The sequence below is a fragment of the Pavona decussata genome, unplaced genomic scaffold (assembly GCF_977016875.1).
Source record: "Pavona decussata unplaced genomic scaffold, jaPavDecu1.1 SCAFFOLD_321, whole genome shotgun sequence".
NCBI lineage: Eukaryota > Metazoa > Cnidaria > Anthozoa > Scleractinia > Agariciidae > Pavona > Pavona decussata.
The window spans coordinates 1,990,781-2,062,869 of NW_028145711.1; the positions used below are offsets into that span (position 1 = coordinate 1,990,781).

Genomic DNA, 72,089 nt, shown 5'->3' on the forward strand with positions numbered 1-72,089 from the left:
ATGTGGTGATGAGCCATGCTGGACCCTTCCGTGCGAGAATTTCAGGAAGTATTATTGTAGAAATGTCAACGACCTTTGGGTCCCAGCACATTGTATGTAAGTTCAAACGAACTGATAAATCAGTCCCGTACGTAAGAACAAGTAAGGATGAGTTCCAGGATCCGAAATAAATAACAGGCAAAGTGCAGTTATTTATAATTCGTTCAAAACAGTACATAAATCCGCGATCTACTACACTCCAGGACGCGCCAAGCAGAAGAAATATCTAATGCTTAAAATCCTTTGGATTGTTCCTACGGTTAAAACATGTCAAAATAATCGCGCTGCAGTAAAGGAGAGAAAATTTGATTATCTATATCTTGTTTTTGAAACTGTACTAAGATTTCTGGAGACCACAAATATCACCCTACACTCAAGTTACGTTCAAACTGTTCATTTTGCATGGCCAGCAGATTATCTGTTTTCACAAACAAACTCGGTAGTTCTACAATTATTCAGTATTTGTGGATAAATCATAGAGAATAAATAAATAACTAAATAAATAAATAAATAACGAAATAAATAAATAAATAAATAAATAAATAAATAAATAAATAAATAACGACCCGGAATAAAATAAGTATAGCCATCACAGTGCGCTTCAGCATCATCAGCGCCCTTCGGTTCTGATTTGCTGACTTACCTGGAACCTTTCCTCTCTCTGCCAGTAGTTTCACTTCGCGACCTGCCTTAACAGCCTTTTTTTTTTAACCAGTTAAAACAACTTTAAAACTTTAGTCAAACAAGCTTCAAACTACTTGGGTGAAAACAGATTATCCGTAATCTGTGCAAAATGAAAGCTCGTAAACTTAACTGTAGGTGATATTTGTGGTCTCCAGAAACCTTAACATAGTTTCAAAAGCAAGATAACAACTATCAAGTTTTCTTCCCTTTACTACATGCGCGATTATTTTGACATGTTTTAACCGTATGACTAATCATTTTTCATTTACAGGAAATAATGACTTAATTAGATTTTTCTCTGGTGTCACGAATCGAAAAATACTGATATCATTTGAGTTGAGATAACTTTCAGACAATTTTTGTACATTCTAGTTTCTGAATCCTGAGGATTCCTCTGGATCCGAATTCCAGTTTTCTGTTCCGGATTCTGGATTCCAGATTCCGTCTTTTAGTGCTGTCCCTTAATTTTCAAAATGGCGTCCGTCGGCAAATTTGTCAAATTTGGCAAACCTCAACGAAGCCGTATCACACAACTAACCGACATCCCCCCCCAAAAAAAGGCCAGCATAACTTTTGACATCTATCGTTTATCTGTATCTGCAGTATAGTTTGAGCACAGGGAGCAGAGGAGTAATGCTAGAAATGTCAATAAAAAAAATGTCTTACCTGTTAAAATTGCATTCTTGTATTTCTTTGCGTAGTTAAAACCTCAAATATATGCATTCATTTGATCGAATGCGATCGATCGTTTCAAACCGCCATTATTTTGAAAAGTGTCGACCGCTGTTTATTGGGCCAACTGACTGTGGGCGGCAAAGGTGTCACAGCAGTAAGAAAAGAGACAAGGGATGAAACAGATTTTGGTCAAATTTTTGTTTCCCAATAACTCGCTACATATTCAACAAATGAGCCCCAGTATTTGCATGCGGTATTGCATTTACGTTATCTTTAAGCTACCTAAACCATTACGATGAAAAGATTCATTAAACGGGCCTTTTACAATCGCTCATTTCGCGTTGAAAAGTTGGCTTTTCGTGGGCTGTGCACCGAAACATACTGGTGACGGAAATACGTCATATAAGGTGTAATGCACATGACCGGAAGCCATTTGATTAAGTTTATTGTTGTGAGCATGCGCACAGTAAGCGTCTTCTGTGTAAACGTCACTTCCGCCACCAGTGTGCTGCGGTTCACATCCGACGAGTCACGTGGTTCTATGTTGCTCCCCTTGTCATTTTTTCTTCTTGGCACTTTGTGCCTAATTTGGAAAGCTTCGCTTTCCGAAAATCATTCTGAAACATACACGGTCCCAATAAACAGCGGTCGACACTTTTTAAAATAATGGCGTTTCGAAACGATCAATCGCATTCGATCGCAAATGAATGCATATATTTGGTTCGCAAATGAGGTTTTAACTACGCAAAGAAATACAAGAATGCAATTTAAGGGGTAAGACGTTTCTTTATTGACATTTCTAGCATAACTCCTCTGCTCCCTGTGGTTTGAGCTCCTAGTTTGTCGTACCGACATGAGTTTTAGGGAGTTATTTTAAGGTACCTCAAAACGTTTTAGAAAGAGTATCGAAGGTGGCTTCAAAAAAAAAAAAAAAAACAATGACCATTGTTTAGGAAGAAATATAACTGTTTTTCTTATCACTTCTGAATTTTCTAGAGATCAAACTATAAAGCTCCAGAAATGGAAGATTTCAAGTGTATTTTTAACAAACACTAGAACGCCATGAATCGTTGTGAAATTTCGATCGAAATTAGCCTGAAAACAAATCCAAACGTTTTTATTTGATTACTCTTAAAGAAACGAATTTTAAAACAAACTTACCCAGTTTTGTTTAGTTTGGGTCACAGGTCTATCTGTAGAAAATGTATGAGCGAAATCGAATTTTGAGCTGTGTCCGCGATATGACGATTATATTTGATGCTTAGGGACATTTACTCTTAAGGTGTATTGTTGAGGGTTGTTAGAAGCGTTAAGCTTTTTCTACGAAGTTCTCAAATAAACATTATTTCGCGTGAGCCTGAAACGGATTACAAAACTATGCAAGATGATTGAGTAGCAGGGACTTTAAACTAACATTCAGAGTTTGTTAAATTGCAGGTATTTACGCAATAACCAGCTGCGGGATTTACCAGAGGGCATTTTCTCTTCCACGGTCTCCCTTCAATACCTGTGAGTACCGCACAGAGGGATCTTCTATTTGGCCCTTTGTCAATACAAATGCGTTCTTGTACCATATACTCAGTGCATTCTCAGCATTCCAGGTGGATGTCCTGGGGGAGTGGGGGACTGAAACTGACACAGTAAGAACTGTGCATTACCGTGGTTATAATCAAGTTGTATGACATTTGGTTATTAGAGGTAGTGGGTAACTTTCTTGTTTGCAATTTTAAGACCATCAGCTGTTTCTTGTAGCCATATACTGCTTAGATTCCTCATCCTCGGATGAAGTATGACGCTCCAGGTTCCCCACTCCTTTGATTGTTGAGATAAAATTTAGAGTACTTATCGTTTTCATTGTAAAAATTTTTTTAAGGTCACCCTTCGTGATCTGAAATTGGTTTATAAACAAGTGGCGAGTGTATGAAAATAATAGCAGGACAGTATGCCAAGTTATCGCGAGTTGATTAAATTAAACGTGCTGTGAACATCGGCACCAGGGACCCGCTTCTCGAAAGTCTCGGTAACTTACCGGGCCCGAAAGTATAGTTTTAAACATATTTTTTTCGATTACTCAGTGATTACAGACATGGTACTTGGGCAGTGATTTCATAGAATTATAAGATTTTAAAATGTAATATTCGAAGATAACAAAAATTGACTTCTATGAAGAAACATTTATCACCAAAGACACTTACCGGGCCCGGTAAGTTACTGGACTTTCGAGAAACGGGCCCCAAAACCGCGCATACGTTGCCTAGTGTTATTGCCAAATGCTTGCTGCCACACTATAAATTTTAGCGGATTCGATTGGATTGCATTGCGCATTCTTTCTTCGCGCAAGCGCACGCTGAAAACATGATGTGTTCCTTGAAGCTAAGCCTATCCAATTACTAAATTGTCATTTTCTCCTAAGCGAACATTATGAGCTTTTTTTATCTTGTTTTATTTTTCTATAGATATTATCCCATTTAAGTTTTAAATTTTTTAAGAAACGAAAATTGACGACAGAAAAATTAGTCATTCTCGAAAATACGAGCTCTCTCACCGTGTGGAGACTTGAAATAGGGAAACTGAGAACACGCTTGCAAGAAACGTTTTAGGTCAATAGTGATTAATAGTGTGCTGAATGTTATATTTAATTGCTGCTTATGCTTCATACATTCTAGGCAAAACATTTTTCTCAAGTCTATTTCATCTAAATTATTTCTGTTACCACACGAACTTGCAAGAAATGATCAAACAGAGTCATTTTAAAATACAAATACTCATTTCAAGCTAATCACCTTAGCGGTAGAATAGATCGCTGGGCAAGAGGTGCAGCACAAGGTTTAGTCCCGAAAACCGGATGAAAACAAAACAAAGTCTCAACACTTTGATATGTACGCAAGATTCTCGCAACTGCTAAAACAGTCCTCACTTTGTTAGGGTTTCTGTTGCGTCCATTTTCTTTGACACAGCCTTGTTAGTTTTAGTTTCGTTTGTAATTTTTTGGATATAAGATAAAGTTTTCTTAATCACTTTTTACATTTGACTTATAATAATCAAACATATGACACTATCTGGGATTCCATTTACTTATTACAAATAAATTTCAGTTGTTTTCTGAGAAATTAACACATTATATGACTCACTCGGCAAAGAAGCCGCGTAACATTATAATATCTTATAGAGGCTACAGTGTTTGAGCAACGCTTTTTTGATTGACAAGCATATAACTAATGGGAACCTGAACGGCTAGTCAATAAATACGTGAAGTGGCTGATGAATCTTGCGCAAAGTGAGCTGCGTTCACTCTTTTTCTTCCACAGCCGTATGGGAGAAAAGCGCACATCTAATTGCGAGAAGACATTATAGTTATTGTTACCCGAAAAAATCGTTTAAAGTTAAAAATTTTATGTAATGAAAGGAAGTGAAAGGAAACATTGTTGATGAATAATACTAAAAAAAGAAAGAAATGAAGGGTAAAAAAAAAGCCAAAATTGAAAAAAAAAACTTTATAAGGCCTACTCGATATTTGTAAAGGGTCAAATCTATCAGATGCAGTGTGAAGACTGAAAATTCAAAAATGAAATCGTATTTCGATTTTTGTATTTATGAAAGGGGAAAAAACATCGTTTTGGGAAAGGGAGGGGAAAACCTGAACTATCTTTGAGCGTCCAACCTTCTAAGAAAGATGCTGAATCTCTTGAAACTTGATTGGTTTGGCTTCGTTAAGACCACAGGCATTCAACATGAACCGATCAAGGTCGTAGGCTATTTTATTTGTTCTCACACTTCTGTAACGGCTGTTCATCTTCGTTTGATTTTTGCCACGGGGGAAATCAGTTAATCAATTCAAAATTTGCTGATTTAAATCAGCGATCAACTGATGTAGACAAGTAATCTTCACTTACATACTGGGGTTTTGTGTGATTTGATGGTAGTTTCTTGGTGTTGCGGATCACCAAATGACGTCATGTTTCTCAGTTCGATTGTAGTCGCTCAAGTCAACTTGATTGTTCGAGACCCTAGGTTGCTTTACTGACAAACATGCAGAGCGAAATATAAAATCAGATGAGCAATCCACTGATGACATGAACCGGGAACTGAAAGATATCTCCACCAAACTCGGTATCGGTGACAGGGTCGAGACAAAGGCCAGAAGACAAGCGTTCATCTCCCTAAAAGATCACAAGGAGAACTTTCTAAACAACCCAAAATGCAGACCGATTAACCCAGCGAAAAACAACCTCGGGCTGATCAGCAAACAAATACTGGGCACGATTAACAACGGTATCAGATCCAAAACTAACGCCAACCAGTGGAGAAACATGCAGTCAGTGATTGATTGGTTCTCGAACATAAAAGACAAAGACAAACACTCTTTCTTGGTTTTCGATATAGTTGATTTCTACCCCTTCATATCTGAAGCTCTCATGAAGTCGTCGCTAGAGTATGCAAGGCAACACACCACTATTTTGGACGAGGATGTAGAAATTATCATGCATTCAAGAAAAACCCTGCTGTTCCACGGCATCGAACCATGGGTCAAGCAAGGGGATTCCCCTATGTTTGATGTCGCAATGGGCTGTTACGATGGCGCAGAGGTCTGTGAGCTGATTGGTCTATACATGCTACACAAGCTAACATCCGCCTACACTAACGGAAGCATTGGCCTATACTGAGAGAACGGTCTGGCAGTATTCAAGAATATAAGCGCCAGATCTCTTGACAAGGCGATAAAAGATTTCTTTAAGATCCTGGGCGAGTTAGGCCTGCAAATAACAGCACAATTCAACCTAAAGACCGTGAACTACCTTGATGTAACATTAAACCTTACCACCGCAAAGTATTACCCATATAGAAAACCAGATAACAACCCGCTCTACATTAACGCTAAATCCAACCACCCTCCTTTAATCATCAAACACCTTCCAGCTTCCATAAGCACCAGAATCTCAAGCTTATCATGCGATCCTGATGAATTCAATAAAGCCTCGCAGACATACAACGATGCCCTCAAAACCAGCAGCTACCATGAGAATCTTAAATATGTAAATATCGAAAACCGGAATAATAACAGAAACAAGAACAGACCAAGAAATATCATTTGGTTTAACCCACCTTACAATGAAAATGTCCAGACGAATGTTGGAAGATCGTTCCTCTACTTGATCAATAAACATTTCCCTAAAGCACACATCCTGTACAAGCTGTTCAACAGGAACAATGTGAAAGTCAGCCATAGCTGCAGGAGTAACACACGGAAACCATCATCAAACGCCACAACGCAAAGATACTGAGGAATAACAACAATGAGCTTGACAAATGCAACTGCAGGAAGAAAGACCTTTGCCCTCTCGATGGCGCGTGTCTTTCAAGCGGTATCGTTTGCAGGGCGGACGTCACCACCACATCCGGTGATAAGAAGATTTATAAAGGAATGACGGAGCATACTTTAAAAACGCGATATAACAACCACAAGCTTTCCTTCAACCATCGCAAACATTCACATGACACTGTTCTCTCCAAATACATCTGGGACCAGAAGGATAATGGCACAAGTTACACAGTTATAAGGGCGAAAAATAATCGAACAGCTTTTCAAACTCACGCTTTTTGGAGAGAAAATCTTTACCCATTCTTGCTAGTGTTTTCCATATTACCCTAAGTCCCGGATGTTGAAATCAACATTTGAAAAGGGAAGGGTTAGCGCCCTTTTCCACCACCAAATTAAACCAAGTCTTTGACTAGGGCAAGAATTCGCGAAAATTGCACGCTTCGCGAAATTAAATCGTTCCTAAGACCTACTTTTTAAAGCCAAAGACTGTCACCTCCTCAAGCAAAGCTCACAATATTCAAACCCCTAGTTCATGCCCGAGTAATTGAAAATTACTCGTTTAGCTCAAAAGAGGACTACTGGTAGGAAGCATATTAGACGAGGCAGGGACTGCACTCATAAGACTTTTTCCCTCACTAAACTTAATGATGTACTCAGGAAAACTTTGCTCCAGGAAGCCAAACAAAACGCTAGGTCTAATGACGTAGTCCTGAGCTCAGAGCACGCGCCGAATTCAAAGCCAAATCGTTGTGCGGTTAAAAGACGTTTGAGAGAGAGTGGGGCTAGGTTAGTAAAACAGGGGGGAGAAAGGGGGGAGGGGGTGAAAAATATTTTGATTTTATAAGTATCTATTAATGACCCTTTAAACCTTCTTCTTAATGACTTAGAATCAAAAGAACAATGCAAAAAAATAATAATAAATTAATAAATAAAATCTCACAGGAGAAACTATAATAAGGCAATATTTCTTGAGCCATGTTTTCATAAATCCAGCTGTAAGTATATACTCAACAATGAACAAAAACATACGCCGTGAGTGGGAATCTCCCCCGGGTGTCCCCTGGATACTAGTATCCAGGGGGACGCAGGTTCTATTTTCACTCACGGCGTTATTTATAAGTGACCTGTTATAAGTGACTAACCAGCGTTTTGAAGAAGAAAATTGAATCTCACTTGGGAAAGTTTGAAATGCGTAAATGCGATCAGAGGGGAGGGCAGAGGGGGATGGTTGATAGTTTGTTGATCGATGCCATGGTTTTGGAAGAATTTCACATGAATAACAAGACCTTGAACTGTACATGGGTGGATGTGGCTTAGGCCGACGATAGTGTGAGCTATAATTCGTTAATAAGAACCCTCGAGCTGCATAAAATTCCAAACGCCATTAAAAACGCAATAGTAAAGCTATGAGGCCACTGGAAGACCAGTCTTGGAGTACAGACCCAAGTTGGCGTAAGACTGATAGATCCCATTCAGTTTAAGCGAGGAGTTTACCAAGGTTATACCCTATGCCCACTACTTTACATCATGTGCGTTTATTCTATGGCGTATAAACCACTGACATCTCCCACTCCTTCTTTATTGATGACCTAAGGCTGTATTCTGGTTCAGAGAGACAACAGAATATTAAGCTAGCAGTGACGCATCAGATGATGGAAGATATAGGCATCTCAATGGCAGCAAAGAAGACCAAAACCACCTCCATGGCAAGGGGGAAAAGAGTCGACAAAGCGGAAGGGTTAACTCTTTGAAACTGTGGTTATCGAATATCTGGTAACAGTTTGTACAAGTTCGTGGGGGTAGAGGAGGGTGAAATGCAAGATAATAAGACAGTGTTAAAGAAAGCGCAAAAGGAAGTTGTTCGGCGTGTGAGCATTATTCTGGACACACTTAGTTTAGCCGTGTAGTCTTTGGAAAGAATTCCATGGAGTCGCAGTTTGTTGCGCAGGAGAATGCTATCTATTGGCGCTGATAAAGTCCTTAAGGTTACCGTATACCTTTAAAGGTGTCTTGCGTGTAAGCGAAAAATATTGAAAAATCTCCTAAAATAATTGATTTTCGCTTCAGATGAGTAACATACTATTCATGATATCTATAACTATCTACTCTATCAGACTGGATGTTTTTCGTTTGGAAAAAAAACTGGTTTGAGTTTTAAAACAAGGTCTTCGCAACATGTCGTGTCAGACACCAAAAACCCAGTTCAGGAGCGGTGAATTCAAGATCATAGCCTTACGTCAAAAATAATTATCGGATCGAAGTAAAACATGTATTTCTTGCAATAGTTTACCGTGGGCTATGTTGTGAATTTTTTTGAGAATTTTGAGTTTTTCGCTATTGCACACCTCTGGTTGATATTTTTAGACACCCGCTCTTAAAGTGTCCTCTTCAAGTGAAAAAAAAAATATTCAAGAAAACAGCCCTAAAATTTCGAAAATTCATTTTATTTCAAAATTCTTGATAGCCAGCTCTATAAGCTTTAATTTGATATATGGGGTTTAGTCATCTACATGTGCAGTTTAAACTGGACGCACTACTTCGGTTGGACGCGAGACACCTTTACAGGTATACGGTAACCTAAAGTCAACCTTTATGGACGATTCTATTCACAGTGTTGAAAACGACGACGAAGGAGTGAAGCTTTACTGTCAATTGAAAGCACTATGGGGATTTGCCAACATGCAAGACAGAAGTGGATTTCGTCTCCAGCTTCCACTTCTCCAGTTTCAAAGGAGGTTCACAAAAACGGAACAAATCTAAATCGTATCCAAGAAGTTTCTATTCAAGTGAAGGACACTAGCATTGATAGAGCAACATCATCTAAATAATTGGGTGTAACAATTCACAAGTCTTTGTCCTAGGCAGATCACAACGATGCTATCTGCATGAAGATTAACCACAGGATAGGGCTAATTAGGAGAATCAGAAACCTACTGCCATTAAAAAGCAGGGTTACCTTATACAATACCCTAATCCTACCTCTTTTTGATTACGGAGACGTTGTATGGGGGACAGAAATAGCAATACCCTGATGACAGAATTTCAAATTATACAAAATAAAGCTGCTAAAGTTATGTTAGAGCTTCCACCACGAAGCTCGTCAACTGGAGCGCTAAAGAGACTAGATGTCAAGCCTCTCTCTACGAGACGTTTTTTTCCACCGTTCAGTACTTCAATCCACAAATGCCTAATTGGATCGACTGATTTTGACTTTAATTTAAATAGAAATCATGCTGTTCATTCCCATAACACAAGACGCTCTAACGATCTAGGTCTCCACTGAAAACCGCCTTGGCGCGTTAGACCCCCTCATTAATTATTATTATTATTATTATTATTATTATTAATATTAATATTAATATTATTATTATTATTATTATTATTATTATTATTATTGTTATATTTATACATACTTTTTCTTGTGTCTTTTAACATAATGTAGTTTGATGGTTTTGTTATTAGGTAAAAATCAACGAACGAATGATACTATTGGAAGTTGATGAGATTTGCTATTTTTTTTCCTTTTTCTTCGAAAAATTGTGTTGAAAATGCTCTCTTTTTTAATTGAAAATTGTAAATAGGTTTTAATAGCTCTTTCCTCTACTTTTAACCTTTAAATAACATTTTACGTGGATTATTATTATTATTATTATTATTATTATTATTATTATTATTATTATTATTATTAGCTATTGAAGCGATTACAACAGAAGAATGCGCTACAGATATCGTGATTAACACTGGGGATTTCGTGGAACAGCATCGAGGACGTTTTTACCTTTACCACTTCTCCAGTTTCAAAGGAGGTTAAGAAAGCGAAGCAAAACCTCCAGCGTCATTGTTGCATAGATTTTACTTCAGGAGCTGTGGATGCTAGGCTACGATTGGGACGACAAAATACGAGATAAAATAGGGAATTAATTCGAGCAGCTAAAAAGTGTGAGAGAGGTGAAGATTGACGAGGTCTGCAAATTCCAGAGCCTGCGAAGTCGAAGAGCATCGTCATATTTGTTGATGCTTCTCATCAAGCTTATGGTGCAGCTGTCTATATCCGGTGTGAATATCATAACGATGCCGTCACCAATCGGCGTGGAGTTCCTAAGGAATTAATTCTAGTCCGTTGACTTATCAGAGTTCAGATCCGCGAGACGATGTCCAATTGACCCCTAACAATTTTTTGCAGGGCCAAATGGGAGGACAGTTCGGCTCTGAGTCTATTGGAACCACTACTTTTCATCCGCGTCAAAGATTGCGAAAGGTTCAGAGCATTTTTTTCACGAGTCTGGAGGAGATGGCTCAAAAAATGTGTTTCTTTCTTCAACAGCCGAGCAAAGTGGATTTTAAACTTCCGAGACCTAAAAATTTGGGGATGTTATTCTTGTGATTCAGCCAGATGCTCCAAGAGGATTTTGGCCATTAGGGCGAATTGTTAAAGTTTATCCTGGCCGTGATGGCCACACCAAAGTTGCGTGTGGAGTGAAGACTGTCGTAAGACCAATTAACAAACAGATTCCCCTTGGAATTAATAGCTAATCAGTTATTTAAAAACACACTAGGACTACCTCCCAGTGTGGGATGGGGAAATATTAAAAAGATAGTAAACAATCTAGAGCGCGCGCGCTTAAAGACATTTTGAATTTTCGTGAACATTTTTAATTCGTAAGCAAAGTTAGATTTTGCGAGACGCGTTTTGGGGGGATTTTCGTGAAGGTTTGGTGAACCGAGTTACAGTTTTGGAAGTGTTTTTTTGTCAATTTTCGTGGTTGTTTTAAGAAGTGTTTATCGCAACCGCTTGCGAACACATACAAACTGTGGTTCACTTGGAAAAGTTGAAGAGCAAAGTGTTGCAAGTTAACATCACCTCCCAACTTTTCACGATTTAGAAGAGAATTGAACATGAAAAACGATTGTTGTAGAGTGTATGATAGTAACATCTTAACTCGGGCAAAACAAAAAATTGGATCACCCGAACCTCCACATTTATTTTTTTTTTCAGTGGGTTGTGTTAAGAGAAAGGAAATTTTACAGTGTAAATCAATGAAACAATAAGAAACATACATACACAACCGCGCGTTTGCCTGATATGGTCTTCATGCTCGTTTATCAAAACTTAGTACTTGGTCTCGCTCGGAAAAAAAAAATCTTTACTGGAAGGATCATGGTCCCAGGCTTTAAAGTCAATGAAGTAATGCTTTATTAATGTTTTATAGCTCTATTAAGAATCATTTAACAAAGAGAAAAAGTGATTATTGTGTAATGCTGAGGGTTGTTAGAAGCGTAAACCTCTTTCTACGAAGTTCTCAAATAAACATTATTGCGCGTGAGGCTGACTCAGATTAGAAAACTAAGATTATTGAGCAGTAGGGACTATTAACAAACATTCAAACTTTGTAAAATTGCAGACATTTACAGAATAACGAGCTGCAGAATTTACCAAAAGGCATTTTCTCTTCCCTGGTGTCCCTTCGACGACTGTAAGTACCACACGGAGGAATGTTTTATTTGACTCTTTGTCAATACAAATGCGTTCTCGTACCATATACTCAGTGCATTCTCAGAATTTCAGACGGATGAACGGGGGGGGGGGGGGGGGAGAGGGGGAACGGAAGGGGATACTTTGAAAACGGTACATTGCAGTGGTTACAGTTAAGTTGTATGACATTTGGTTATTAGAGAAAGTTGGTAACTTTCTTGTTTGCAATTTTAAGACTATCAACTGTATCTCGTAGCCTTAAAACGCTTTGATTCCTCGTCCCCTGATCAAGTTTGATACTACGGTTTTCTCCTCCTTTAATTGTTGAGATAAAATTTAGTGTCCTCATCGTGGTCATATTGCTATTACGGTTACCAATTTTTTTCAGGTCACCCTGCGTGATCTAAAATTGGAATGTAAACCACTGGAGAGTGTATGAAAATGATAGCAAGACGATATGATAAGTCATTGCAAGTGGATTAAATTAAACGTGCTGTGAACTTCGGGACCAGAACCGCACATGTGTTGCCTAGTAGTATTGCTTAATGCTTGAGGCCACGCCATAAATCATAGGTGATTCCACTGGAAAGTATTTTGCATTATTTCTGCACATAAGTTTTTGCGCCATTAACGCGCGTCTGGCGCGCAAGTGCACGCTGAAAACATGATGTGTTCCTTGAAGCTAAGCCTAGCCAATAAATAAATTGTTATTTCCCCAAAACGATCTTGGTATTTTTGCCCAGCTGTTGTTCTATTTATTTTTAAATTTTTGACGACAGAAAAATGAGTCATTCCCGGAAATACTAGCTTGCCCACCATTTGGGGACTTAAAATAATGATACTAAGAACACGCGTGCAAGTAACGCTTTAGGTCAATACTGATTAACAATGTGCTTAATGTTATCTTTAATTGATGCCCATGCTTCATACATTCTAGGTATGTCCTTGCAACAAATTATTGGGAATCAATTATTACTTTCATTTCAAGGTTATCACCTTAGGGGTAAAATAGGTCGCTGGGCAAGAGCTGTAGCGCAAGGTTTAGCACAGAAAAACGGAACAAAAAGAAAGTAAGGAAGTTAAAGATTTTCTCAACACTTCGATAGGTACGAATGATTTATATTCTTGCGTGAATTAAGGCACGGGTCCAGAATTGTTCTCTCAAAACGTGTGGGGGCTGTGTATCTCTGAAAACTTTTGATGTAGACAGATGAAACCTTGACCGATACATACATTATTGATTTGCCGTAATTTCGTCCTTTTAAATTATGCAAATTAGGTCACGTGACTTACATGAAAATGGCAACACTTTTTCTTGTCTCCTTAATTTATCATTTCAATAATGTTAAGGGCGTTTAATATATCACTTCCCTGCTTGGCCTTCTTAAGATTTTTCTAAGTTAAGGCCTAACGCAGGGGGATAAATGCCTTGGGGGACTGGGTACTAATCAGTGCGCAGAAAAGAATGGGGGGTAAAACTCTCATATGACTCTTGAGCGATGTGTGATGCAGAGTGTGACTGGGGCGAGCGCGCTCGAGAGCGCTCAAGTTAAAAAAAATGGCGGCGATGGAGATCAAAAAGTGATGCAGAAAACGGATTACTACAAGAGAACGATAAGTTTGAACTTACTTTCAATGAAAATATTGAGCCAATTTGAGTTTCAAGCTGTAGGTGATAACGATCGGGTTACATTTGTTAAACAACCAACAATTTTATATAAAATAAATTTCGCTTCTTCGAAACATGGTGTTGTTGACTCTTGGGCACGAAGAGACAAATGCTTATTACCAGCGATCTGAGGCAGCTTGAGGCATAGGATTTAAAGTAGAAATAGAACAACCTTAGCTTGTTCAGCTCCGTTAATTTCGTTTTGAACTTTTTGAACTTTTTGAGTTAGAAACGATGGAACTCAGTGCATCCTCTACGCGTAGTCTATTTAGGTGAGAAACTTTACATAGAGTAGCTGTCCTCGTCGAGGTCAGTGGCTCGAAACATCGTGCATCGTGCATCGTGTTATCGCAACTTTTTGAAAGAAATAGAAAGTAACAGTTGTCAAGTTAAGTTAAAAAGTTGTTGTCAAGTTCACCTGTGGTTATGGCTTCAGGAATGAAAATAATTTTATTATCACCTATGAGCCCCAGGGTGCGGTCTTTAAAGAAGAGCATAGCACTTTTTCCATCACCACAGCGTTTAAAAAATTGTGACAAGACTAGACCAACATCGCTATCATGCTCTACTCCACGGGGCCTTGGCAGTGTGGACAGAAATGTTGTTGAAGAAAGATTATCAGCTTCAGTTCACAAGCCGAGCAAAGAAAAGGCTTTTGATTCATCACAGTCCGCCAGCTCGTCTGTGGTATCTGGCTGCATTCAGATTGATACTCCAGTTGTTCCTTGCACTCCCTCGTGTGCTACACCGGTAAAAGCAAGTTCAGTTGATGTCACAAATACAAGAGAACATGAAACAATTTTTTCCAACAGGAAACCACCAGTGGATAACAAGCAGAAACCAAAGTGAGATCTTAGCTGGGTACCTCTACGTGTTCAAAGTGACACAACCCTCACTGCAGATGAGCTACTGTTACATATACTAATGACCATTGTCTTTCCCACTCAAAAATGTTGTAAAAACTACTCAGAAGAAAAATACGATAACATTGCACAGGTTATCTATAAGGTTCTTGGAGTCCAATATAACAGCCAAAGTGTGAAGAATTATTTTTATTTCTATTTCTATTTGCCGTGACCATCGTACAAAGTCAGAACAAGCACTGCATTTCATAGCTTGGCAGACCATGTTTGACCTCTAGGTAATGACTATTATTTTCTCTCTATATAAAAATTATATGGCATACTTTTACTGCATGAATATGAATGCAATGCGGGGGGGGGGGGGGGGGTTGGGGTGGGTTGTGAGGGATTCTGTGGGTAAGAAAGCAGCATTTAATAAACATCATAATACATAACACCATCCCTTTATTGTCTTATGGTGGCCCGTAACTAAATTGACAATTCAACCTACCCTTTTTGTGTAACACAAGCACGACCAAGGGACCCCTTCTTAGGGGACCCCCCAATGGCAACCTCTCTCACATTGACAACACTATGGAGCCCCACGCCCTCACTTCCTCCCCTCCCCCAACTTACTTGTCTGAAAAGTACCGCTTGCCACTATGGGCCTCACTTCAGGTACAGATGGGACTAAATACAGGAGATTCTGCTTAATGAGCTTTAGAATTATTACTTATAAATATTTCTTTTACAATTTTCGGGTGACAATTGCAGCTACCAACGAACTACTATGTTTCATTGGGACCCAAGCGTTTATAAATGAATACGGGGAACTGTTTTTAATCCTTCAGAAACTAAATCAGGACTTTGTAGAGTCATTTTTTTTTCTCGTGTCAAAGGCAAATGTGTGGAGGAACACAAAATATGACAGCCTTTGCATATGGCTACAATGTGAATGGCTACACAACCTTTCAGGCTACCAAGGCCTTGACCAACAAAAGAAAACCAATGTCTATGAATTGGAGGAGTGTATGTCATATTTCAATGAGAAGCAACAGCTTCCTCAAAGATTAAGCAAAGATGGTATATTTGACATGGTGGAATGGTTTGTTGACATATGAAGAATATAAGACAATATTGTTATCAAAGTCCCAAAGCCCCTATAACAAAGGTGATGGGAGTGACTGTGGCACAGTATGGTAGTGGACACAAATACTTATTGTATTTGCATTATTATGTTTAATGTCCTAAGTGGTAAAATGAATCTGAAGGCACAATTATTACAATTATCACTGTACAACAGTTACCCTATCCTAAGATTTACTGAGGAAAGCTACGATCAAACCTCTTTCAAACAGGACCCTCGTGTGAAGAGATGGGTGCCCTCGCACCACATTCAGTGTTTATAATAGGTGGAAGATTAAAAATGCAGTGTTATTATGTGGCTGGGACCATTGCTGAGTGTCCTGTAGGGGAGGCATATCCACATCTAGGAGGTGTCCCTTAGTAGAGGTTCAACTATAGTTCATATTTAAATTTAAACACAACAAAGATTTATAAAACTATCTAAAAGGAAAACAACAGTAAAAGCCCAACAATTAACAGCGCAATTTGAACTCATAAAAATGGGTTTAGTCTGCTATTTCTTATTTTTACAAATGCAAATTCTATCCTGGAAGTTCCAGGAGTTTCCGAAGAGGTCCTAAGATCTCACCATTTTTTCGACAGATTTTTTCGACAGATTTATGACACATACGCACAGCATCATTCACCGCTCCTACAAACTTGTGCAGGCTCTCATCCAAAACTTTGCCACTCTGGTTTGAATCCCGACTGCCTATTTTAGTAAGGATTTCACTGGCTAATCTTGACTCGCTTTCTTTATGACTTAACGACAATCTTTGGAGAACAGCTTCTTTCACCAAAACTGTTTCAATGATTTCACGTTCTAGATCGTCGTCGTCGAGACTAAGGATCAAATGTTCTTCCTCCTCGACGGCCGCCATCTTTTTTCACAATTTCAGAAGAGCGCGCTCGCCCAGTCTCACTCCGCATCACACATTACTCAAGAGGGAAGTGCGCGTTTTACCGCCCATTCTTCTCTGCGCCCTGGTATCAATCGAGAAATCCGTGTATTTTAAAAATTAGTTAAAAATTCAACAGCTTCCATGCACAGTTTTGTAGATGCATTTATTGCAAGTTTTCTTGTACCAATCAGGTTAATTATCTCACAACGAAAAGTGTTGCCATTTTTGCTTTCATTATTTTTAGTAAATTGCGGCCGTGCAAGGTCACGTGACAACATTTACATAATAAAAAAAATAACAAATTGACACAACTTGTCAATATATGTATCTGGCAAAGTTTCAACCCTCTACTGCTAAGGTGTTCTGAGATAGATCACCCCCTTCACTTTTTGAGTGGATAATTGAGGGCCCATGCCTTAAATTACCCGAGTTCTCAAAACTGCCGAGAAAGTGCTCATTTTGCACAGGTTTCTGCTTCTTTCGTCTATTTTCGTCGACACAGCCTTGTTAGTTTTACTTTCGTTTGTATTTCTAGATATAAGATAGAGTTTTCTTAATCGCATATTATAGTTGACTCATAATAATAAGACATTTGACACTATCTTGAATTCCATTTCCTTATTGCAATAAATATTTTTTGTTTTTTTTTTTTTGAGAAACTAACACATTATATAACTCACTCGAAAAGAAAGCGCGTAACATTATAACATCTAATAGAGGCATTGTATATATACAATGTTTGAAAATCACTGTTTTTATTGCCAAATATAATAGCACATGGAAACCTGAATTGCTAGTCACTAACTATCAAACGGACGCGGCTGACGTATCTTGCGCAAAATGAGCGACGTTAACTTTTTTTTGGTTAAAATGTTTGGGGAAAAAGAACACATCTTATCGCGAGAAGAAATTATAGCTATTGTCAGCCGAAAAATCCTTTAAAACATTATAAATAAATAACACTAAAGAAAAAATAGAAAGAAAAGAAAGAGACAAAAAAATCAAAATTGAAAAAAAAAAAAAAAAGGAATAAGAGATACGCCAAATTGGTAAAGGGTCAAATCTATTACATGCAGTATTAAGACAGAAAATTCAAATATTATACCGTATTTCGATTTTCGTATTTATGAAGGGGAAAAGACATCGGCATTGGAAAGGGAGGGTAAAACCTGTAGTGCCTGGGAGCGTCTGATAGTTTTCTAATCTTTATAGCGTAAAGGTGAGAAAGGTCCAACCTTCTAGATCTCAGTGATGCATTCTAAAAAGCCTGGAAAAACTTTTAAGAAAAATGCTGAATCTCCTGAACGTTAATTGGTTCGGCTTTGTTTTAGCCACTGGCAGTCAGTACGAATAATTTGGTTTGTCCTTCTAAACGTTAAATATAATGGTGTAAAATGTATATTTCAATGTGGTATAATTAATATTTAACGCATGTTAAGACAATCACTCAAAAAGCTATTTATTTCTAAATTGAAACGAGCACACAAATGCAGTAGCTATCCTTTTGAAAGAGAAGAAAATCAAACTGGCCCATTCTTATGTTCAGTTGTAATAATTTGTTTTGGCAAGAGAAAATTATGAAGTTGTGAATGGGCAGGTGCTCGTATTAAGTTCTTATTGTTTATAGATTGCCTTGTTCTCAATTTGTACCAATTATTACTTTGATAGTTGGCAAGAGGTAAATCACTAACTGTCATTGGAAAGAAAACTCAAGCTTGCCACATAACCATCCAAAAATTATTATAGTCCACTACTAAAACCTTCTCTTTAAGTTACTAGTTATGGTAGTGATGTGAACATCTTTTGACAGTTTTCTAGTGCCTTGTACGGTATACCAAACAGCCGATCAAAGCAAGAATGATAGGTGTTGCATTGTACCCTTGCTTCGTAACAAATGATGATTCTCTCTTCATAGTTGTTACATTATGATATAAAATATTGGCCAGTTGGAACACACTCCATCGGAAAATTGTCATAGGCTCGTCAAAACCTTTGTTAAGGAGCAATGGTATAGCGCACAGCAGAGCGAACAATAAGTTATTACTGTGAGAGTGATTAGCCATTGAAAGACACTACTTGTAGCATAGGGTCCATCCCCGGAGGTGGAAGGTGGAGGGTGGGGATTCCTTTTTTTTGGCCAAAACCAGTTAATGAACTGCCCACCAAGGTGTGGTTATTGGGGTAAGTCTCAAAAAAAAAAAGTTACACAATTCACATCTTGAAAAGAGTGTGAATGTTTCGGTGTGCAGCCTCCCCCCATTTAGTTGTATCCACTGGTCCAAGGGAAAACACCTTTGCCATTTCAACTTGAAGGGCCAATTGGCAGCTAAAATGCCAGTTCCAGTGATTTTTCCTGAAGCTGTGCTTTAACCTAATTGTTGTTGTTTTACAAACATTGAACTTCTTAAGCAACTACCTGCTGGGTGTGCACCAACCAAAGGAAGTATAAATATTTGATCATGAAAACATTTTCTTTTAGTTATCCTTATTTCTGCTAAGTGAGATTGCCTCACGGAGGAATAAATAACTCTGCCAGTCATGCCAAAATGGGGTGGTGAAAGAGTAACTTACGTAAATTCTATATTTTTAAATTATCAAAACCTTACTGGAGCCTGTGCTACTTCTGCAGGTGGGTCTTTCACAGGTGCTGGTACTGGTACTGTGGGGCTCAAGGGCGGAGTAGAGACATCTGCTGGCACTTGCTGGGGTGGTTGTATGAGCGGCTCCTTGGAGTCCTTTACCGCTCCTTCTGCTGGTTGTGTTGATGTAACAGGGGTCTTTGAAGGAGGGACCTCCACTTCCGAAGTGTGTGTAGCTGGAGGTGGATGGTACTTCTTTAGGTGCCCTCGGTTTCTCCGAAAAACTCTTCCGTCTTCAGTGCGTACTGCTTATGATCGCACATCTACTTGGTCCTCAACTTCAGCTCTATTCCACTTTCGAGCTTGGGGACTAGGTAGCATATAACAACTGCATCACCTTTGCGTAAGGGTGACAGCTCTCGAGTTCCTCTGTTGTAGTAATAGGTAAGACGCTCTTTCTTTTAAAGGAGTTTCTCTCGCACACCAGGAGTTGTCGTAGGTTTCAGAAGACTTGTTGCTTTTGGAAGAAGTGTTCTTGTCCTTCGGCCACAAAGTCTTTGCATGGGTGAACAGCCTACGTTCTCCGTCGGGGTGTTTCTCCAGTCGAGCAGCGCTAAATAAAAATCGGTTCCAGCTTGCTTGGATTTCTTCATTAGCTGCCTTGCTGTTTTAACAGCGTTCTCTACGCGGCCGTTACTTTGAGGGTAGTTAGAAGAACTGTTGACTAATTCGAACTCATGGACTGCTGCAAACTCTCTAAATTCCTGAGAGTCAAAGGGTGGACCATTGCCGCTCTGAGACAGGTTAGGTATACCATAATTGCAAAAAATGGCGTTTCAACCTGGTGATAATGGGTCTTGCAGTCTTCCTCTCTAGTTGGCAATTTCAATAATAACCAGAATAATAGTCAACAGTACATAGGTAGTCCTTCTCATCCGAGGTGAATATGTCGAGATATGTCCAGAAATGCACGCTAATGAGATTCATGAACTGTATGATAGACATCACAAGGTGTCCCCTAACCTAAACTCTCACTAAAACACACATAATTCTGTCAAACATGAAGTCATATGAAAACGACAAAAAGGCCTGTTTTATATGAAGTACCCAAATTCAGGGTTAGGTGCATTTCTGGACATAAGTGAATATGTCACAAGCAACTTTCTGTCACGGGCGTTCAGGCACATCATGTACAATAAGAGGTTATCGCTGAGGGTGGCTGACGTAAGTAGTATACCTTTATTGGAATTAGCCCGGTTAGTGTCTTCCCCCGTCTTCCCCTGTCTTCCTGCATACTAATAAGTGTCTTCCTCCATACTAATAAGTGTCTTCCTGCATACTAATTAAGTGATTAGGTAGTGTCTTCCTGCATACTAATAAGTGCCGAGGTTTACTAATGAGCGTCACTCTAGTACACAGGAAACAATAGGTATGCCTACGCTTGCCTGCTCTATACCCACCCTGATTGGATCTTAAGATTTGTATGGTCAGTTTGAATAAAAAGCGGGTAGATTTCGAAAGCGTTATCGTTCTTGAAATCGCTTTACTGGGAAAACTTTTTTCCGAGATTTCATGTTGTTTGTGACGATTATCGCTATCATTACTGTGAACATGGCTTTCTTCAACGTTATTGATTTTCAAGCTGCCTTGGGCGCTTGTTTAACTGTCTGCGACTGGGAGACAAAACCGTTTTCTCCTATCTATCTCGAGGAAATGAAAAAAGTATCAAAGTCACGTACCGTTAGTCAGTTAATTATGCGGGTCCACGAGCCTTAGGTTGCATAAAAATTAGTTCAGCTCTGCTGAAAAACCCCAAGGGAGAATCTTGACGCATTAGTATATAATCAATTTTATATAACTTAACAAGGATCAATGGAAACACGCGACTTATAATTGCTAGCAATAGAACTAGACAAGAGATACCGTTCTAAAACCTTTATTAAAAAACAATGACAAAAAAGAGTCAAATACACAGCGATTTCAAGCGGATGGAAATTAATTAATCTTCATTTCCGTTCCCCTCTTTAGAAGAGGAATAGAAATCGGCTTCCAAAGTCTTCGCGTTTTTGTGTGTAACTACTCCACAATCGTGACACCGAAAAAGCCCTCTTTCACGTACTTTCTCTCCTCGGGAATCTGGTGATCGCATATAGGACAAATCTTGTAGTAATCATGCCAAAAGCATTTAGGACATTTCATGATTAATGTACAGTACACATTAGAGTTCTTGCAATGTTCACAGGGACTTTTAAAGTGACTAAAGGTGGTGGACGTTTCAGGGTTATTACTTTCTGTTTTCTGACTGTCGTTGTCAGTGTCGTTGTCGCTCTCTTGGATGCTTTCAGCTTCAACGCCGTTCTCAGATCCCACCTCCTCCTCCTCCTAATTTTCTATATCCGATGAACTCTCCTCGTTCTTGCTCTCGTTATCGGAAGTTTTTTCTACATTGCGGTAGCCTTTTTCCTTTTCTATTAAATCACTTAACAACTTTTTGTTCTTGATTAAACCTATATCGATTCCTAACTCTGCAAGTCCACCTAGAAACGTACTCAGCGCACGAGGTTTGGTAATCTCATTGTTGTGAGGGAGTAACACATACTCAACTAGCCCGGCGATGTTTATGACGGGAATGGTACGTTTATTTCGAAGTAATTTCCCGCGGGGAGTGCAGAAAAGAATATCTTTGGACGCGGCCATACTATGCAGCAAATCAGAAGCACGCTTTTCCGGCACTGCTCGGGAAAGATGACTCACAACATCTTTTATTCTTGGTTCTTCATCCTCGCTTTCATCATCAGAACTTTCGCTTTCTTCATGTCCACTCTCGTGTTCTTCTTCAACCAAATCTTTCTTTCTCTTCATATTGATCAGCACTCGTTAAAGGCAAGTGTAAAATGAATGTACCAGGCCTGTGTGGTTTCCTTTATAACATTAGCAATCCCAAGCTACTTATAACAGGGGCTAATACATTTTCAATAAAACCACTACCCTCTTGAACAAGGACTCGCTTCTTTGTTTTGTAAGGGACATTTGATCTGGCGAAGTTAAGCAAAGCATCCTTATATGGCAGCAACATCTGCTTATTTTCTTTGGAAATGGGAATGTGTCCCTTGAGTATATTGTATAAGACTTGGACTAGTGCATGAAGTTGCTGTGGAGTAGCTGTCTTTAAAAGAAATTGGCACTGATGATCAGGACAGTGAGCTAACAGCGGAAAAAAACCACGATTGCTTTTAACTACACGAGACATACCTGTAAAGTAAGCTAAGGCGAATGAGTTGCTTACATTTATTGTGGAAGAGGATGTATTAAGAAAACAGTAAACGAACTGGAGCGCGTGCACGCCTAGAGACATTTTGAGTTTTCGTGAGCATTTTGAATTTTGCGTGCAAAGTAAGTTTTTTGAGACGCGTTTTCGGGGTATTTTCGTGAAGGTACGGTGATAACCGCGCGTTATTCTGTTCGGAGGTGTTTTTTTGACTGATTACCGTGCTTGTATTTAAAAGAGTTTTTTTTTTTTTTTTTTTTCCCGAAATCAACATCAACTCTCAACTTTTCACGATTTAGAAGATAATTGAACAAGAAAAAGAAAATGTTGTAGGGTGTATGACAGTAACATCTTAACAAGGGAATAACAAAAAATTAGATCACCAGAAAATCTCCACAGTTAATTTTTTCGACCAGTTAGTTGCAGTAAACAAAGAAAATTCTACTGTGTAAATCAATCAAACAATGAGAAAGCACGTGTTAAGTGGTGTGGAGGAGATCTTACTGACTGTTTTGAGTGTCAATTTCTAGTGAAACACAGGAGCAGGTCTGGCCGCTGTGAATTGTGTCAGATAATCTGCACCAAAGTCAACGTGCTGGCCGTCGCTTGTAGCTACAGTTTTTCCTAATGTATGGCTTGCAGAGGCTATTGCATCCGTAATACATCTTAATGGTCAAAAGTCAGCTAAAAAAAGCGAGTGGAACTTTACCTATAAGGATTGGACGTCCAATAATCAAATTGTTTGCTGACCCTACACACATGCACATTCGCCTGACATGGTCTTCATGTTTGTTTAACGGAAATTAGAACTCAGTCTTGCTCGGAAAAATTTCTTTACTGGAAGGATCATGTAAACTTGGTCTCAGGCTTCGAAGTCAATGAAGTGATGCTTTATTCAGGTTTTATAACTCTATTAATAATCAGGCAAAAAGAGATAATATCATATTTGTGTTGAGAGTTGTTAGAAGCGTAAAGCTCTTTCTACGAAGTTGTCAAATAAACATAATTTCGCGTGAGCCTGTCAGATTACAAAACTAAGCAAGATGATTGAGCAGTAGGGACTATTAAGTAACATCTAATATTTGTTAAATTGCAGATATTTAGGTAATAACCAGCTGCAAAATTTACCAGAAGGCATGTTTTCTTCCCAGGTTTCTCTTAGAGAACTGTAAGTACCTCACGGAGGAATGTTTTAATGTTTTATTTGGCTCTATGCCAGTTATTGTACCATATACTCAGTGTATTCTCAGAATTCTAGATGGATGTCCTGGATGGGGGGGGGGGGGGGGGGGGGGACGAGGGGACTGAATGGGATACCTTAAAAACTTTGCATTGCCGTGGTTACAATCACGTTGTATGACATTTGGTCATTAATGGAAGGGAGTAACTTTCCCTTTTTGCAATTTTAAGAGTATCAACTGTATCTTGTTGCCATAGAACGCTTTGATTCCTCGTCCACGGATCAAGTCTGACACTCTAGTTCCCCCCCCCCCCCCCCCCCCCCTTTGATTGTTGAAATGAAATTTAGAGTCCTTATCGTGGTGAAAATAGCCAATTTTTAAGGACACACTGTGTGATCTTAAATTGGTATATAAACTAGTGGTGAGTGTATGAAAATGATAGCAAGGCGGTATGATAAGTTAACGCGAGTAGTATACGGAATTGGGGTTTTTCCACCGGTGGATCATGGTGGATCATGCATGTGGATCCATAACGGCAGCGAGGTCATAGCTATAAAAAAGGTCAGTGCTGCCAAAAGGGTAACGTCATTGTAGGAAACAGAGAATCTTTAAGGATTGCCCAAGCTTGCCTAGGCTGGTATGGTGCATGCGCACCCATATAGTCAGCCGTGGTTTACTCTATAGGCAGTAAGAACCTATATTTTTACCAACTGCGAGACTGCAACTGTTACTGTCTATAGAGTAAACTACGAATGACTATATGGGTGTGCATGTGCCAAACCAGACTAGGAAAGCTTGGGCGAGTCTTACAGATTCATTGTTTCCAACAATGACGTCACCATTTTGGCTCTACTGACCTATTCATAGCTATGACCTCACTGCCGTTATGGATCAACATGATCCATCATGATCCACCGGTCAAATAAACCCCATTTAGTATACTAATATCGCTAGTGTATTAAATTAAACGTGCTTTGAACATCGAGAGCAGACCAACACATGCGTTGCCTGGTGTTATTGCTATAACTTGAAAACACAAGATAAATTTTGATGATTTCGATTTCCTCATCTTCAATTTCCGGGAAACCCAGCTCCCAACAGCTTCTTTCATTGATATGTATCCTGCAGTCGACCAACCCATGCTCTAACTCTCACTAGTTTTCTCCAACTTGAAAATCTGCTGAGCTATAAACGGGAAGGTGTCTCCGGAATAAGGGGAAACTGGGCTGAGTTTTGCACTGGCCCTACAGACGTCCTCATTTTGTGCCGCACTTCCATTGCTGCTTTGGGACTTCGATCAGTCTTTGTCTTTGACCACGTTTCTTGTTCCTTGCCCTGAAAAGTCGATCCCTGCCAACACATTTTCATTTGTTTCAATTCCGCAACTGCAGCTCTTCTAGTCGGAAAATCAGCTGGATTCTCTCGGGTGCTCACATAGCAAAACTAAGCAACATGATTGAGCGGTAGGGACTATTAACTAACATTTAAACTTTGTTAAATTGCAGATATTTAGATAATAACCAGCTGCAGAATTTACCAGAAGGCATTTTATCTTCCCAGGTTTCCCTGAGAGAACTGTAAGTCCCTCACAGAGGAATGTTTTAATTGACTCTTTGCCAATACAAAATGCGTTCTTATACCATATACTCAGTGCATTTTTAGAATTCCAGATCCCTTTTTGCAATTGTAAGAGTATCAACTGTATCTTGTTGCCATAGAACGCTTTGATTCCTCGTCCACGGATCAAGTCTGACACTCTAGTTTCCTCCCCCTTTGATTGTTGAAATAAAATTTAGAGTCCTTATCGTGGTCAATATACCCAATTTTCAAGGTCACCCTGTGTGATCTTAAATTGGTATATAAACTAGTGGTGAGTGTATGAAAATGATAGCAAAACGGTTTGGAAGTTATCGCGATTGTATTAAATTAAACGTGCTTTGAACATCGAGACCGGAACCACACATTCGTTGCCTAGTATTATTGCTAAATACTTAAGGACACAAGATAAATTTTGATGATTTCCATTTCCGCATCTGAACTTTCCCGGCAACCCAGCTCCTCGCAACTTCTCCCATCGATATGTATCCTGCAGTTGTTCACAAATCGCCTAACACATGCTTTAACTCTCACTAGTTTTCTCCAACTTAAAAATCTGCCGGGCTATAAACGGGATGGTGACTCTGGATTAAAAGAAAACAGAATTGATTTTTGCACTGGCCCTCCAGACGTCCTCGTTTTTTTCCGCTCTTCCATTGCTGGATCAATCATTGTCTTTGGCCACGTTTCCTAGTCCTTGCCCTAAAAAGTCGATCCCCGCCACCACATCTCACTTTGTTTCAATTCAGCAACTGCAACTCCTCTATTCAGAAGATAAGCTGGATTCTCTAGAATCCTCACATAGCGCCACTGACTAGGACTACTTGAATCATGCAACTCCCTAATCCAATTTCTCAAGAATGGCTTGAAGCTCCGACTGCGACCTTGTATTCACCAAAAGATGTTCATGCTGTCGCTCCAAAATGTCAGTTGGTTCCAATAAAACTTGAGTACCCTTGCTATAGACAAGGCCAATCTCAATCTCAAGACGGCTCCCATTAGAGCGAGCCTAGCAATACTAGTTGCTGACAAGGGTTTTACCCGTGTTTTAGAGGCCACTAAGCTGGTCGAGACTGTGCCATCCGTGTAAAGGTATCTTGAATACGTCACCACTACGTATGCACCAACTGACTAGTCAGTAAAGGTGTGTAGGGTTACTGTCTTAACACTACAATTGCAAACAACGGGGAACTTTGACATCTGATAACTCTTCAAGCTCCTCAAACCACTTTTAAGCTTTTCTAGCTCAGCTTTGGTCTAATAGTTCATCCCAGTCCAATCCAGAGCTCCACATTTCTTGAAGAAGTGTCTTTGCTCTAATCACATAAGGAATCCCGTAGGATCAAACAACATGGCTATTTTGTGCAGAAAGTTCAGCTTGGTAAAGGGATAGTCATTCTCAGGTGGGTTCGCTCTGTAAGAAAAAACATCCTCTTTGGCCAGCCACAACACGCCAAGTGTCTTTACCGAAGGGCAAATTTCCTTTGTCTAAATCAATTTCAGCGGTTCTGTTTCCTTCTGGAATCCTCTAAAGTACTCGCTCGGAGTTTGAAAGTCATTTCATTTCATTTCATTAAATACCTCTAAAAGGGGCGTATTTATTAATTGTTTTGTTGACGCATTTTAAAAACCAGGGTGATCATACTGTGATCAGTATGTTTGCAAATACTATCCCAATAAATATTCAGCAGGTCGTCTTTGAAAGATATTGCATTGGAAGTAGAATAGTCACGAACCTTAGTTTTGTCGTTTGGAAAGAATGTTTTACATTGCGACGTTAATATGTACATCTAAGAGAAGTGATCTGTTGTATCGGACACCATATAGACGCTAACTATATTATTCTAAGGATTATTTATGAATATGTTGTCAATTAAAGTTGCTGAATTTCCATAGACTCTAGTCGGCTGATCAACTACTGGGAACATTGTAAAACTTTGCATCGTTTGCAACAAAGTTTGTGTAACTACAAGCTTCATATTTTAACAGATCTATGTTGAAGTCTCCCATGAAATACATATTTTGATTTTGACGGCACTGGCGTTCAAGATAATCTGACAAGTATACTAGAAACTCATTAGCGTTATTGTTTTGCTTATAAGTAGCACTTCATACCGATTTCTTATTGTTAGGCAGATGAAGTTCAATCCTAAAGGCTTGATAGCAAGAATTGAAAACAATGAACATGCCAACACCACCGGCAGATAAAAGTGTCGGGACTGATTCAAAACTGTATCCTGGTAATTCTAGTACAAAATTGAAACTACATTCACGATCACATATACGAGTTTCTGTTACACCAATATTCGTAAAACTGAAATCCAATTCACTTAAGACTGGATATAGAAAATCTTCAAGATTTTTCTATAAGCTACGAATATTTGTGTGCAAAAAGGAGATCTTTGATTACAACTGTTTGCTGTCAATAAACTGCGCAAAGCTGTGTGGAGAATAGTATTTTAAGCGTATTTTAATTAAAGTGAAATTTTTATCAGAGTCAATATCTTTATCAAGAGAATTTAGTTGAAATACACTAAGGTCGTAGAGACTACGGAGAGAATCTAGCGATTTTCTAGAAGGTCGATTGTCATCAATTAAACTATTAAAATGTGGGTGGACAGAAGTGAGGTCTTTACAACTAAAATAAGGTAATTGCGCGAGTAAGGTCTTATTTTTAATCGTGCACTGTTTGTTTGCTTAAAGAGAAGTCATTTTTATCGCGTACAATGGACATTTTATTAGAATCTAACCTTCAATAGCCAATCTGCGTTTAGGTTCATCGAGGTCCGCCATACTTTTGAGCTTGATTATTGGCCTCAGCAGTGTAGCTAAAGTTGTGTGAAGTGTCAAGACTGTCGTAAGACCAATTAAGGAACAGATTCCCCATGGAAGTCCTGGTTAATCACGTATTTAGAAACACACTAGGACTACCTCCCAGTGGGGGAAGAGAGAATAAAAAGAAAACAGTAAGCGAACTGGAGCGCGCGCACGCTAAGAGACATTTTGAATTTCGTGGGCAAAGTAAGTTTTTTGAGACGCGTTTTCGGGTATTTTCGTGAAGGAACGGTGTCAACCGGGCGTTACTCTGTTTGGAGGTATTTTTTGGCCGATTACCGTGCTTGTATTTAGATGAGATTCCTGCAACCGCTTGAAAGACATACACGCTGCGGTTTACTTGGCAAAGTTGAAAACGAAGCGTAGCAAATTAAGATCAACTCTCAACTTTTCACGATTTAGAAGACAATTGAACAGGGAAAAAATGTTGTAGGTTGTATGATAGTAACATGTTAACAAGGGCAAAACAAAAAAAATGGATCACCACAACCTCCACGGTGAATTGTTTTCTACCATTGAGTTGCAGTAAAGAAAGGCAATTCTACAGTGTTAATTAATGAAACAATGAGAAAGCACGTGCCAAGTGGCTTGGAGGAGATATTACTACCTGTCTCGAGTGTCAATCTCTAGTGAAACACAGGAGCAGGTCTGGCCACTGCGAATTGTGTGAGATAATTTAATTTGCACCAGAGTCAACGTGCTGGCCGTCACTTGTTGCTACAGTTTTCGCAAATTTATGGCTTACAGAGGCCATTGCATCCGTAATTCATCTTCATCATTAACGTCAGGTAAAAAAACCAGTGAAACTTTCCCTATGATGATTGGACGTCCAATAACCAAATTGTTTGCTTTCCCTACACACATGCGTATTCGCCTGACATGGTCTTCATGTTCGTTTATCAAAACTCAGTGCTCAATCCTGCTCGGAAAAATTTCTTTGCTGGAAGGATCATGTAAACTTGGTCCCAGGCTTCGAATTCAATGAAGTGATGCTTTATTCATGCTTTATAGATCTATGAATAATCATGTAAAAGGAAATAATATCATTATTGTGTTGAGGATTGTTAGAAGCGTGAAGCTCTTGCTACGAAGTTGTCAAATAAACATAATTTCGCGTGAGCCTGTCACAGATTACAAAACTAAGCAAGATGATTGAGCAGTAGGGACTATTAAGTAACATTTAATCGTTGTTAAATTGCAGATATTTAGATAATAACCAGCTGCAAAATTTACCAGAAAACATGTTCTCTTCCCTGGTTTCCCTTAGAAGCCTGTAAGTACCTTACAGTGGCATGTTTTATTTGTCTCTTTGCCACTACAAAATGAGTTCTTGTATCATATACTCAGTGCATTCTCAGAATTACAGATGGACGTCCTGGGGGGACAGGGGGAATGACTGGGATACTTTAAGAACGGTGCATAACCGTGGTTACAGTCAAGTTGTATGACACTTGGTTATAGGGGTTAAAGTGAGTAACTTTCCTTTTTGCAATATTGAGTGTATCAACTGTATCATGTTGCCATAGAACGCTTTGATTCCTCGTCCACGGATCAAGTCTAACACTCTAGTTTCCTCCTCTTTTAATTGTTGAGATAAAATTTAGAATCCTTATCGTGGTCATAATACCCAATTTTTAAGGTCACCCTGTGTGATCTTATATTGGTATATAAACTAGTGTTGAGTGTATGAAAATGATAGAAAAACAGTATAATAAGTTATTGCCAGTGTAATAAATTAAAGGTGCTTTCAACATCAAGACCAGAACCACACACGCGTTTCCTGGTGTCTTTGCTAAATACTTGAGGACACAAGATAGTATAATCGTAAAAAGTAAAAAAAATAAAAAAATAAAAAACACCTCGCAGTCCGAAGACTGAATTACGTGTACAATTTACAAAACAAAATCTATAATTAAATTCATCACAAAGGTCTATGATCATCCTGAATAAAAAATGTACAATCTAATGAAATCAAATAACTCAGAATGACCTTACGTTCAGAAAAATAGATTTTGATGATTTCGATTTCCGCATCTGTGATTTCCTAGCAACCCAGCTCCTCTCAACTTCTCTCATCGATATGTATCCTGCAATTGTTCACAAATCGCCCAACACATGCTCTAACTCTCACAAGTTTTATCCAACTTGAAAATCTGCCGGGCTATAAACGGGAAGGTGATGCTGGAATCAAAGGAAACAGAGTTGATTTTTGCACTGGCCCTCCAGACGTCCTCATTTTCTTCCGCACTTCCATTGTTGCTTCGGGACTTGGATCAATCTTTGTCTTTGGCCACGTTTCTTGGTCCTTGCCCTGAAAAGTGGATCTTCGCCACCATATCTCACTTTGTTTCAATTCAGCAACTGCAGCTCCTCTTGTCGGGTGATAAGCTGGATTCTCTCGGATGCTCTCATAGCGCCACTGACTAGAACTACTTGAATCATGTATCTCCCCAATCCGATTTACCACGAATGGCTTGAAGCTCCGACTGCGACCTCGTATCCACCACAAGACGTTCATGATGTCGCTCCAAAATGTCAGTTGGTTCCAGTCAAACTTGAGTACCTATGCTATAGATAGGGCCAATCTCAATCCCAAGACGGCTCCCATTAGTTCGAGCCTAGCAATACTTGTTGCCGACAAAGGTTCTACCCGTGTTTTAGAGGCCACTAAGCTGTTCGAGACTGTGCCATCCTTGTAAAGGTATCTTGAATATTACAATTGTTTGTAATAGATTTATATACTTTTTTTTTTATATTTTACTGGAATTTGGAAACGGCCTCGGAGAGGTCGAAACTGTGTTAACTTTTTAGCGTATTTTTTTTTTTTTTTTTTTTTTCAGAAAATCAATTTCTAAGAAATTACTTATCATTTTCCAATTTGCTCGTTAATTCCTTTCCAAGTTTGACGCATATTACGTATGTTGAGATAAAAGAAACTCTGGTAGTAGTTTGCTAAATACTTAACCTCGTAAGGGAGATGATTTTGTTTCTGTTAAATTTGTACTTGTTCCAGGCTGAGGTATAGAAACTGTGGGTGGACAGACTGTACAACTTAAATAAGATAATTGCGCGAGTAAGGTCTTATTTTCAATCGTGCGGTTTTTTTTTATTGCGTACAATAGACCTTTTGGTAGAATCTAACCTTTAAATAGCCAATTTGCGTTTAAGTTCATCAAGGTCAGCCTTACTTTTGAGCTTGATTATTCGCGATGTGGAGTCTTTTCGTAAACAAATAACGGGACCCTTTGACCAGCAATATTGATAGTACGGCTCTTCTTTGACTTTCGTAGCCTGGAATAGGACTGCTTGCATTGTTGGTGAAAGATGATCGTAAATTCTGGCCGGAGACAACGAGGACCCTTCAGGTAATCCAAACGCAACTGGGGCTATATTGCTAATTTCCTTCCGATGAGACATAAAAGATTCCTTAACCAGCCATGTCGCGAAACTGCAGACTATAGGCTTTGGATTTGCAGCGTTGTTTCTTTGTGGGACATGGTGGGCAGTGTATATTCTCTCCCATTTCTTTAAACAATTTTACACAAAGCTGATTTATTGTTGACGCCGTTTCATCAGAGCACACCTCAGGTACACTGACAATTATACAATGCTTTAGCAACGCGTTTTTGCTTGACAAGTATAATAACTAATGGAAACCTCATTTGAATATATGCATATAGAAAATGCGGTATATAAATACCATTACCATTACCAAACCTGTTTGCTTGGTCAATAACTACCGAAGTGGCTGACGAATCTTGCACAGAATGAGCTGCTGTTTACTATTTTCTTTCTTTAACAGCCCTATGGGGGTAAAAAGGGCACATCTAATTGCGAGAAGAAATTATAATTATTGTTACCGGAGAAAAATCGATTAAACTGAAAATTTTTATATAATGAAAGGAAATGAGAGGAAAAAAACAAACAAACACACGAAAAAAAAAAAATGTAAAGGGTCAAATCCCGTCCGATGCTATATCCAAACTGAAAATTAAAGAAGTTAAGTTGTGTTTCGATTTTCGTATTTATGAAAAGGAAAAAACATTGGTATGAGGAATGGAGGATTAAAGCTGAAGTGCCTGTGAGCATTTAATTGTTTCCTAATCTTCATAGCCTAAAGGCGAGCAAGGTCCAACCTTTTAGAACTCAACGTTGCTTGCCAAAAAGCCTGGAAGAACTTCATAGCAAAATAATGAATCTCCTGAACATTCATTGGTTCGGCTTTGTTTTAACCACAGGTAGTCAGTACGAACTGTTAAAGGTTGCACGCTATTTAATTTTACACTTCTGCAACAACCGCTAAGCTTTAGTTTGATTTTAGCTACGGGGGAAATAATCCATTAATTCAGAATGTTTCTGATACAAACCTGTGTTATAATGAGCTACACAAGTGAACCTCACTTACATCGTGTGGTGTTGTGTGATTTCATGGGTTTAATATTTTTTTTGAGTTTATCCCGCTGATGCTCCAAACAAAAGAGGAGAGGAGAAGCAAGCGAGTATAAAGAAAACTTGGGCGACGCATGGGATGCATTGTGGGCATCCTAAAAAAATCGACATTGTTATCAATGCGATAATTGATTAATAAATGAAGTTTTTTAGCAGCAACTTTCCATTTCCATTTCCATTTCCGTCCTCTTTCTTCAAATTACGTATTTGATGACAATTAACCGATACCATTCCAATAAAAGTACAATGGATGCCATCAAGCGCTTATTAACAGCGGTTACCTGTCCCTGGAAAAGTGCGGTTTTTTTTTTTCCCTTAAATCAGGCGATACCCTTAAAGGACTTTCCTATTGACCAACCAAACGTGGTGAGGTGTATTTCGAGAGTAATTAAACTTTAAATGAAAATATTCCAGTGCTGCCAAAACGTCATTACTTACTCAAACAGCTGGAATATTCTACACCTTTAAGTTCCATTTGTCAATAACAATTTAAATTAATGTTCAACTTTGGTATTTTGTCAAATTTTGAGTGAGTTGCAATTTCTTCAAGATACCTCCTCCTAAACTTCAGAATGCATTAAACGTGACATACATGCAGTTAAAGCCTATTTTCACAAAAGTGGGACCTGACTAAGGGTCAAGTCTATTTTAACTCAAAAGCACTAACACCAATCTACTAATGTATGGAATAAAATTTGTTGCCATTCTACGCTGCGTGCCATACAGAGCTCCGCGATTTCCTTAATATTCACGAATTTCAATCGAAACTAAACTTGAAGTCGTCCGACCGATAGACACATTTCTGAATCGAACTCTTTTAGAAATACAGTCATATCAACTAGATAATTATTTCTGGCCATTCATCCATATTTTAGAGAAGATCTACCCTTTTATTGGTATTTTGAATGAAACCTCTTGAGCTATTTTTCTTTTCCACGACGTGCTGGACTAGGTTGCTTAAGATTAAAACTAATCAGAATAAGTGTGTGCGTAGCATGTTCTTTGCGTATAACAGGGACAGTGGTATGCCATACTTAAATCTCTTTGGTATTCTTACACTTGAAAACATTTACAAATTTAAGGTGGCCCCTTTCACACATAAAATTACTAAAAACACTACTAATATTCCTAACATTTTCGAAGGAACCTAACTCTTGCCTCTGAAGTTCAACGCTACAACACCAGATTTGTATCAAACCTTAATCTTCATCGGCCGAAGATAATGAATAATTAAGGAGCTGCCACTTTTGCATTTGCAGGGTCTAAAATTTGAAAAAAATTCCCTCTAAATGAAAAAAAAAAAAGCTCTCATATAATAGCTTCTACAAGCAGTACAAGTTGTACCTTGTAAATATGCAATGAATATTGGGTATGCAAAAGGTACTGCCCTCACTATTGATTATCATTTATATTGCTTTTTTTTTTTTTATGTAAAAGTTGTAGTATGTCTCCATTACTACACTTTTATTATTCTTTACTTTTGTTTTACTTTAGTTAGTTGCACGTTATACGCCGGTTAGTTGCTCGTGGCAGTGACCAACTCGAAAGCCTAAGCTCCTTTGGTCACTGCGCACATTTTACTCGTCACATTTATGTAATTTAACGCTGTCTTTATTTTACTTCTCTTATATATAGTAATTTCCTTTTGTTGTAAACCATTGAAATAGTGCATAATAATAAAAACCTTTAAAGAACCTTGCTATAGCAGTGTTTGTTTTTCGTGACTGACAGTTGTTCATTTCAAGGTATATATTCAATATTCATTCTGCGCTCAATTAAAAGCGTTACCTTTCTTGTATGTTTGAACAAAATCAGTAGTTAAAAATTCTCTCCAAGACAAAGAATTAGCAAGGGAAAAAGTTCCTCTCTCCCTCTTATAGTTTGTGAACTGGTTTATTTACCTTTTGTGACCCAATGTTCATTTATCAACGTCAAGACTCCGCTGTTAATTTCGGTCTTATTCCAAATTAAAACCTAGAGGTGCTCCAAACTGAATATTTTGTCAAAACCCTTCTAGCACTTTCCAAAATGTCGGCATTACTTAAAAAATGTCTGCTCAGTTTACCATCCAGTTGTTCCCTGCATGGAAAATTACAGACTCATTGTTGATCCAGCAGAGACAAGGAGTACTTTGTTTTGCTTTCTGAAAGCAACTCAAATATTTCGGCGCATTTGATGAGCTATCACTTATCAAAATGCGGCGATATTAGCGAAGCAGAGCTGACGTTCGGAAAAGAGCGGGCATTCGCGAGCTTGACTATCTGCCTGAGACATTGAAATTTATTTGGAAAATATTGGCGAGCGGCAAAGTCGTGCCAGTACACTTGCTGGGAAGATTGTAAGTGTGGTGGGGTGGAGACAAGTCATAACTGGAGTGGTCGATGAAGTGATTCTCCTGTTTGGCAAAATCGCAACCGTTGGCTCGCGTAAGCACGATTTTTCGTTAGGCTGTGGTGTATTTTTCTCCGCCACCCGTTTTCATTAAGGTCTATTTTCGGTTTCCTCTTTCACAGTGTTTATCTCGCCAGACAACGTATAATTTTAAGGTAAGAGTGCGTTTCTTTTTTACCTGGTTTCAAACTCAAATGGATGAGTCTGTTGAGTTAGGATTGCCGCTGGAGCTCTTTTGACGTTGATAAATAAACTCTGCGTCACAAAACGTAAAGAAATCAGTCCACCTACTAATGTATAAGAAGGCGAAAGGAACTTTTTCCACAGCTAATTCTTTGTTTTGAAGAGAATTTTTAACTACTGATTTTATTCATATATACAAGAAAGGTAACGCTTTTTACTGAGCGTAGAATGAATATTGAATATATACCTTGAAAAGAACAACTGCCAGTCACGAAAAACAAAAAATGTTATAGCACGTCGTGGAAAAGAAAAATAGTTCAAGAGGTTCATTCAAAATACCAATAAAAGGATAGATCTTCTCTAAAATATGGATGGATGGCCACAAAATACTTTACCCTAGTGATTATTATTGTATTTCTAAAAGAGTTTGGTTCAGAGATGTGTCTATTGGTCCGACTGCTTAATGTTAAGTTTCGATTGAAATCCGTAAATATTAGGGAAATGGCGGAGCTCTGTATGGCACGCAGCGTAGAGTGCCCACAAAATTTTATTCCATACTTTAGTAGATTGGTGTTAGTGCTTTTGAGTTAAAATATACTTGACCCTTAGTCAGGTCCCACTTTTGTGAAAATAGGCTTCAACTACATGTATGTCTCGTTTAATGCATTCTGAAGTTTAGTAAGAGGTATCTTGAAAAATTGCAACTCAGTCAAAATTTGACAAAAAACACAAAGTTAAACATTAAAATCGTTATTGGCAAAAGGAACTTCAATGTGTAAAATATTCCACCTGTTTGTGCAAAGGAAAGACGTTTTGCCAGCACTGGCAATGTAAAGATAAATTGTAGGGTCCCAAATAGTTAATTTGGTAGTTTTGAAGTCACCTTGTAAACCGTCTGGCCAAGAAGGAAAGAATTGCATTGAGCACAGAAAATGTGATATTTGTTTATAAAATATAATGATTTATGTTCATAGAAAAAAATCAGCGAAATCTTTGAGAAGACGAAATTTGCCTTATCCGTTCTAGCTTGGACAGCCTCTTATAGTAAGAATCTGCGTTTATAGTTTTATAATGCGAAGCAAAACAATGCAAGTTGAGAAAAGTTACAAATTAATTAAGTTAATTGGTTACATTTCACTAACCTTTTCAGACTGGCTTTTGACTTCTGGGAACAAATTTAGTGTTACACCAAGCGAAGGAATGAATAAAGAGGGACTCAATGCGGCTTGCCTAAAAAGTATTTATATATCAGCAAGAAAACAAGATGGTCAGTTTTACAAGTCATCTTCCTTGAAGGCAATTCGTGCAGCCATTGACAGGTATCTTCGCATGCCTCCACACTTCAAACAGTTTTCCATTGTTGCCGACCCTGCGTTTACCGAAGCAAACAAGATCTTAGACGCATTTGTCGGGGAACGAAGAAAGTCTGGAAAAATAAGTGGTGTTATGCATTAAAAGGCCATATCGCAACAGCAAGTTGAGAAGCTCTTCCAAAGCGGTGAACTTGCTCTGGCGTACTCCAAAGATCCAGCACAGCTTCAAAGAACAGCGTGGTTCTACCTTGGCATAAACTTTGGAAGACGTGGCAAAGAAAATCAGCGAGATATGACACAGTCTGCCATGCTTGCCCTCAGAGCTACTCCACGAGGAGGAGAGTTTTTTTGACGAGAAACTATCAAGGTCGCCTTTCTAATGCCGAAGATGTGTCGGACGCGATGTTTCTGTGCCAGAATCTGCCAAATGCCCGGTGAAAACCATAAAAAAAATACTTGTTCCACTTGAATCCTAAGTTAGATTGCCTTTTTCAGCTTTCACGAAAAAAAACAAAAAAAAACAAGAAGCTTTAATCCTGACAAGGATAGAGTGTTGTACTGCAATTCGCCTCTTGGAGTGAATATTATAGATTCGATGTTGAAGTTAATGAGCTCTCGAGCAGCCACCGTCAAGGTGGCCTTTCTAATGCCGAAGATGAGTCGGACGCGAAAATGTTTCTGTGCCAGAATCTGCCAAATGCCCGGTGAAAACCATAAAAAAATTATTTGTCCCACTTGAATCCGAACTTAGATTGCCTTTTTCAGCTTTCCCGAAAAAAAAAAAAAAACAAGAAGCTTTAATCCTGACGAAGATAAAGTGTTGTACTGCAGTTCGCCTCTTGGAGTGAATATTATAGATTCGATGTTGAAGTTCTTGAGCTCTCGAGCAGGGATCCAGCCCCACCTCACGAATCATTGCCTTAGGGCAACTTCGGTCACCATCTTTTCTGACAACAACTGTGAGACGAGGCACATTAAATCAGTCAACGACCACAAATCCGACCATTTAATCGAAAGCTACAACAATCGACCTTCCCTCGACCAGCAAAGGGAGATGTCGAAAGCGCTCAGTTCCTTCCTTTATGGCCATGAAGCCATTTCAGCTGACAAAGAAAACACAGCAGGAAGGCAGCTGGACTTACAGGATACAAGCTCATCTACCACTGCAATTCAAGCATACTTAGCTTCATTTCTCGTCCAGCATAATCAAGAGGCGGTTTCCAACAACGTGAGAATTACGCACATGACGAGCAAGGGCTGCATCGCTTTCTTCCCCAGTTTAACTTTTACAACTGCTCCAATGTGCAAGCTCACAATAAATTTGGCGGAAGGGGTTAAACTTTGTATTGTAAACATTAACAGAAAATCTTTTCGCTTATTCAAGCAGCGAAAATTTGACAACGACAACGAAAATTTCAACGGGCGCAGGATTTGACAGTTTTTGATAGACTTGTGACAAGTCATAAAATGAGTTAAACCGGAAACTATCTGTATATTGTAACATCCGATTTTTTCTTACAAAATAAATTCGGGGAGATTTGTTATATCTTGGGGCGTTTTTAATAAACAATTATTCCACTTTTTGAATATGGGATGACTATAGCCAACTCGGCGCTACGCGCCTCGCTGGCTATTTACTAGAGGCATTATATTAAGATCGAGGTTTTTCGGCATTTTCCGCGAACCGCGAACGTCAAGAAGTCGTGTGACCAGTGCCGTCAGGTTTGCGGTTTGAGGTTGACGTTTGTACGACAAGACTACGCTCTAGAGCTAACTGATTTACCGCAAGTTTTTTTTTTTTTTTTTTTGCACCCTAAAACATCACAATCCCTCGTTTGAGAGAAAATACTACTTTTTTGGAACTATTTCGCTTATTAATCATTGAGTTCTTTTTCATAGAAACGTAATTTTGAAGACGATTTCTCAGCTAAAATAGAAGTGAACGAACGAATGAATTGAAAACAAACATGGCAGCCGGCTATTTGTTGCTGGAACTGTTTTGCCAGTCGGATACTTTGTGGTTAAACTACGATAAACAAAGTAAAATAAAAGCAGATCTTTGATGATATGTAAATGCATACTAGAAAAAGAAACCGAGATCTTCATCGCTCGAAGATGAACGAATGAATGCTTTTATCCAGCTGCATAACGTCCAGCATATCTATGTAGTCTTGTCTGATTTAAAGAGGAACAGCGATTTGGTGTTCTGCTTTCATTAATCAATAAAATCCAACAAACACACCTTCACATCTCACCTCTCACCTTCACATCTCACCTTCGAGCAGCAGTCATCTTGTTTTTGTAATTATTTTTTATAATCCACCAGTGCTGTCACCCGTGGATCTTAAGTCCCAAATATGAGCATACGGCTAACGTTGAACCGCTTACCGCAAACCACCGTTTGGCGTTTACGGTAAGATGGCCAAACCTTGATCTTAAGATCTCTACTATCTCATATCTAACGCGCGCTCGAGGAATAATTGTTATAAAGAAAATGCAGGTAGCACTTTCTTAAAGCCAACAACAGCTAGTAAATTCAGGGAATGAGATTCCGCTTCCTAAAACTTTCTTCAGCTTAAATTTTGAGCTATAACATCCGGGCAAACGAGATCGTATTAGCTTATACAACTATGTCCTTAACAGGCCACAGAACGATCAGACAACATTAAATAGTTCTGCTTTTAAAAATGTTACCGTGGGATGCTGGTCATAAAACCGTTTGTGTTGTCCAAAGCCAAAACTGTTCATATTTTATTGGTGTTCCCCAAAGAAAAAATGATGAAAAAGGTAAAAATCCCAAACCACAAAAAGCAAGACTACAAAGAGTTGTATTTTTCTTCAAAAATAGGGGAGTGCGTTATAACAGGATGAACTAAAACAAAAGAATGGCGCAATCTTAAAATAGCGGGCGACGAAGCTGCAAGAAATGGTTACGCAAGCTATCCATCAGGTCCCGTCATTGTAAATCACAATTGTATGTTCTGTCCATTGCCATTCGAAGTTCACGTCATCACGAAGTTCTGCATCTTCTATGTTGCTACTTCTTTAGAAAAGTGACGCTGTAGGGGTAGCCTTTCAAATATGATAATATAGTGAAATAAAAAAAAAGTAGTCAGACGAAAACCTCAAGCTGCGTTAACTTCGCGGAATCTTCCGATTTTATTAATATAGTACTAAATAAAACAGAGAGTAGTGACTGTTACAAATAAATGAATTGAGACAGCGCAGCGTTCTTATTTATTTACCTCTGCTTTTCACTTTCATTTTCGCTATTTTTTTTGCCTATGATTAATATAGCTATGTAATATATTTTAATGTTTGCCTTAGCTCTGCTATTTATTTTGGTCGCATTTGTATACTTTATTCTAATTACATAACTAAGGAAGTCCATTCCTTATAAGCCCAGTGGCTTCCCTTGGGCTTCGTCGCCATTATTGTTTAATAAGAATAAATATTTTTTTTGCGTTGGTACAATTTACGGCAAAGACAATAAACTGAAACTGAAGCGTGGCGCCGTGTGACCTCACGCAGTTAGAATCTACAACAAAGCCGAACCGATCAAGGCTTAGGAGATTCAGCAGAATTCCTTGCAGTCCTTCCATGGCGAAATTCGACTCGACTCCCAAGAAAATGGGAGGCTTTTTAGCAATCATAAGTGATCATGTGTTGAACAAGGTGCACCGTCCTTCCGCTTCAGGCAGCTATAAAGCTTAGAATAACATGAAACACTCACAGGCGGTCTTTTTAATTTTTGCCAAGCCAAGTCTCATCATTTAACCCTTCTCGTCCCCAAATCGATTTGTTTTAAAAACCAAAACAAGGATTTTGACTTTCTACAGTTCCAATTCTTTTATAATTGTTAAGTAAGTTTGGCTAATTTTATTTTATTTTTAAAAATTAATTATTGAGATGTAAAATTTAAGATTTTGATTTTCATGATAGGCAAGCAAATAATGACTTTAAGGTTTTCTTTGTCCTAAAACCGTATAATAACAATAATAATAATAATAATAATAATAATTATTATTATTATTATTATTATAATAATAATAATAATAATAATAATAATAATAATAATAATAATAATAATTATTATTATTATTATTATTATTATTATTATTTTATTATTATTATTATTATTATTATTATTATTATTATTATTTATTATTATTATTATTATTATTATTATTATTATTATTATTATTATTATTGTTATTGTCATTATTTATATATAAAATCTCTTTATTAACATATACCATGGAGCTGAAATTGCTATTTACAAGTTAAAAGTTGAGAAAAGAACTATAAAAACCTATTTACAATTCATTCCGATTTCGAGACTAATTTTCAAACACAAACTTTTTTAAAGAAACTACAAATTGAGCTGGCTCGGCAGGTTCTTAAATCGTACTAATGAAGCATGGCAAGCAATCCCCAATGACTCCTTTAAGAGAGTCGGAGGTTTACCTTTCTTCCTGAAGGGTAATTATGATTCGAAACTCTTAGACAAACCTACTCCTCTTTTTTATTGTGAAATGTTGGATTATTTCAAGGATCTGCGTTCAGGTTACCCTGATGTCCATAAAAGTGAATTTATTTTTTGGAACAACAAGGAAATAACTATAGAGAATAAATCTATTTTTTGGGCTCATCTTTTTGAGAAAGGAATCTGCTTTGTTCAAGACCTATTAGACGAAAACGGAAAAGTCCTGTCTCTTGAGGATTTACAACTTAAATATAAAGTTCAATTGAATTGTTTTTTAATATTTTCAAAATAATGCTGCGATTACAAGCAGCTTGAAGAAAACAGCTCAAGAAATTACCGTGACGAAAAGAGACATACTTAAAGTACAAGAGGTTTTCTACTTGGCTGACAATAGACCTCTCACCTTGACTAAACTGAGATGTAAGGACTACTACAATTTATTTCAGGAAGGTAAAATTATAGAGCCTACTGCCGTCAAACGCTGGTCTAGCCTCTTTCCTTATTTTGCCACCAGTTGGGAACAATCATTCAATACAATTTATAAATTGACGAAGGACAATAAATTAAGAGAATTTGGCTACAAAACTTTCCATAGAATTTAAGTAACCAACAAAGAACTTAAGAAATTCAAAATAAGGAATGACGATCTTTGCAATCAGTGTAAGAATCCTGATTCGCTGGAGCATACTTTCTTACATTGCCCTGTAAATATTAAATTTTATCTGGAAATTTTGTCATGGTTCAACGGGTCCCACAATACCCTTATAAATCTCTCCCCTGAGCAAATTTTAATGCAGAACTCTAATCTTGGTCCTATAAATGAAAACCTCAGACACCGTCTAGAACTTCTCATAGCTGTAACATTGATGTGATTCCTCTCAACTGTACACGATTTATAAATAATTTAAAAACACAATGGAAAATAGAGAGATTAACCTGAAGTAATTATCATCTCTCTTAGCTTTCTCATATGTAATTAATTATTAATGTAATTGTAAATCAGTATGTTGATGTAAGTAATTATTATCACTCTTAGCTTTCTCATATGTAATTAATTATTAATGTAATTGTAAATCAGTATGTTGTTGTAAGTAGTTATCATCTCTCTTAGCTATCTCACATGTAATTGTAAATCAGTACTACGTATGTTGATGTAAGCAAAAAAATACAAATGTCATAATAATAATAATAATAACAATAATAATAATAATAATAATAATAATAATAATAATAAAAATAATAAAAAACAACATCTTAATCAACATGTTCCAAACTATTTACAAGTTAAAAGATCCAGTTTCAAAAAAAAAAATTCACAGAAAATCAACGGACACACGCTTGGCCAGCGTTTAGGTGACAGTCATCGATGAAATCCCCTTGTGGAATTCTGTGGAAAGGTGTCCTGCCTCTTACGCATGTGTGTACCGAGCTTAAAATCTCAAAAGAAAGCAATGTTCTAATCCAAGTGATAGCAATGTGATAAGGTTCCTCATTCTTTTCTGGGAGCTTTTCGGCTAGGCGTTTGAGAAAGCAATTGCAGTCGGCTCCCATCCCACCGTTGGTCCCAAAAACTAGGGGAGTGAAAGATCCCATTTCAACGTCCAGCACTCTCTGTTGGTACTTCCGCTTTTTCTCCTCCTCCTGCTCTTTAAAGATTGTCGATGTTGCTTTTCCCTGGTTACACTTGGAGTTAACATGCATTACTCTGACATCTAAAAATGCTGTAACTCCTCGAGACCAAAAGCCCCCTGCCTTCATGTCCAGTCTTGCCTCCGGACTTGTCACCGCACTTCTGAGGTTGAATTTCTAAGTGTCGAGAGGTGGTAGTTTTGGTTCGACTTCAACGTTCGTGCAAACCTTACCAAGAAAAGAGGTAAGTAGGTTGCGAACGCCATCGTGTCTCTGCGCCACGAACCCTCCGTTTTGCATGACAGGGCATGGCAGAAGGTATACTTCTCCCCAGAAACACATTTGCTTGGTAAATCAGACAGGGGAACATTATACCTTAAACGTAGAGAGTCTCTAAATTCTTGTTTCTTTAGCACTAAGCCTTGATCAACAAGAGGTACTGCGGTAAGCCACGAGCTCGCACCCTTGTCTCTCGATTGGTTAACTGACCGCAGCAGATCCGAGGGTAGAGTGGAATCAATACTTTCCATTCTCGATTTAACCGACGCAATTTTTAAAGCTTGATGTTGTCTTTTTAACTCCTCCGTGGACCTCTCGCCTGCCACCATGAAAGTGCTCTATGTGGTAATGGAATCTACGTGCGATGCTGTTATTGTCGTAGAGCTGTGGAGCTTCAAACCGTAAGTCAGGTACGCCAAGCCCTCCTTGAGCTGGTGTCAAAGTAACAAGCTGACGCAGATTGCTAGGGAGGGGCTCCGTTTGACCAAATAGTGTTGGGAGGAGTAAGTCGTCAATCGCCTCTTGAATAGGGTCAACGTAATCTTCAAACGACTCTATTGTGCGCATGAAATAGGTAAACTTGGATTTGTAACCCTTCGTGAAAACAGTGTACGCTGCATGAGGCTGGCTCACTGCTATCTCAGATAGGGCTTCGAGTTCTCCTTTCCATCCAAGGTCCTTTTCCCAACAATATTGTTCTTTAAACTCTTGAAATCCGATGACGGCCCCTAAGTGACGCTGACCTTCAGTTGTAATATTAACATCATCTCCAAACACCTTCTTTGCCTCAACTGCAAGTACGTCCGACTTTACAATCAGCCAGCTCATTGGTCCATTCACTAGATAACCATACTTCTTTCCTTCCTGACTCAGGTGATTGTACCAATTATACAAGGGCACGATTTGTCCACCCCCCGTAGAGTCGTCGGCTAGCCATACTTGATTAACACCTGGTGTGCTTATCCTTAAGCTCTGGATCATGATAGATGTATTGACTGAGTACCAGGGCATGGCTAAGGGATCCCCCTCCGTTGTTGTTATTATTATTATTATCATTATTATCATTATTATTATTATTATTATTATTATTATTATTATTATTATTATTATTATTATTGTTATTAGTCGGTTCTAGGACAAAGAAAACATGTTAGCATTATTTGCTCGCCTATAATGACGATCAAAAATGGTTTGAATCGCGGAGAGCGTATGACTCAATTGATCATGGGTGGATGAAGAAGATCATGGAAGTTTACTAATTTCCAATATGGATCTGTGAATTCGTCAGCAAGTTATGCGATAGCTGGAACACTAGGATTATCATCACCACTACCAAGGGCAGTGAGACATCATTACCTATCTTTTTAAGGACGGTGCCTACTAATATCAAAGTATTTTTGTGCGGTTTATGACTATGCGGGAAAAGAAGATCTTAGGAAGGCCTATTGGAATCCAAAACGAAAATTGGGGGTAGCCACGCATTTTTCAGAGATGATTAAGCAATAATATCTCTAAAAAGCGCCAAAATATGAAGCAATGTATGGGATTTTTTCCTAAACTGAAGCTTAATTATCTCTAAAAAAAAGGAATGGTTACCCCCAATTTTCTTTCGAGATACCAAAAGCGTTTGCTAAGTTCTACTTTCTCCGCATAGTTTTAAACCGTGCAAAAATATTTCTGTATTAGCAGGCACCACCCATAAAAAACCCGGATATCTCGAGATGCGCAGAACGTATGCGCAGTAACAATAGTAGGCACCTAATTGAAAAAAAGGTCTCCTACTGGGTGACGCCCTCTGTGCAGGACTATTTACCCTGTGCCTCAATCCGGTTGGGTGGAGACTGACCTCTATTGATTGCTATAGGTTGTCGAAAACAATCACGTCCAAGATTAAGAACTTGCTCTATATAGACGATCTCAAGCTGTTCGCCTCATCGGAAGCGCAATTGAAAAGAGTTCTGGAGATGGGTCAGGCTAGGATGGGAGACATTGGGCTGCAGTGGAATCCCAAGAAGTGTAATGTGCTGCCTGTGAAAAGGGGGAGTGCTGTACAAGATTCGAAAAGATGCGTGGTGGGAGCGATGAGCGAGGACTGTAAGAAGGTTTCTGGGAACATCTAGCACAGTTATTGCAAGACGAGAGGCTGGCCTTGGAAGTAGCATCTGATACCAACCTGAGGCACCTACCTGAAGAGGTTATCCGTCATTTGGTCGAGCCCACTTTCGGACAGCAACAGAGTGAAAGCGTCTAACCAGCTAGCACAACCGGTACTGTCATACCTTATGGGGATAAAACACTGGAATCTTCTGACTTAAATAAACTGGATAGACAGGCCCACGAGAGCATCAGTCATAGCAGCAGGAAGCATCCATTTGGTTTAAGAGCAATTCGCCAGGAAAGTGAAGCAAAGTTGGAAATGAAAAATTTTAACCCCCTTTCAATTTTTGTGTGGAAGTAGGTTACTTTGGGGGATAAACAAAAACAACCATATTTGGATCGGCAGATGTATCGTTGCCCTGGTAACCGCACTAGATGACGTCGGCCTTAGGACCATGTTGTGAGCAAAAAGTTCCATTCTCAAAAAGTAAAAGTAAACGAGTGTGGTTCTTGAGTGCATGTGAACCAATTCAAATAAAATTCATACAGGTGGTAGAGCCACTCTCCCAGTTTATAAAATTTGCTGTTAAAATAACTTGGGTTTAATAGACAAGAAGAAAATGCTCGTCTTACTATGTTCCCTGTCAGCCATTTAGACAAGCAGAAAAAACAAGTACAGCCATATTCGTAATTTCTCCGAAAGTACTCTTTCCACATAAAGCAAATTAGCAGCAGAGATTACACAGATATTGACGTTTCTAAATATTATAAAATCAATTTGGGGAAACCATGGGTGCTGAAGACACCTGGAACAAATTACCAAAAATTGCAAAATTGGTAAATTTGAGGGCTCTAGTGTTTGGATCAAACAGGCTTTAGAGAGAGAAGACCAGCTTCAAAAGTATCTTTTATCATCTTGTCTGCTACCTACATTTAGTAAATAAGGTTTTTGGCCAACAAATTTGATGATATATAAATTGATACAAAACCTACCTTGAAGGTTTTGGGAATTTTTTTCAGGATGCTTTCGTCACGTGGTTCTCTCCAGTGTCTCTCTTCGGACGTTCCGATTTTTTGACCAAATCTAGCGCAGACTCTAATCTAACAGTTACTTCCATCGAATATCCAGTTTGCTGTGTTTCATTCCAGAGATTATGATACAAGTAGCCCGCATACACTTGACAAAGAATAATTGACAAGGTCCAAAACATGGTCGTAATACTTGCGATTTCTGCCGTCGAGCACCTAAACTCATCAATATTATCCAACGAGGAAGTAAAGTAAATGTGTCGAGATCAATGTACAAAGCAAATGCATGACTTTGAAAAATCCAAAGTAACGTCTTTGGCTAAAATCGAGTCAGATATTGCGATAGTCGACAAGCCAAGAATGGTGAATAAACAGAACGCATAGGCTGGAAGTCTGAGAAGTACGACTGCTGACCGGATGTAACACAATGTAATGAGATGTAACACCGGATGTAAGTGTACTGATATCTTCTTGTAATGGGGTTATTTTACAATGGCAATGGTAAAGAAAGCAAAAACAACAACAACAACAAAAAAACCAAAACCGAAAAACCGAATGAAAACAAAAACGAAGGAAATGAAGCTGAATGGAAGCTTGGGTGAGAATTGAACGCATGATCATAATAGCCGCACCCAAAACAAAAGATTGCTTTTTAGACTGTGAAAATGCAATTACAAATTCAGTTATGAGTAACTATTCGTGACAAGAGAATGAGAAATTCGCACGTGAAATGTTACATTTATTTACCTGCACGGCAAAGAATAAGATCGATTTCGTCGCTGATTTCATCACGGTTTATACCAAGTCGGTAGGCTTGCACTTGCCTGGAAATATCCCTTTGACATTCACTGAGTTTTATATTGTTTCCACTGCACTCACAAACGTCCCTTTTAGGATTATAAAAAAGGACAACTTCCCATTGTCCCGACCAGGACATTTTCCTTCACACGACGATATGCAAATTTCCCTTACAGTGTTTTTGATCGACGGCACAAATTTACTCCTGGTCACCCCTCCCCCCACCAAAAAAAAAAAAACAACAAACAAATAAACAAACAAACAGAAAAAAAATGCCAAAATTTGGGCAGGTATTAGGTACTGAATGTGAAAATTTATCGACCTAGAAAAGACTTATTTATTTCTGGAGGAGAGGTTGGTCAAAAATTTCAACTTCGTAACTTCTAATGTGTACGCTAATGCCCCAGATTAGCGACGTATCTCACATGCAGGCCATCCTTAACATCCAATAAGCAATAAATTAAAAAAAAAAAAAACCAACAAACAAACAAACAGACAAACCCAAGAAACATGGGCGGCTTATGTGGTTGCGTAAAACGATCAGTGAAGCGCTTTTATTTTGTCCTCTTTATTCACCACTGTAAAACAGTCATAAAAGCGAATCAAAAGTCGTCCTTTTATCCCTCTATCAATGGTATATTTAAAGAAGAGACAATGCCATTGCGACAATTTCGCTTTATCTGAAGCTACAAAAACAAAGAAACAAAAGCGCGTATATCGCATTTTGAAGTACATCCGGTCAGCAGTTTTGCTCCTCACATTTCCGGTTTATATACGTTTGGTCGTAAACAGGTCGTAAACAACCATTTCTTCGCCTCTCAACCATGCACCACGGAATGTACGGCTCCATTTAGCCAAAGACTTTATTCAGAATCGCCACAGACATGCGTTTGCTTAGCTGTGATCTTGATGTATCTATTTACAGCCTTTTTTAGTGTTACGTGCATAGCGGAAGTCTTTCGACATTCATCTTTCGACGCAGTCTTTCGACGTGCTATGTAACCAGGCCCGCATGTCTGCACACAGAAATGGTAAAGACTCTGTCCGAAGACTTGCGATGGCGAGTGATTTTTCTTAGATACATTTATGGTTCTTCTATGGAGGATACTGCACGAAGTCTTTTTGTTTCAAAACGTTTCGTTTCCAACGTAAGGGCGTTATAGGAGAGAACCAAGGATGTAAAGACTACCAGGAGGCGAGGAAGACTACGAGTGCTGTCATGTGAGTGAATTCGTGTTCATCGTGATTTTATATAATTTTGGAGCAGTTTTCAGGTATTTTCAGTTTGAAATATTGGCTTGTAGTCGTTTTTTTTCTAGTCCACAAGTACTTACTATGACTTTCTTTACACAGATCGTGATAACGCCTTGATAAGAAGCATGTTACTGACAAAACCGGAGTTGTTTATTGATGAATATCTTGATGGGTTTCATCATGTCACATTAGCGGTTTTTGTAAATAGCACCAATTCTCGGCCATTTTCCTCAGATTTCTCATCAACAGGGAGACCGAAAACTTGCATAGCTGTGCGAAACTCAGCGTCTGAAACAACTGGCAATTCCGCCATGTTTGCGATATGTGACTTGCACACGATAGGCCTGGTTACATAGCATGTCGAAAGACGACGTCGAAAGATGAATGTCGAAAGATGTCCGCTATGCACGTAACACTGAAAGGGCTGTAACTTTCTGGAAGGATTGTATTGATGAATTATTTCGATACTCGACACGCGACTGTGTTTGACCTGTTGGACTGTTCTTTATTCGGGTTAATGTATCATCATCTTTGGTCTAAAAGTAGATGTTCGGCGAGGCTAGCCAGTTAGATTTGTCCTTTCCGCTAGAGTCTGTGCAAGATTTGGTCAAGAAAATGGAGCGAGCGAACTGAGGAGAGACCCATCCTATACCACAAAAGCATCCTGAAGAAATTCCCAAAAGTTGCAAGGTAGGCTTTGTTTCAATTTATATTTCATCAAATTCGTTAGCCAAAACCTAATCAATCAAATGTAGACAACAGATAAGATGAATGAAAAAAAAAAAAAAACCTCTGAAACTGATATTCTCTATCTAAAGCCTGTTTGAGCCAAATACTGGAGCACTCAAAATTTCCAATTTTGCAAGTTTTTGCAACTTGCCTCGGATGTCTTTAACACCCATGGCCAGAATATAATTTTCTCCAAATAGATTTTATGATATTTATAAACTTCAATATCTATGTAAGCTCTGCTGCTAATTTGGTTTTTTTGGGAAATAGTACTTTCGGAGAAATTACGAATATGGTTGTGGTTGTTTTTCCTGCTTGTCAAAATGGCTGACAGGCAACATAGTAATACGAAAATTGTCTTCTTGATTATAAAACCCAAAATACTTTAAAGGGGAACTCCGGGGTAAAAATGAAGTTATTTTGGATGTTTGGCCTTGGAACCATGTTTCAATTTTTGATAATTTTATTTACTAATACTTTCTTACAGCTCAGATATTTTACCTGAAAGACGACCAAAAAATGCGAATGGAACGCCGCCATCTTGGAGAAAATGGGCCGCGTTACAGTGGTCAGCAGTAAGTTATGACGTAGAATCGTCAAAGCATTTTCGCGGGTTTATGGAAATTTATAAACACGCAGCTAGAACTGTCTAAAAATTCGTTTTGCTCTCGCTATTTCGAATTTCACCCTTTGACAAGCTAATCGATTTCAACTAAAAGATGGTGAGCTGTTGTGTACCTGGTTGTAAGAATCATTCAGAGAATACAAAGAAGGCCGGAGACAAGGTCACTTACCCCAGTATCCCACTGGACCACCGTACGAATGCATGGCTGGAACGAATAAGGCGGAAAATATGCCTCCCCTCGAACACAGCTATGTTTGCAGCGACCATTTCGAGCCGAGCTGTTTAGTTACCGTCCTCCGGTAACAGTTAATGGGGGGAAAGCCAAAGGTAGACTTGACGGACGATGCTATACCGTCCCGGTTTTCTTATGGCCCGCAAACGAAGAGGCCACGTCGCCTTGAACGTGAACGCCATCAAGAAGTGAGCGCTTTACTCTTTCAGCTTTTGCTATAATTTACTTTGATTTCACTTTATATACCTGTCGAATTTAGATAGTATTTACAATTCCGATTTACAGGCGGACTTTTCCATCGCGCGCGGGAATCAGTCCGATATAATATTTATTTGTTTACAAAAATATCGTACGACCTCAAAGCAAATAGTAGCCTGCGAAAACAGCCGTCGCTCATTGCAACCGCTTGTCGCGTTTGCCAGGAGAAAACATTACTGACGTTGTAATCATTCTCTAGTCTAAGTGTACTTATTCCTTGCAGCTATTACTGATATTAACTAAAATAAAATATTGAGTATTTGACTGATTACAATTGTAGTTTACTCTCGTTCGTAACGAAATAACATTGCACTTTTAATGTCGATACTTCAATTTCACTTAGCATTAGAGGTGGTGGATTTGAACACCAAACTTCTCAAGAATCTGTCATAGCAACATGAAAATTAGTACCAAATCTTTTTATATCAGATTAACTGAACATGTACTAATATATTTCATTTTCAAAACGTTTCGGTGTTGGATCATTCATCCGCATAACGGAAGCCTTCAAATGCAAACTCTTCCTATGGCCCAGGTGGAGGATAGAACCTCCTAATACACATAACCGCACAGGATGGCAGGACAACCCTAATTTCTTTTCCTAAAATTCGCCAGCACCATCTGGCCAACTGCCTGTAAGCAATGTGTCTGAAAAGTTTGTGTTCTGGCCCTTCATAAGGATCTTTATTTTGCTGTTTATACTGAAACCACGCTGTCTGCAGAACCCATCTATTACTACGTACTGGATAAAAACCCAGGGTGCTGGGTAATGCATGTGGGTGCTTCATTGCATTCGCCACAAGTAACAGCCTCAGTCAGTTTACTTTTTACTTGCTCGATTCATTGGCAACATTTGCAAGCCTCCACTCTTCCCATTATCTGGTAATTCTCACATGCACACCACATAAGCTCTGAAATATCATTTTCACTACATAACTTATGTAAACAACATACGAGCGATTTATATTGAATTGCAGAGAAACGTAATGACATTGAATTGAAATAACAACGAAACATAGCAACTATTGCAAAACAAGTCTTCTTCTATTTTTAAAGTATTCCACAGTAGCAAAGTCCGAATTGATGCCCTGACTGAGTAAGAAAATCCTGATCGTATGCTAGAGACTTATAAATTTATATTTTCCTTTGTGCTGGTGGAAGTCTTAAAATAAACGGAACTACACCGGCCTGTAAAGCGGTGAAATCGATAGAACATCCAAGCGGCTAGAGAAGCTTGTACAGCCTCACGAACGAATTTTCCTATAAACAGATTGCAAACAAATTTATTCCGCGTGTTTGCTATTTTGTGAAGTCGAACTGAATTTGGATCGATGACGCTCAGAAAAGAAAATGCGTAAACAAAGATGATTGAATGCCACAGTTGTGTTAATACAACTTTATTTCTGTCCTGAATCGGCAAGTCAATGCCTGTGGAGATATTACAATAAACCAAGAGCCTACACACTACATACCCAGTATGAATTTTGCAGTCGAGGGTTTGCTCGCTTCCCATCGACTCATCGCCTGAATCGCCTTCAGGGTTGTTGTTCGCATCTTCCGAGTTCACTCCCGGTTCATATTGGTAAGGCTTTATGGAAAAGCTTGTTCCTCGTCGAAATTATCAGAGTCCGACCCAGAAACAGACATTACAGCAGCGATTTTGGAAGGATAAACTGTAAATCTTTGCGATGGAAAATACTGTACACAACTGGAAGACGCGCAAATATCGAATTTACGTTTGACGATCTGACGTCACAAAATGGTACGCTGACCAACCTCTGAGCAAGCAATCTATTTTCAAGATGGCGGCGCTCTATTTGCATTTTTTGGTCGTCTTTCAGGTTAATTATCTGAGCTGCAAGAAACTGTTTGTAAATAAAATTATCAAAAATTGAAACATGGTTCCAAGGCCAAACATCCAAAATAACTTCATTTTTACCCCGGAGTTCCCCTTTAACGGCAAATTTTATAAACTGGGAGAGTGCCTCTACCATATGTATAAATTTCATTTGAATTGGTTCACATGCACTCGAGAACCAGACTCGTTCATTTGTACTATTCGAGAGTGAATCTTTTGGTCAAAACATAGATCTCAGGCCGACGTGATCAAGTGCGGTTACCATGGCAACGACACACCTGCCGATCCAAATATGGCTGTTTTTGTTCATCCCTCCAGGTAACCTACCTCCACACAAAAAATGAAGGGGGGGTTAAATTTTTTCATTTCCAACTTTGCTTCACTTTCCTGGAGAATTGCTCTTAACTACTCTTGTCTACCTGCTCAGAGCTCTAGGTGGGCGTGGCCTGGGGTCAGCCGAGACAGAGTACAAGCAATTCAAGATCAAGTCAGCTATCAGGCTCTATAGTAGCCACGACCCAACCATGAGCCTAGTGAGAGCCTTTGAAGAGCACGCCACAACAAAAGGTCTTCAATCGCTAATAAAGGAGTCAACCAAGTTCGCTTAGGAGCTTGGGATAGCTCTTGAGCTCTCCTTTCCTGAACCAAAGTGCCGAGACAAGAATGGGCAGGAAGTACCATTGGACATGGTTAAGGGGCATTTGAAGGGAGCTGTGACAAAAAGTTCCAAGAGGAGAGGTGGCAAGTAAAGTTTCTTTCGGCGAGGTAGAAAGACGATGAGGCGAATCAGTGTGGATGTGTGGACTGGCTGAGGAATTGGTCGGAGGTACCTTCACACACTATTGCGGGTGTCGTAGAGATGTATGAGCAGCCTACACCAGCAAAGAGGTATATAGCGAAGAAAGCCAAGACTACTCAGGTCAATTATATTACGTGAAGGATGTGTGGCAAAGCACCCGAGAATCTGCCACATGTGCTGCCAGGCTGCCCGGCTCTCGCACAAAACTAGTACCTGTCAAGACACAATGCAGCTCTAAGGGTCTTGTTTTTTTTTTGAGAAGCTGAGGGATCTGGAATTGATAGGCGCGGTGCTCCCCTGATACTTGCCCGAAGATCCTAAACTAGTATATGAGTTCCAGCAGGCTAAGGCCTTCTAAGATATTCCAGTGTACGCGGAAGACAGTCACGTGAAGCAGAACAGAGTAGATGCGCTGTTCATTGACTTCAAAAAAGAAAAGGTGGTAGCTGTGGAGATGTCGTGCGCGTGAATGGACAACTGATTGAAGAAGACTGAGGAGAAGGCAGTGAAATATGGTCCTTTGAGATGGGAGATGGCTCAGCAGTATCCAGGATACACCGTCAGACACAGGCGGCTCAAGCTCTAGCTGTGAACGATGATCATATGGTTAAATAGCGGTCACGATGCAAATATAAGGGTTTGTATGGGAATATTTACCGTCGGATTTACGATGTACAAATACTGAAAAGTTCTTGATAATAATGACATACCTTGCTTTTAAGGTGTATTGCCTACTGTCTTTTTGCCATTCTGTGATGATTTGAGGCCATTTTAGCGAGTAAACACTTCCCAGGTTTCCCACTCCTAAGAGAAAGACAAGTCATCACAGTCCGTTTTGGAAGGCCCCTTCCAAAAAGCGAGAAATCCCAGCCCAATGTGACCGAGCAGCCACAAATCCAACGCGGAATCCCAGCAAAAATGGCCTAGTTTCATTTCAGTTAAATAGCAACCGGGACCTACCGCCGACGTCAAGCGGCAGTTTAGTTTCAATAATCCCAGATCTCTACAGTAAGAAGACCCGTGTACACATTCACTACGACACACGACCGCTTAAAACACAATCTTTGTTTTGAACCCCGGGTGCCCTCGGAGTCTTCGGTCTTGAATTTGAATGAGCGATCGAGACAATGGCTTAAAAAAAATTATGACATTCGGATAACTCAGAGGAAATCCTTTCGAGCTTTACGAAAATTAATACCCATTTCAAATCGAAAACTGATGAGGCCAACTGACGGTGTACTTCTCTCGTGAGGCTTCAATAGTTTGTAAAAAAAGGCAGTGTTACCAATAGAGAAAATGGTGTCCAGTCGATATGACCCGAGGGCACACGGCGCTCAAACAAAAAATTGGGTTTTGGACGGTCGTGTGTCGTGGTGAATATGTACACGGCCTTTACACTGTTGGGATCTGTGCCTTTTGAAACTTGAACTGCCGCTTGGCGTCGGGTGCAGGGCCCGGATGCGTTGCTATTTTCAAAACTGAAATGAAACTAGGCCATTTGAGCTGGAATTCTGCGTTGGATTTGTGGCTCAGTTTGAGCTGATATTTTTCGCATTTCGGAAGGGGCCTTCGGAAACGGACTGTGACGCCTTGTCTTTCCCTTAGGAGTGGCTAACCTAGGAAGTGATAACTTGCTAAAAAGGCCTCAAATAAGCACAAAATGGCAAAAAGAGAATAGGCAATACACCTGAGAAGAAGGGTATGTCATTAATATCAAGAACTTCCCAATATTTGTACCCCTAACTCCGATCGTAAATATTCCCATACAAACTCTTATATTTGCGTCGTAACCGCTAGATGATCATCGATCACAGCTTGAGCTTGGGCCACCTAAGTGTCAGGCAACATAACATCAATATTGTTGTCCTGGGCGGATGGTCAAGAGATGTGGATGCATCTATGAGGGAGTTTTTAGGAGGTCGAGTAAAGGATATCCTAAGAAAAATGCAGAAAGCTGTCCTCTCGAACTCATTGAACATATCAAAAAATTTTAAAATTATGACTAGGTAGTTAAGGAACTCACTTTTATTATTTTTAGGGGTTACCAGTCGCTTAGTTTTATTTATTTATTTATTTATTTATTTATTTATTTATTTATTTGTTTTCTTTATTTAACTGTAACTGTATATCTTTTACAAAGTCTACAGAGATTCTGTGTTCATACACATATCAAGAACATATCGTGGACTTAAGCCGCCGCCTTTGAGCTGAAACTTGTGTGCAACGGCAAAGGAGACCAGTTTAAGGAAGTGGTGTTACACAGTGAAACTTTTGTTTTTTCATCATTGCGACCGTTGCGAGCCGTTGCAGAAGTAGAATTCCGTGAAACTTGTCTCGCAGCGGAAGTTCGAAAAAGTTTCACGAAACTGACAATGTTACACGGCGCAATGCCTACTGAAACTTGTTTCGCAGGGCCGTTGCACACAAGTTTCAGTTAAAAGTTTCAACGTGTAACGGCGGCTTTAGGAAAACATGACTACATTTTTAAGGAATTCACATTCATGATTCTTAGAGACTATTAGTCACTAAGTTTTATTTATTTATTTATTTATTTATTTATTTATTTATTTATTTAGCTTTTATTATATATTTTTGTACAAAGTATAAAGAGACTCGCTTTTCCTACACGTAGTTTGGGCGACGTTTAACGCCCCAGTCTATGTTTAATCTTATGGTATACATAGGTTTTTACAACTGTCATAATAATAATAATAATAATAATAATAAGAAGAAGAATAATAATAAGAATAATAATAATAATAACGTCTTCAGCGGAAAAATGCCATTTTAAGGAGAGGCAGGAAAACGGGTGCAAAAGTCTTTTTTTACGCCTCTCTTAGAATTACTGGGTAGGAGATTCTTTATCCGCAAAGCTACCTTTCCTGGCTTAGACAAAAAAAAATTCCTCTTGATAGTTAGGTGACACTATCTTGTTGAAATGAATACTTGTGAAGTATTGTTTGATGATTTTAAAGTTAAAACTGTACATTTAAGTGATTCAATTTCTTTCTCCGTAGGATTTTGTCAGGGAACAAAATTTCAGAACTGCCAAAGAAGATATTTGCAAATCTCACGTCGTTGTATTATTTGTAAGTTGTTGGATATAATTTTTTTAGTGATCGTAAGACAGTTAATACTTAAGAGTAAACGTCAGTAGGAATGAAAGAAATCGTGCCCACGATCAAAAAATCGATTTTGCTCTTACCAAGCGGGAACTGTATCTAATGAGTTTTTTATTCTCTTCAATCCAGTGACAAGAATATTCGACCATTTATGAAAAAAAAAATCATTTATTTCAACAACGAAGAGATTTAACATATGTTGTTTATGGTCCATTTGTTACTTATTTCTCTCTTCTGTTATCCAATCCAATTATCATAATTCACATTTATTCTACGAGCGCGCGTTGGATATGAGATGATAGATACAGCAGTTGGCTAAAATCATCTCTTATCCAACGAGCTCGAGTAGAATAATTGCTTTATTAATAACAATCAAGTAATATTGATAGGCCTTGCAGGTTTCCTTTTCAAGGGCAACCGATAAACAAGTTATGGTCGCTTCTTGGCAAAAAAAAAAAAATACCCCAGAAAGATATAAACACAAACAAAGGGATGGCAAACTTCATGGATTGGTATAAATAAATTCCTTTCCACAGCTGCTTCAGAGTGACCCGAAACAAGTTCCGGGAAAGTGCAAAGATTACTTTTTTAACCTTCGCGATAAGCTGGACAGGTAGTCGTGCAACAGTTCTGCTAGATCCTAAAGATTTAAAACCGTACACTTAAAAATCGATGACAGAACCGTCTTTTGTCAAAGTATCAGATTTGAAACACTACCAGTCAGGTTGTTTTCTCGCTGAATTTGGATTTTTTTAGACTTTTGCGTGAAAGAGAAAAGTGTGTCTACTTAGCTAACCTTATATTCTTTACTTACTCACATAGACCTTCAAACTGACCAATTATATGAGCGATATCGATTTTTTTGACCATGGCCACATTTTTGCTGTTATTCACACTTAAAATGTATTGTTTGAGGATTTTAAGGTTAAAACGGTAGATTTAAGCGGTCCAATTTCTTTCTCCATAGGATAATGTCAGAGAACAAAATTTCAGAACTGCCTAATGACATATTTGCAAATCTGACGTCGTTGGGTACTCTGTAAGTTGTTAGGCTCGATGTTTGAGCTCCGTTGGATTATACCCTTGTATTACAATGATATAAGTGGAATAATGAAAAGATAGCATTTTCTTGCTGGTTCTGCTTTTGTAAATCGCAGTTGTTTTGTCTAGCAATGTAACTGCTGTTAGTAGAAGGGATTAAAGCCTCAACTTTACAGGTTATTTCAGGATATGATGAATGCAAGGAACTAGTTAGCTTTTGCTTTGTGTCACTCATAAACTGACCTGATTTCTTACCAAAAATATAACTTCTGGAGGCGCCCTTTCCTCTTTATTTGGTTACTACAGTTTATGTTGAAGTGATTAATGATACAAAGAAGAATATCAAGCCGTTCTGAACAATTTGAGCCTAAATACTTATATTAATATTATTACAATGACATAGGTGGAATGATGAAAAGATAGGCTTTTCTTCCTAGCCCTGCTTTTGTCCAAAAATATAACTTCTGGAGGCGCCCTTTCCTCTTTATTTGGTTACTACAGTTTATCTTGAAGTGATTAATGATACAAAGAAGAATATCCAGCCGTTCTGAGCAATTTGAGCCTAAATACTAATAATTATTACAATGATATAAGTAGAATGATGAAAAGATAGGATTTTCTTGCTAACCCTGCTTTTGTAAATCACAGTTGTTTTGTCTAGCAATGTAACAGCTGTTAGTAGAAGGGATTAAAGCCTCAACTTTACAGGTTATTTCAGGATATGATGAATGGAAGGACCTAGTTAGCTTTTGCTTTGTGTCACTCATAAACTGACCTGACTTCCTACCAAAAATATAATTTCTGGAGGTGCCCTTTCCTCTTTATTTGGTTACTACAGTTTATGTTGAAGTGATTAATTATACAAAGAAGAATATCTAGCCGTTCTGAACAATTTGAGCCTAAATACTAATAATTATTTCAACGATATAAGTGGCATGATGAAAAGATAGGATTTTCTTGCTAGCCCTGCTTTTGTAAAACTCAGTTGTTTTGTCTAGCAATGTAACTGCTGTTAGTAGAAGGGATTAAAGCCTTAACTTTACAGGTTATTTCAGGATATGATGAATGCAAGGAACTAGTTAGCCTTTGCTTTGTGTTACTCATAAAATGACCTGATTTCTTACCAAAAATATAACTTCTGGAGGCGCCCTATTCCTTTTTATTTGGTTATTACAGTTTATCTTGAAGTGATTAATGATACAAAGAAGAATATCAAGCCGTTCTGAACAATTTGAGCCTAAATACTAATATTATCTGTCTGGATTTATAAGAACATACCCTCAGAAATCTATGAATTTTGTTAACTTTTCTTAGCATATATCTTTATTTTATTTTTTTTCCCATCGAATTTAAAGACGTACGATACAAGGGTCACCAGCAGTCCTTTTTAAGACAAAAGCCATTTTTTCCTCCCCCCCCCCCCCCCAATGTACCCGATATAGACTCCTTTAATTGTTTTGCCCAGCTAGCCCCATTCTCTCCTTAACGTTTATACACGGCACAACGAACTCGCTTTGAATTCGGCGCGCACTTAGCTGAGAAGAAATTCATTAGCCCTAGCGTTTTGTTTGGCTTCCTGAAACAAAGTTTTCCTAAAGACATCATTAAGTCTAGTGAGGGGAGAAGTCTTACGAGTGCAGTTCCTGCCTCGTCTAAAATGCCTCCTACCAGTATTCCTGTTTTGAGCTAAACGGGTTAATTTTAGTTACTCGGGTTTGGACTAAGGCTGGCATATTTTGGGCTTTGCTTGAGGAGGTGACAGTCTTTGGCTTTAAAAGTAGGTTTTAGGGATGATTTCTAGTCGGGCAAGATCGAATTATCGGGATTTTTTGACCTGGCCAAAGACTTAGTTTATTTTCTTGTTGAAAACCACTGCATGTGTTCCCCGTTCCAATTTTTTTGTCAACATCCGGGTAATAAAATTTTATCGCCATCGCCAAACATGAACAAGATATGGCAAGGATTTACTCTTCAAAAACCGTGAGTTTAAAAAGCTATTTGATTATTTTTTGCTGTTATAACTGTAGCATTGTTAGACTAGTGATCGATTAGTCGAGAAGTGCGATTTGGGGTAGGATTTCCGGACTCAATGTCAGAAATAATTTCTAGACGTCGTTTGGCGTGATTCGTTTCGATTTGTAAATTTAGAATGAGTACGGAAAATCAATTTAAAACGCTGTCTTGCTCCGATTTAGCCGATTCTGTTGTAGAAAGCTAGACTGGACCGCTAAAAGACCGGGTTTTGGGTGAGATTTAAGATACGTTGACGCCGTTAATAATTGCCAAATGTCGCACTTGTTTTGTCAACACATAGGCCATGTTTTATGTCAGTTCAAATGTCAGTGCTAGTGTCATGTCCAATTTCAAAGACAAGCCTTCTATACCAGGTCTGTAGTATTCTTTGACTTTGCTTTCGTGCCATGAGCCCTAATTAAAGTCTTGTTCTGGACTAGCATATTCCATATTCCTTCAGCCTAGAAAGTCTCAAAATGTGGTTAATTTCTGAGGGCATGTTCTTACAAATCCAGACAGATATTACAATGACATAAGTGGAATGATGAAAAGATAGGCTTTTCTTCCTATCCCTGCTTTTGTCCAAAAATATAACTTCTGGAGGCGCCCTTTCCTCTTTATTTGGTTACTACAGTTTATCTTGAAGTGATTAATGATACAAAGAAGAATATCCAGCCGTTCTGAACAATTTGAGCCTAAATACTAATAATTATTACAATGATATAAGTAGAATGATGAAAAGATAGGCTTTTCTTGCTAGCCCTGGTTTTGTAAATCACAGTTTTTTTGTCTAGCAATGTAACTGCTGTTAGTAAAAGGGCTTAAAGCCTTAACTTTACAGGTTATTTCAGGATATGATGAATGCAAGGAAGTAGTTAGTCTTTGCTTTGTGTCTCTCATAAACTGACCTGATTTCTTACCAAAAATATAACTTCTGGAGGCGCCCTTTCCTCTTTATTTGGTTACTACAGTTTATGTTGAAGTGATTAATGATACAAAGAAGAATATCAAGCCGTTCTGAACAATTTGAGCCTAAATACTAATAATTATTACAATGATATAAGTAGAATGATGAAAAGATAGGCTTTTCTTGCTAGCCCTGCTTATGTAAATCACAGTTTTTTTGTTTGCAATGTAACTGCTGTTAGTAAAAGGGCTTAAAGCCTTAACTTTACAGGTTATTTCAGGATATGATGAATGCAAGGAACTAGTTAGCTTTTGCTTTGTGTCACTCATAAACTGACCTGATTTCTTACCAAAAATATAACTTCTGGAGGCGCCCTTTCCTTTTTGTTTGGTTACTACAGTTTATGTTGAAGTGATTAATTATACAAAGAAGAATATCAAGCCGTTCTGAACAATTTGAGCCTCAATACCAGTAAAAATTATGGCAATGATATAAGTGGAATGATGAAAAGATAGACTTTTCTTAATAGCGCTGCTTAATTTTGTAAATCACAGTTATTTTGTCTAGCGATGTAACTGCTGTTATTAGAAGGACTTAAAGCCTCACCTTCACAGGTCATTTCAGGATATGATGAATGGAAGGACCTAGTTAGCCTTTGCTTTGTGTCACTCATAAACTGACATGATTTCTTACCTAAAATATAACTTCTGGAGGCACCCTTTCCCCTTCATTTGAATACTACAGTTTATCTTGAAGTGAGTAATGAATGAATTAATGAACTACCGCGTTCAGGCATACGATTAAATATTGGACAAATAAAATTAGTGTTGCTATATCTTGTAGCACGATTGTGTTGCTGACTATTGAGTATTAAAGAGCGGTCAGTATTTAAGGGAACTTACTCTTGATACGTTTGTACGCAACGATTTCTTATAAAAAGGAAGCCGCTGAAGTCTTTTGAACAGCTTGACACTAGACGCCTGATTGTTAGCATGGGAAATTACCCTGGCTGCTCGTTTCTGCAACCTTAAAACACGTCCTAGATTCTCCTTGTCACGGCTAGTCCAGATGCAAAACCGGGGGCTACGTTGGAACTACGTTGGAACTGTGGCCGGTGTAATCCCAAGTTGATTAAATATAGAATAAAAAAAAAAGACAAAGAAAAGACAAGAACAATGTATACGCACCAGCACCAGATCTCATTTGCGACCCTATTATCAAATCGGATGAACCAAGTTTGGCATTATTTAAGCCGGTATACCTCGCTCCAGGGGTAACTTTATGCCATTTTTAAATGTTACCACGCAGTCACAAAATGTCTTTAGAGGCGTTCAACTGGAATAAGTAAAACGGAAAATAGCTTCCCAAAGTCAGAACATAAACTCATAACTCTATGAAAAAAAAAAACAACAACATTTTACAACTCAGATAAAAAAAATGTCAGCTTTCAGCTGCGTCGGCTTTTGCCAAGAGAGAGTATTAAAGTTTGTTTCAAAAGTGTTTTATCCCCTCCTCCTTAATTGCAATAACGAGACTAACTAGTAAGATATTTTTGTTATAATTCATGGTCTGTCTTAACCTTCAGATCTTATATAAAATAAAATTTCATTTCGATTGCAGGGAACTCAGCAACACTCAAATTCAACATCTACCGCAAAATATATTTGCACACCAATCATGGATGGCGTTTTTGTAAGTGTGACAGACTTTTTTTTTCTTTTGTTCCTTGTTTGTTCCCTAAGAGCCATTTAACCACGTGAGCTGTGTAGAATCTAGCACTCTTACTCCCCACTCTGTTCCCATGTTTTGTGATCCATTTAAAAGTCCATGCTTTTTAGTGCCAAATATTTTAGGTCAACTTGCATGACCTGAAATTGGTATATATAACAGTGGTGAGTGTATGAAAATGATAAGAAGATGGTATGATAAGTAATCGGTGCGAGTGGATTAAATTGAACATGGTGTGAAAACCGGACATGCAATGCCTGGTATTATTGCTAAACCCGTACGAGAATTTTGGACCTGACCGAGACGGAATCCGGCCAGACCTCGGGGGGAATACCGTTTATAGAACCAAACATCAGCAAAACAAGAACCGGACTAAAAAATTGTCTGGCTCCAAGCTAATAAGCCAAACAAATGTTACGCTCGTGTACGGGTCACGGCAGCCGCACAAGACACTAACAGGAACAGAACATGAGCCAAAAAAGCTCAAATTACTTTTCCAAATTTAATAACTTTAATAAGAAGTTAGAATCAAGCCTGATAAGAGCCTGACACGAGATTGGAAAGAGTCAGACAAGGTACGTGTCATTTCTTGTCAATGAAATTGGTCGTGAAGACAATATGTGTAGACTAGCTGTTACAGTGTTAAGGAATATAAATAAAGCACGAACAATGTTGTTTACAAATACACCTGCATATGGTATTACGGTCACGCTGCTCCACCGACCGCAAAATTTAGAAATCCGAAACTTGACCCCATTCATGCAGGACGTTCAAAAATAGCCGATTTCCTTCTTGACAAACTTTTCGAAAATCAGGGCATTCTGCCAGATGAATTCGCAAAGATAAGTCGTTTCGCTTGTACACATGTACAACATGGCCGACTAGCACGCGGTTTTATCAATCAAATGCCATAAGAGACATGTTGTAGATAATTATCTCATTGTTTAAATTCATTTTTGATTGGTTAGCTTCCAGATCACTTGACAGTTACGGGTACTAATTTTTGGCGCTTAGAGTATAATAACCATATTTTCAATGTGTGCGCACGAAACAGTGCGACTGCAGTTATTCCTTTAAGGCTTAATTCGTTAGTGATCACTTCTTCGTTTGCATTTTTAAGATCTCTTCAAGGATAAAAAAAAAATTAAATATCACTGTTCGTATGCCTTTATTTTGATTGAGACAAAACTGTAAGCTTTTTACATGTAAATTTAAACTGCGAGGATCTGAAAGCAAGCAATAACTTCCACATGTTCGCTCGGCGTAATTCGCTTTGCGTCATGCACCTAGAATGAGGACGGAAAATCAATTTAAAACGCGGTTTTGTTCCAATTAAGCCGATTCCATTGTAGAAAAATGGACTTATGCGCTAAAAAGACCGAGTTTTGCGTGAGATTAAAGATGCGTTGGCGCCGTTAATAATTGGCAAATGTCACACTAGTCAGATCGCAGGTCATGTTTCATTTCATGCAGATGTCAATGTTATGCTTATTACACGGAATTCCCGCAGGGCAGGCCGTGTCGAGGTTTGGGTCGGTTATCTTTTTACGCGGTATGCCCAGAGGGGCATACCGTGTGTAAAAACTGGTCAATTTCTTTTTTACACGGGATGCCCGCACGGCGACCGTGTCTAGTTTTGAGTCGGGTATCTTTTTCTTCGTCGTAGCCACAAATCTGTACATTAATTTATGCATTAAAATGTGTCCTCCCCTAGTAAGGATGTATTGTTCTGATTGTCTTCAACAGAAGGGGTCCAATCAAAATCTAATATTTAGGCCCATATCACGAGGGACGGGACCCACTCATCCCACCCTGTGTAACGTCAAATCATCATTTGATTTATTCATTAAACCTGCATTGAATTCTGCCCTCTTCCAGAAGAGATCTATTGTTCTGATTGTCTTCAACAAAAAGGCCCAATCAAAATCCGTTATCGGAGCGTATATCACGAGGGAGGGGACCCACTCATCTCTACCTGTGTGATGTCAAAGCAAATCATCATTTAGAGGGTTGTTTTCGTTCAAGGGCGACCACATGTATGAATTTAAGACTCTGATCTGCCGTTTTCAGAAAGAAAATAAACCTTTTTCAATTGTTAATTCGAAATAATAACTTCTAAGTAGTACTCCACAGTTTAAACGGTGGAAATTGGGAGAGTTCACAGCGAAAAAACTACGCTTTCACAAACAGATTGAATAATTTAATGCGAAGGAAACCAGACCAATTCAAGTTGGGGTTATCACGTTATCGCAGAGTTATTTTCAGTATTATTCCCAGTAACGCAACGATACAATATCACGCAATCTCTTTGAATAGAACCATTCAATTGCAAAGGGAGGACAGTTTTTTTTTTTTTTTAAATCTGCGAGTCATACAATGGGGGAATAAATGAGGCAACATTAAGCATTCCATGTATATGCCAATTAAGGGCATCTTGTTTTTTTTTTCTTCGTAGTAGCTAAAAATCTGTAAATTAGTTTATTCATTAAACTCTCCCGACCCCTAGTCGGGATGCATTGTTCTGATTGTCTTCAACAAAAGCAGGCCAATCAAAATCTATTCTTGTCGCTTATATCGCGAGGAAGGGGACCCACTCACCCCTACCTGTGTAACATCAACGGACATTTGATTTATTCATAAAACCGGACTAAATTTGTGGCGCCATATTGTTAACATGTAGTGGACTCAAGTATGCCGTTTTCAAAAGGGAATTTAACCCTTTTGAAGCGATAAATTGAAAGATTAACTTTTAAGAAGCACTGGACATTCAAAATGGTGGGAATTGCAGGGTTCCTGGCGAAGGAATCGTACTTTGTTTGACAGTTTTTATACCAAGATGGGAGACTGAGAAAGGTCATTGATAAGCTTGCGTTTTCGTAATGGAATTTCCGAAATTCCTGTTAAACTTAAGTGGTGTAACACAAGGGAAACGACATAACGCGATCTTCGTGACTTAAACTAGTCCTTTAGCAAGGGTGGTTTTATTAATCTGCAAAGCATAGAACTGGAATAAATGAATCAGTCACAGCATCACGCGTAAATGCCAGTAAAGGCATCTTGTTTTGTTTTTGTTTTGTTTTTTCTTCGTCGTAGCCACAAATCTGTACATTAATTTATTCATTAAACTCTCCCCTCTCCTACTCGGGATAATTGTTCTGATGGTCTTCAACAAAAGAAGGCCAATTAAAATCCATTCTTGTCGCTTATATTGCAAGGGAGGGGACCCACTCACCCCTACCTATGTGACATCAAAGCATCATTTAATTTATTCATTAATCTTGGGTTAAATTTGTGGCGCCATATTCTTAACATGTTGTGGACTCAAGTGTGCCGCTTTCAAACGGAAATTTCGCCATTTTGAAATGAATAACCTCTAAGAAGCGTTCGACATTTAAAGTGCCCGTAACCATTGAATCTGTTTTTTTTTTTTTGGTAGATTTCCACATCTTTAAGGAGGGAGGGGGAGGGGGGGGGGGGGGTGTTGCACGCTTTCCATTCTGCATTGCGGGCAAACTATATTATCGACGCGAGGCCACCCGCGATTACCTCATTAGACAGAAGACGCCGTGAGGCTCGCAAGGGTGCGATCCGCCGGCGAATATTTTATAGTGCAAAAACAGCCAACATCCTAAAGAACCTTCTTTTATTCGTCTGCTAGCAGTGTTCCTGTTATATTTAATGTGTTTTATCACCAAAATATGCTCATAAGGCGTCGTAGGTCTCGACAATCTTATCGAACTAATAAAGACAATAAGAGGAAATCGTATCAACTGTTTTGGCATATTTATTTATTTATTGGAAAAACATCAGAAGGAAAACGTGCAGTCCACTCGCATTAATCTAGACAGAGAAAGTTAACGAGAAGCTGCCGAAAATTCCTCTGAACTTAGATTATTATAATAGCATTTTAAAAGACAGAGCTTATTGAAACGCCTGTTATAAAAAAATGCGCGTCGCTCCCGCTGTGCTTGTTTATTTTATTTCGGTTCTACGTCTACCTAACAGTAACACGCCGCTTTTCCGGTTAAATCGCCTTTTCCATGGCTTAGTTTTGATTGATTCCAACAGAATAAAATTTTACTTCCCGTATAACCCGACATTTCGAGCAAGAGAAGCAATTTATCAAGAAATTAACGTTAGGAAAACAATCTTCGCCACGGCGCGCAGTAAGTCGTTCACATCTGACTGACTGATAACCTACATTCAACAGCAAATTTTGCGGCGAAAACGAGAGGTCAATAGAGGTCAATTCTTTTCATAGCAAACTTTGAGGTTTAAAATGTTGATTTTTAAAATCTTTGGCTTTCGACCAGTTACTCTGTGTGCCGCATGAACGATTAAAAATGCTTATTACCACTCATTGTGAAACAGTCGCTGATGACAACCAACAAATAAGGCTCCTAAAATTATTTTTATAAGATCGTATGCGCTCAAAGAAACACATCAATCTCATTATTGAGAATTTAGCAACATAGTAAAAACTGTTTACTTTGCCATTTCTTATTTGTGAAGCGAAAATGTATAACGTTATGGCTAAAGGGGTGGGGGGGGGGGAGGAGGGGAGGGAAGCCGGTAATAATAATACACTTTATTAGAGAGGGTGGCACGGAATAGTTGAGGTAACTAATAAACTTGTGGCTGTCTATTTAAAACAAATCCTACAGAATTAATGCAATGTGATAGGAAGTGTGCATAGAAATATGAGGGCCAAAAATACGATGTGTGTCAAATTCTAAAGTCTCTATCAATAAAACTAAAAATATTCATAATAAGAAGACGATAACTGATAAGAAGACGGATTATGAATAAAAATAAAACATTATTCGAGAGCAAATAATAAATCATATGTTAAACTATAAACTGGTGCCGTTTCTGTTGTACATCAAAAAAGTTGTTTCCATAATTTTTTGTAAAAGATTCTAATGACACAAAATTCCTGAGTTCTAAACTTAAGCTGTACCAAAGTTGACAAGTAGTAACTGCGAATGAACTACCGCGTTTAGTCATACGATTAAGTGTCATTGTCAGTAAGGACCAGGCAAGGTCCACGGATCGAGGTCGGCGGATTCCCTCCAAATTTTCAGCATTTTTTCTCTATCAGACAAGATTATGATCGGAGGTATTCTTAGTAAAATAAAATAAATTCCGTTGAATTTTTACCATCCCCCCCCCCCCCTCCTAGTTTTTGGTGCCATTTCGGCAAGATGACATGGGAAATTTGGTCAATTTCCACGACTCATTTTACTGACTTCGCAATGGTCTTATTAATTTGTACGAACGGTGCGTAATTTTCGTAGTAAAAGCAACTCAAGTTTGCAGTATAAACGATTTTGGATGAAAACTTTTACTTTGGAGAGGTTCTAAACATTACCACCTCGTGGCAATTGAATGCAAGAAGAATTGTAGCTATTTTCAAAGCTGATTTTCTCCAAAGTGCGGCCGTTTATGTTTAAATCAAAACTATTTTTTTTATAGTCTGTCTTTTAGACTTTACAAATCTACAAACTCTTATTTGGCAAGTTTAAATCCCGTTGCGTGAGCTTCCTTACAACTTTTGCCCAATTTGCATGATTTGACTTAATTTACATGACGCTGCTTTTCTCAGAAAGTTTTCACGCTTGAATTGTTACAAATTGCAAGTGTTTATTGTCTTCCTAACATGCCTGAGAACAATACATTAATTTCCCATATTATTGGGCATGTTTTAACAGTTGAAAATTCTCACCAGTAAGCCCCCTTCAACATTTGACCAAATTTACATGATGTCCATTTTCCCCGCAAAAAACTTAACGCATGTGTCGTAATGAGCTACCACACGTCATGAAACAAAATTTGTACGAGTTCTTGGCTTTCAGACTTTAGTTGCTGTGATTTTTCAGACGTTCAAAGTCCGCAAATTCGGGACGAACGTGTCAGCTCGAGAGCTAGAGACAGAATTCTATCATTTGAGTAAACAAGGGTATGCAAATGAGTCACATATTAGCCGGCAATAAATAGTTTCTTGTCTGAGAGAGTGACAGAACATAGCGATAATGGCACTAAAGTTGATTAATCCATGTTCGTTGTTGCTGAAATGTTCGTATGAATTTCTTTAAGTAATGTTGTTTTTAACGGAAAAAAAGCAGGTCAGTTTCATCCAGATCAACATTAAGACATTCCGAGCGTGACACATGGTGTTGTTTTGCAGCAAGGAAAAATCTTTGCAGTTTTTGCTTCGTTCTGTTTGCCAAAGCGTTCACTCAGTGACCGATAAGCGTTCGCGTACGTTCTCCCACCGATGTTCATAATGCCTTCAGAGACCACATCCCCACAATTGGCGGGAAAAAGCAAACTTTTCAAGTCAGTTTGATACCTAAATATTACCTTTGTACTTGGCGGTTTTGTTGGCACGCGATGCCGAATCCCTACACAGAATAAAGGTCGTATATTATCTTAGGTGCTCTAGAGATAATAAAACGGATGTCCGAAATTTCTTCAACGCTACATAGGTTTGGTGGGAAGGCACCAAAACTATTTTACTTTTTGTTACGTTACTTTTGAAAGCATGTTCAACTCTCAGAAAATGCTTCAATGGCGTCAATGAAAGTCTTTTTCCTTGCCAGCGGTCCAGTTGTCGTTAGGTGTAGCTTCTCACAGATTTCTTTCAGGAATGCCGGTTTGAGTGAGCCAAACGTGTTGGTTTTTACAACTGAAGTTCGCAGACATTGCTGGTGCCCACTATGATTGGATGGCTTGATTTGCACAAGCAATTCATCGCTAAGGGTGCCCAAGGCCACTTCTGACTCTGCGGCCTCGATGCCTTCCTCAGGAATCTTCTCAGAATCAACACCCCTATGCACCGCTGTCTGACGTAAAAACAGGCTCCTGCTCTGCTATACAGTCTTCCACGTACTCTTCAGGCTTAATGGTAGACTGTCCGTCCTTGTCTCCGAGAGTCTTCATCTCCCTCGCTACTTGCACAGGATCGGCCTTGTTTCCAGTTTTTACACAATTCTTCGTCAACAATGTTTTGACTTTGTTAGTCATCCTAGTGGGTCGTTTTGTTACCTTCAGAGCCCATCCCAATGGTCTAAGAGCAGGTGCTCTGGCAGCGCGGCTACTATCTTCACCATGCAATGAGGTAGACGGCACATTCGTAGCGAACATCACCCCCTCTTACCATTGCCGCGCGCCCATCTCCTTCTAACGCGGTCATACATGGACTCGCATTCCACGTCAAGACAGTGCTTGCCCGTGTCCATATGGTTCTCTGCAGATGCCCGAGTCTTGAACGTCAGGACGCATCCAGTCTCCTGACAAGAGTAGATATCGGACTTGTGCCTGATGTTCTCATTCACACTTCCCTTCTGTGAAGGTTGACCAAAAGGCTTAAAAAGATATGCAACAGAATCAGAAGATGAGTCGACCAGGAGATTAGAGCTCATTCAAACACGAAAAACAAGGACATGGGATTTCGTTTAGCTCTGCCCCCTTGGGGATAATCTAAGAAAAGCTTAAAATTGATATGAAGTGACTGGCAACAAATAAAATAAGAATCGCTGAAATAGCGATTATAGCATTTACATTAACCAGTCAACTCTGAGGATTATTGGCGGCTGTATTTGTACTAACCTGAGTCGATGGGAACTGTGGCATGGTGAATTTGATAAATTTCCTCTGACAGGGTAGCGTTCAAGCGGCGCAGTTTCTTCATGCTTTTCCGCGGCCTCGATGTGTTGGATATGAGCATGTGTTGCTCTTTCTGCCAGCCCAGTCTGTAGTCAGCTTTTTTCTATGTCTCGGGCATATTGTCATCAAAATTTTCTCGTCATCGGTAGCAACAAACTCTCCAGCTCGATTAAGAACCAGATCAACCTCACTAATTTTATTGTCTTCGGATCGTTGCTGCCCTGAGCTCACCCCCAAGCTTAGTAGATGTGAACGTACAGGGGTAGAATTTATGACCCTGTATCCTCCAGACTACAGGCAGAATCAGAAGAACTGAACGAACAACGAACGAACACTTTTTTTTCCCGGATTTGCGGACTCTTAACGTCTGAAAAATCACAGCAACTAAAGTTTAAAAGTCAAGAACTCGTGCTCATTACGACGAATGCGTTAAGTTTTATCGGGGAAAATGGACATGATGCAAATTTGTACTAATTTAAAAGGGAGCTCACAGGTGGGAATTTTCAACTGTTAAATAACAAAATTCTCAAATAAAATATGCTCAATAATATGGGAAGGTAATTCATTGTTCTCGGGTATGCTAAAGAAGACAATAAACACTTGCAATTTGTAACAACTCAAGCGTGAAAAGTTTCTGGGAAAATGACGTCATGTAAATTAGGTCAAATTATTCAAATTAGGTTAAAGTCCTAAGGAAGTTCACGCAACGGGATTTTAACTTGCCAAATGACAGTTTTTAGATTTGTAAAGACTAAAAGACAGACTATTAAAAAAATAGCTTTGATTTAAGAATAAACTGCCACACTTTAGAAAAAATCAGCTTTGAAAATCGCCAAAATTCTTCTTGCATTTAATAGCCACGAAGTGGTAATGTTTAGAACCGCTCCAAAGTAAAACGTTTTATCCAAAATCGTTTATACTACAAACATGAGTTGTCTTTACTATGGAAATTATGTACCTTTCGTACAAATTAACAAGGCCGTTGCAAAGTCAGTAAAATGGGCCGTGGAAGTTGACCAAAATTTCCCATGTCACCTTGCCGAAATAGCACCAAAAACTAGGAGGTGGTCAAAAATCAACGGAATTAATTTTATTTTACTAAGAATACCACAGATCATAATCTTATCTGATAGAGAAAAATGCTGAAAATTTGATCCGTGGACCTTGCCTGGTCCTTACTGACAATGACACTTAAATGTTGGGCAAATAAAATTAGTGTTGCTTTACCTTGTAGCACGATTGTGTTGCTGACTATTGGGTATTAAAGAACCGTCAGTATTTAAGTGTAGTTCACCCTTGATACGTTTGTACGCAACGCAGCATTTAGCTATTTTCGCTTCCTCATAAAAAGGAAGCCAATGAAGTCTTTTGAACAGCTTGACACTAGACGCCTGATTGTCAGCGTCGGAAATTACCCTTTCTGAACGTATCTGCAACCTCAAACACAACCTACATTCTCCTTGTCACAGCTAGTCCAGAATGAGCTGACAATAATGCAAAACCGTGGCTAAGTTGGAACTAGTTTACAACAGTGGCTGATGTGTGCTCAAGTTGATTAAAATAAAATAAAAAATAGAGAAAAAGAAAAGAAAAGAAAAAAACAATGTATACGCACCAGCACCAGATCTCATTTGCGACCCTATTATCAAATCGGATGAACCAAGTTTGGCATTATTTAAGCCGGTATACCTCGCTCCAGGGGTAACTTTATGCCATTTTTAAATGTTACCACGCAGTCACAAAATGTCTTTAGAGGCGTTCAACTGGAATAAGTAAAACGGAAAATAGCTTCCCAAAGTCAGAACATAAACTCATAAACTCTATGAAAAAAAAAACAATATTTGACCACTAAAATAAAAAAAATGTCAGCTTTCGGCTGCGTCGGCCTCTGCCAAGAGAGAGTATTAAAGTTTATTTCAAAAGTCCCCTCCTCCTAAATTGCGGTAACGAGACTAGCTAGTAATATATATTTGTTAATATTCATGGCCTGTCTTACCCTTCAGATCTTCTCTCTCATATAAAATAAAATATCATTTCTATTGCAGGGACCTCAGCAACTGTCGAATTCAACATCTACCGCAAAATATATTTTCACACCAATCATGGATGTCGTTTTTGTAAGTGTGCCAGACTTATTTTTCTTTTGTTTCTTGTTTGTTCCCCAACGACCATTTCACAAGGTGAGCTGTGTAGAGTCTAGGACTGTTACTCCCCATTCTGATCCCATTTTTTGTTGGCTATTTAAAAGTCCATGCTTTTAAGTGCAAATATTTCAGGTCAGCTTGCATGACCTAAAATTAGTATATAAAACAGTGGTGAGTGTATGTAAAATATAAGGAGATGGTATGATAAGTTATCGGTGCGGGTGGATTAAATTGAACATGGTGTGAACACCTAGACCGGAACCGGACATGCAATGCCTAGTATTATTTCTAAATGCTTGATACCACACAATGACCTTAAGGTGATTTCACCGGAATGCTTTGCGCATTCTTACTGTGAATTAATTAATAAGTCGTTTTCGCGCACTTTTGGCTCGAGCACGCTGAGACATGTTTTTATTGAAGGTAAGCCCAGTTAGTAGAAAGCTATATATTTTTTTTTATCTCGGTATTTTAACTTAGCTATAATCCTATTTATGTTTTTTTTTTTTTAGAAAAAGAATTGACGACAGAAAATGGGTCATTCCCAGGAAAAACGAGCTTGGCTACCATTTGAGGACTCAGAAATTTTTTTGGCTCAATACTGATTAATATTATCGTTCCCTACCAAAAAAAATATCTTTAATTGCGGTTTATGCTTCGTACAATCTGTGCGTAAAATTTTTCTCAACTCTGTTTTATCTATATAATATCTGCTACCACATGACTTGACAAGGAGTGATTAAATTATTGGAATGAAATAGTTTTTAATTTATTTTAAGGGTATCACCTTAAGGGTAAAATAGATCGCTTGGCAAAAGCTGCAGCGCAGGGTTTAGATAAAATGAAATGAAGATAAAGAAGCTCAAGAT

The 72,089-nt window shown here is 38.6% G+C and overlaps 2 pseudogenes; both read right to left on the bottom strand.

Moving 5' to 3' along the window:
* Positions 1 to 31,332: 31,332 nt before the first annotated feature.
* LOC146453993 (uncharacterized) lies at positions 31,333 to 43,169 on the bottom strand (annotated as a pseudogene).
* A 24,769-nt stretch (positions 43,170 to 67,938) lies between these two features.
* Positions 67,939 to 69,324, bottom strand: LOC146453994 (uncharacterized; annotated as a pseudogene).
* Between the last annotated feature and the right edge of the window lie 2,765 nt (positions 69,325 to 72,089).